Source organism: Triticum urartu, chromosome 3 (assembly GCF_003073215.2).
Source record: "Triticum urartu cultivar G1812 chromosome 3, Tu2.1, whole genome shotgun sequence".
Classification (NCBI taxonomy): Eukaryota; Viridiplantae; Streptophyta; class Magnoliopsida; order Poales; family Poaceae; genus Triticum; species Triticum urartu.
The window spans coordinates 15814586-15886674 of NC_053024.1; the positions used below are offsets into that span (position 1 = coordinate 15814586).

At 42.2% G+C, this 72089-nt stretch overlaps 3 protein-coding genes across 5 annotated transcripts in view; 1 reads left to right on the forward strand and 2 right to left on the reverse strand.

The window, feature by feature from the left end:
* The first annotated feature begins 34677 nt into the window (after positions 1–34677).
* LOC125542406 lies at positions 34678–36027 on the forward strand. The gene is made up of 2 exons (XM_048705442.1): positions 34678–35493; positions 35611–36027. The coding sequence occupies exons 1-2, from the start codon at positions 34867–34869 to the stop codon at positions 35677–35679; spliced, it is 696 nt and encodes a 231-aa protein (XP_048561399.1). The 5' UTR covers positions 34678–34866; the 3' UTR covers positions 35680–36027.
* A 15290-nt stretch (positions 36028–51317) lies between these two features.
* Positions 51318–55597, reverse strand: LOC125542407 (mediator of RNA polymerase II transcription subunit 22a-like). 3 transcript variants are annotated; one of them, XM_048705443.1, is made up of 4 exons: positions 55233–55596; positions 55085–55150; positions 53979–54213; positions 51318–51804 (listed from the first exon to the last, which is right to left on the reverse strand). In XM_048705443.1, the coding sequence occupies exons 1-3, from the start codon at positions 55389–55391 to the stop codon at positions 53980–53982; spliced, it is 459 nt and encodes a 152-aa protein (XP_048561400.1). In that variant the 5' UTR covers positions 55392–55596; the 3' UTR covers positions 51318–51804; position 53979. The 3 variants fall into 3 exon arrangements, with proteins under 3 accessions (XP_048561400.1, XP_048561401.1, XP_048561402.1); XM_048705444.1 differs by having other exon boundaries at positions 51318–51820; XM_048705445.1 differs by lacking the exon at positions 51318–51804 and adding an exon at positions 52656–53391 and having other exon boundaries at positions 55233–55597.
* Positions 55598–71795: 16198 nt separating this feature from the next.
* The window catches only part of LOC125547687 (zinc finger protein GIS3-like), a gene marked incomplete at its 5' end in the record, with an annotated part of 649 nt that continues 355 nt past the window's right edge, over positions 71796–72089 (reverse strand). The window contains 1 exon segment of the mRNA XM_048711492.1: positions 71796–72089. This exon segment is cut by the window's right edge and continues 355 nt beyond it.

Here is a 72089-nt window from a genome sequence, read left to right on the forward strand (position 1 = left end):
CCAACGTGAGCACATCCAGCTTGATATAGCATCGGTGGCTCACCCCCAATCTAATGGTCAAGCAGAGAGGGCAAATCAAGAAATTTTGAGAGGTATTAAAGCCCGGCTTATGGTTCCTTTGAAGCGGACACCGGGTTGTTGGGTGGAGGAATTACCTTCTGTGTTATGGAGCATCAACACCACACCTAACAGATCTACGGGTTACACACCTTTCTTCATGGTTTATGGAGCGGAGGCGGTTCTCCCTAGTGACATCCGTCACGACTCGCCCCATGTGGCAGCTTATGTTGAAGCTGATAATGAGACAACACGTCAGGATTCCCTGGACTTATTAGATGAGGAGCGTGATCTTGCAGCAGCACGTTCGGCAATTTATCAACAAGATCTCCGACGTTATCACAGCCGCCGGGTTAAGACCAGAACCTTTCAGGAGGGCGATTTGGTGCTCCAGCTCATCCAGGATCAAACTGATATGCACAAGTTATCCCCACCTTGGGAAGGACCTTTTTTGGTCAGCAAGAATCTGCACAACGGGTCATACTACCTCATTGATGTTCGAGAGCACAAAGACTCACGTAAATCGGAGGAGGAGACCAAGCGGACGTGGAACATAGCTCTTCTTCGGCCTTACTATACTTGAGCCATAGGCTCTTCATATGTACATATTTATGACAATGTATATATTATATAATAAACCGGAGCCTCGAATAAAGCGGGGTCTCCGTTCTTTTTACATCATGTGTGTGCTTACAAAAGTTTCTACTGACAAAGCAGAGTTTTGTTAAACCGGTCTCTGCAGCCACACAGATACAAAAGAAAATCACTAGGGGGCTTGGTCATATCTGAACCATAGCTACACCTCTTGATCGGTTTGAAACCACAAAGGGATATCACTAGGGGGCTTGGTCATATCTGAACCGTAGCTGCACCTCTTGATCGGTTTGAAACCACAAAGGGATATCACTAGGGGGCTTGGTCATATCTGAACCGTGGCTGCACCTCTTGATTGGCGTAAGGCCAACATGAATTTACTTCAGGGCCAAAGAGAGTGTTGCACAAAGCATAAGCTCAAACATGGGCACCCACTGAGCACAGCTCAAAAAGTTACTTGGGGGCTCTTTTTGCAAAGCAATAAAGAGTTTGAAAGGACCCTTGTAATTGGCTATCAAGCCACGGCTTGGAAGCCTGGTGTATTCACCTAAAACCCCGGGTTAACCTGCCTTCATCAAGTAAGCCACTCCTGTCCAGGTAATCCTGGTATGACCCGCCGAACGTTTGACAAGTCAATCTTATACAGACCCTGAACTTGTCAAAGTTAAAATGACGATTGGTTAATTGGAGGCCCATCTTAAAAGGCTTTGTTAAATGGATTAACTTAGCGGCCTAGCAGCCCATGAAAAGTCTCAATTTGGAGCCTGGCAGCTCGTAAAAGCCTCGCATGTTCTTTTTGAGTTCTATTTGCTAAGTTTTTCGCCTTTGTTGAGGTTCATAGTATCTTCTAGTAAACCGGCGTCCTTGACCCGGCTTGGCTTTCAACTACAAGTTGTCAGTATATGATCAGGTATAATCCGGCGTTCATTAACCCGGTCTGGTATTGACTAACAAGTCGCCAGTTTTATAAGGAAAACCCGGTGTTTATTACATCCCGGTACATTTTATTATCATAATCCGGCAAATTAAGGACGGAGTTATCAATGCTCCGGATTGGTGTTTACACCTTTATCATACAAGCAGTTGGGCAGCCAACGAGGTATGTTGCAGATATTATTATACTTTGATTATACATCCAAGTATTGTTTATGTTTGGGCATCATGACCCATCCAATGGTAAACCACTAGGACACTTTTAAGTTCTTGTATACAGAAACACAAATCATCATGGGCTATGCATAAATAGATCCCAAAAAGTGGAGCAAGTTTTCAAAATATCAAAGCACCACAACACATGCTCGATGGCATGACAGATAAGGGAGTTTTTGCTATCCTATTACAAGAAGCTTCAAAACCGATCCAATTGAGTAATTGTTTTTAAGCATTGGCACACAATGGCTGATAAACCGGCTGCCGATTTAAGATGCTTCGTCCGGACGGTTTGACGGTTGAGGATCATTTGGTGCAATCACTTCTTCTTCATCCCTCCCAGACGCTGGAAATCAACCGTTGACCAATCAATTTCGGTTAAAGCTTGAAACACGGCTTCTTCATGGATAAGGCTGGAAGGGTTAATGCCAGGAGCATAAGTATGCTTACGGATTGGAGGCACAAGTTCTTCGACTTCATGGATTTCCGCAAGCTGTATCTTCCCTTCGGTGTCGTAAGCCGGCTGGAAATGAGATAAATCTGTGTCTTCTACCAGTTTGCTGGCTATTGGTCGCATTTCCTTTGTCAGCCTTCGGAGATCATCATTGTCGAAGTTTGAACCGTCCTCCTTCACACCTGGATATCCTTTTATAATGTCATCCGCTTCAAGGTCCGGAATCCATGCCTTGGCCCGGATTAGTGCGGTTAATGCTCCTGCTCTTGCAGCTGCTTTCTTCAGTTCGGTAATCCGGGCTGGTAGCATGGCCAGCTTCTCAAGAGTTTCTTTTATCAGTGATGGCGCTGGTTTATTGTAAGCCACAGTGCAAATAGCACGCTAGGATCCTGAGTACAGCTGTTCAATCAAGGTATAAGCCGCTTTAAGCTTCATCCATATATCAGCACCCAGATGAGCAATGCGAGTGCCTGTCATGGTTTAATATCAACCAAACTGATAAACACCAAAGTCTCATGAATTGGACAAACAGCATAAGGAGATACTTACCAAATACAGTGGATGTCATAGCATTGATTTGCCGCTTCAAACCAGTTAATTCATCTACAACTGGCTTCAGGACTGCTTCGGCATCCTCAGCTTTTTTGGTTAAACCGGCCTTCTCGGTTTCCCAGTCAGCACGTTCCTTGTTAAAAGACTCCTTCAGCTTTTCCATCGCTGCCAGGGCTTTGGTCAGCTCCTCTTTGGCTTTTGCAGCTTCTGCTTGTTGGGACTTCACGTTCTCTTGCAAATCAGCGGTTCGAGCATCTCTATTGCTTAGCTCGGCCTGTAACAGTGAAGATATGTCAACAACATGATATATATTTTCTAAGTACAAAGCGTATAACAAGTTATGCACTTTGTACTTGGGGGCTAATGCCTATTTGCTCTGATTCGCTACATCTTTTATAAGTCTCCAGAACAATCCAAGCATTATCCTTGACACTTGGGGGCTAATGTACATCTGTTCAAAACGGATTCATGGATTAAAGACCCGGATTACCTCACAAAGCTAAACCGGCCTTTGGGGGCTACACTGAGGAAGGCTATATAATTACATTGGTAAAGTATCGGTTTTGGTTTTCACTAAGGAACTGACATTTTGGGGGTCAGTAGGAGAGGATTAAAGTGTTATAAAGACCCGGTTTAAGATTAACATCATAAAACAGCCCTTGGGGGCTACTTGGACTAGCATTTCAACTTTGGAATCAAGAAGTAAAGGGAAATGAAAATACCTCATGGCGTTCCTTCATCAAGTTCACCAAACCGGCTTCATAGTCACGGTTTGAGTGCAGACGGTTTAAGAAACCGGAGTGAAGTTCTTCAACACTGAGATGGGCATAGTTTGATAAGTCAGTACTCCATTTACCCTTTTCTCTAGCAGCACGCTCTTCTTTGGCACTATGTTGGGCCAAGATTACGGGATGGCCAGGAGAGCTGTGGCCCATGCCAGTAATGATAACATCATCTCCTTGGCCTTCAGTGGTTTTTGCGGTTGATGACGGAGTGTTAGTACCTCTCACCGGACTAGCCCAGTTTGGAGCTGCCGGTTCAGTATCAGGCACAGCAGGATCAGCTTCTGGTTGTTCACCAATATTTTGGTCTTGAAGGGCGGTTCATCAAAGGTAGCTTCAGGATGAGGACCCTCCGGTTCACGAGTTTGGTCCGGTTCACCTATTTGCTCTTCTTCAAAAACCGCCTGGTCTTCTGACGGATTGTTGACCCGAGCTTTCTTGCTGGGTCTGGCTTTGGCTCTGCAAACAAAATTATAAGAGGTTTAGCATCTTATTCCAGATTTGCAACGCATTTGAAGAAAGGGTTTGAATGCTTACCCAGCTACAGTCTTAAGAGGGGGGAGTTGGGTTGCTGTTGACTCGCCAGAAGATGAGGGAGGTGTCACCTGATAATTTGAATCGGGCGGATTAAGAGGTTGTCTGAAATAACCTGCCTTGGGATAAGAATTGTCAGAAGTGGGAGAGACCTCAAACCGGCGCTTCCGAACCGGGGTATCAGGTAAACCGACCGAAGTGACCTCTTGGCCACTGTGCCGGGTTGTCCGGCGAGCTTCATGCTGCTGCGTCTTCAAAATAAATGTTGGATCCAAGTAAGCAAGAGGATGAGAAAATCTTACTTTCCGGATTGCTTGACGGGTTTTTTGTGTTGGCATAGAGTCTGAACCGGAGGAAAGGAGAATTACCTCTACATCATTAGCCTGGCTCCCTTCTACGTCCTCCTGATAAAGATCATTGTTAATGAGGTGCAAGAAAAGGGAGCCAAGTGAGTCAAGTTCTACCTCAACATCCGGATCATCTGCATCTTCATCAAGTTCCATGCTGATTCGGTCAGCCGTTTTCCGCTTTGAGGTACGCTTGACGGCTTTGGTTTTGGGATGGGATGGCTTGGCCGCTTTATCTGCGGATTTCCGCTTCCAGAAGGGATCATCACCCTGTTGGTACATAAACAGAAGAAAGTTTACAAGTTGAACAATCTAAAGATATCAAGATAAAAGGGAAGCATAGTGCTTACAGCAGGCGGTTTATTCTGAGTGTAGAAGGGACTCAAGCCGGTTTGGCGACACACTGATTTCGGTTCATTCAAAATTTTCTTGACGCTTTCAGTAACCACTTCATCTGTTACCTGAATGTTGATGTGGCGTTGGGGATCTTCTAAATCACCGGTACACTCACACATTAAACCGGGGTGGCGGCTTAGTGGCAAGACGCTCCAAGATATCCAGCAACGCACAAAATCAATGCCTGTTAAACCGTTGGCCATAAAGGCCCGGAGCTTGGCGAGTTGAGGGGCATATTTGGCCCGTTCCACAGAGCCCAAACGTTGTGGCATTGGATGAGTGATGGAAAGCCAGTGATCATGGTAGCATGGAAGAGGGTTCTCATCTTCAGGAGAGGTATTTATGCAGTAGAACCAAGTCTGGTTCCATTCCTTAGGGTGGCTATGCAGTTTGGCATGAGGGAATTCAACTTCCTTCCGCTTTTGAACAGAGACACCACCAAGCTCAGTGTTAGGACCGTTTACAAATTCTGTACGTCGGTTCAGATGAAAAAAGTCCCGGAACAGCTCAGCGGTTGGTTCTTCCTGTAAGTACACTTCACAGAAGACTTGGAAGTTGCATATATTGGACACAGAGTTGGGTCCGATATCTTGAGGATGGTGTTGGAAGCTGGCAAGCACATCTCGGTAAAATTTTCACCCTGGCGGTTTGAAACCACGGCCTATGTGGTCGACAAAAACCACTACCTCACCCTGCCTCAGGGTTGGAGGATTCTCCGTTCCTGGAGCTCGCCATTTAATTTCAGTTTTCTTCGGCAAGGTGCCGATACTGACCATTCCGTTCAACTGTTCCTCTGTGACCCGGGAATGAGCCCAGTTGCAAGCGGCAAACTGTTTGGCCATTGTGAAACAAAAAGATGGAGAAGAAATGCCGGCTTACAAATCATTCATGATGACACGCAAGATGCAATAGGAATAAAGATATACAGACATGTGAAATTGCGTAAACCGGAGACTAATACAATAATGAAAGACAAGGTCATATCAAGGGCATACATGTGTTGTTAAACCGGACTATTACAATCAAGGTAAAGGAGGTTTTCTGGTTTACTAGGGGACTAATGGGATGAGATAGATTGTTTTTACAAGGGTAACCGCCTACATGGTACAGAGGATACAGATCTAAGGTGAAAAGGGCTAAGTAAAGAAAAACAAGTTTCACAGGATTACATGGGAATTTTGGATCTACCGAAGACGGAAAAGCAAAAATATTTCGACCTAAAAAGGGTAGGACCCAAAGCAGGTTGTAAAGGTTCAAATCAGTTTTTCGCGTGCAAAAGGTTTGTGGTGATAGCAGAAGATAAACCATTACGCGGAATATATCAAGATTGAGATTTTCTATCCATAGACTAAGGAGGAACAGGGAAGAGCAACACCAGAACCCAGAGGAACTTCAATGAACAGCGAAGAATAGGGAAACCCTAGACAGATCTACAAGGTGGGAAAGAAAAGGACTTACAGCGACTGTTGAAGCAACGGAGGAACGCCGCAGCTCTCTGGTAACGGTCAGGTTGATGCAGCGGCCTTTGTCTAAGGAGAGGAGAAGCTCGATGACGGCGACAGCGCTCAGGGGTAGAGGTGTCGCGAGGAGGAAGAAGAATCGAAGGAGACGAAGGGGAAAATGATAAGGACCCGTGGCCCTATTTATAAGGCGAAGCGATAAAGCAACAAGTGCGGGAATCGAGGAGCTCAAAAATGGATAGTTAATAATGGTGTCGCTTCGATGACTGGATATGCATTAATGAAGGTAATCCTCAGCTTCAATGGATAGATGACGTCAGGGCGGTTTATCATGATCCTGGAGTATGACGTCACGGCGGTTTACAAGATCAAGGTGAAGATGCAAGGGAGGAATTTTTCTAAATATTGAAGATTGGAATGAACAAGTTCAAACCAATCTGGGGCCTAATGTTGGGGATATTACTACTGGACGTAAACTGGGCAGGAGTAGCCGGATTAGCTTTATGAAGATTAGAAGCCCATGAAGACATAAGAATGATGGCGCTTTATGAAGGCCCAAGGCCCAAAGGCGAGTTAAGGCCTGTAGATGTAAACCGACCTTATTATGTAACTTGCATTGTAAGTTAGGGAGTATAGAGACCGAACCGGACACATTTATGATCTGGCTTCGGGACTCTGTAAACCGGCGGGCGTCAACCTGTGTATATAAAGGGACGACCCGGCCACGGTTTGAGGACAGGAGACAACAACTCGAGAGCCACTCAAAGCGGATTCGCTCCCTGGTCATCGAAACCCTAGCAATACCAATCACAACTAGACATAGGCTTTTACCTTCATCGAAGGGGCCGAACTAGTATAAACTCCCCGTGTCCCCTTGTCCGGTTTAACCCCTTTAAGCTAACCCGTTGCGATGGCTCCATGACTAAGTCCTTTCACGAGGACATCTGCCGTGACAACCCCACGACATCACTCCTACTTTAAAAGAACGTAAAGCTATGTCTTCCGCTGTTACTTCTCCCAACTTTAAGTATGTTTCCCTTTCTTGGTTTTCTTTTGTTTCTTATCCTCCCATCAACATCTCTGGTTCTTTCCATCAGATATCCTTGAAAAATGCATCAATTGTACCATTTAGTACCATACCAAATAAAATGTGGGGTTATTTGATAAGCTAATAAATGCTTATCGATATTGGTTTACCAAATATAATTTATTTCTGAAGATAGAAAGCTAAAATGTTTCTTAAAATTATATATGCATAACACAAGGGGTGTCTTGATGCAAGATGGAAGGGTCAATTTTGTCCCAAAGTTACACGTGCACATCACAAGGGGTGTCTTGATGCAAGATCAATGACTTAATTTTTATTCCTACTAAAGAAGAATGCAAGCTTCTGTCGACTGCTTATATTTCATCCAACTTTATGTGTCCCCCCCCCCAATCTTTGTCTATCATAATTTTTATACTATACTGTCTGGGGGTTTTCAACCAGGTTTTCCTGAAAACCATTGTCCCATCTTATCGACTTACCATTTTTTTAATCCAACAAATGCTTACAAAATAAAATTCTACTTTTACACAATTACACTAATATGAGTAGGTAATTCGCTACCCAATCAAGTAGAATATTGATACGTCTCCAACGTATCTATAATTTTTTATTGTTCCATGCTATATTATATCCTGTTTTGGACATTATTGGGCTTTATTATACACTTTTATATTATTTTTTGGACTAACCTATTAACCAGAGGCCCAGCCCAGAATTGCTGTTTTTTGCCTATTTTAGAGTTTCGTAGAAAAAGAATATCAAACGGAGTCCAAACGGAATGAAACATTCGGGAACGTGATTTTTGGAACGAACATGTTCCAGATGACTTGGACCCTACGTCAAGCAATCAACGAGGAAGGCACGAGGTAGGGGGCGCGCCTACCGCCCCAGGCGCGCCCTCCACCCTCGTGGGGCCCATGTTGCTCCACCGACGTACTCCTTCCTCCTATATATACCTACGTACCCCCAAACTACCAGATACGGAGCCAAAACCCTAATTCCACTGCCGTAACTGCTACCTCTTGAGCATTGCGTTGGTTTTCCCCGAAGAGGAAGGGATGATGCAGCAAAGTAGCGTAAGTATTTCCCTCAGTTTTTGAGAACTAAGGTATCAATCCAGTAGGAGGCTACGTGCGAGTCCCTCGCACCTGCACAAAACAAATAAATCGTCGCAACCAACGCGATAAGGGGTTGTCAATCCCTACACGACCACTTACGAGAGTGCGATCTGATAGATATGATAAGATAATATTTTTGGTATTTTTATGATAAAGATGCAAAGTAAAATAAAAGCAAAGTAAAAAAGCAAAGGAAATTACTCAGCATTGGAATATTAATATGATGAAGATAGACCCCGGGGCCATAGGTTTCACTAGTGGCTTCTCTCAAGAGCATAGGTATTTTACGGTGGGTGAACGAATTACTGTTGAGCAATTGACAGAATTGAGCATAGTTATGAGAATATCTAGGTATGATCATGTATATAGGCATCACGTCCGAGACAAGTAGACCGACTCATGCCTGCATCTACTACTATTACTCCACTCATCGACCGCTATCCAGCATGCATCTAGAGTATTAAGTTCATGAAAACAGAGTACCACCTTAAGCAAGATGACATGATGTAGAGGGATAGATTCATGCAATATGATAAAAAGACCATCTTGTTATCCTCGATGGCAACAATACAATATGTGCCTTGCTGCCCCTACTGTCACTGGGAAAGGACACCGCAAGATTGAACCCAAAGCTAAGCACTTCTCCCATTGCAAGAAAGATCAATCTAGTAGGCCAAACCAAACTGATAATTCGAAGAGACTTGCAAAGATAACCAATCATGCATAAAAGAATTTAGAGAAGATTCAAATATTGTTCATAGATAATCTTGATCATAAACCCACAATTCATCGGTCTCAACAAACACACCGCAAAAAGAAGATTACATCGAATAGATCTCCACAACAGAGGGGGAGAACATTGTATTGAGATCCAAAAAGAGAGAAGAAGCCATCTAGCTAATAACTATGGACCCGAAGGTCTGAGGTAAACTACTCACACTTCATCAGAGAGCCTATGGTGTTGATGTAGAAGCCCTCCGTGATAGATGCCCCCTCCGGCGGAGCTCCGGAACAGGCCCCAAGATGGGATCTCGTGGATACAGAAAGTTGCGGCGGTGGAATTAGGGTTTTGGCTCCGTATCTGATCGTTTGGGGGTACGTAGGTATATATAGGAGGAAGGAGTACGTCGGTGGAGCAACAGGGGGCCCACGAGGGTGGAGGGCGCGCCTGGGGGGTAGGCGCGCCCCCCTACCTCGTGGCCTCCTCCTTTGTTTCTTGACGTAGGATCCAAGTCTCCTGGATTATGTTTGGTGAGAAAATCACGTTCCCGAAGGTTTCATTCCGTTTGGACTCCGTTTTATATTCCTTTTCTTCGAAACCCTAAAATAGGCAAAAACAACAATTCTGGGCTGGGCCTCCAGTTAGTAGGTTAGTCCTAAAAATAATATAAAAGTGGATAATAAAGCCCAATAATGTCCAAAACAGTAGATAATATAGCATGGAGCAATCAAAAATTATAGATACGTTGGAGACGTATCAAGCATCCCCAAGCTTAATTCATGCTCGTCCTCAAGTAGGTAAATGATAAAAACAGAATTTTTGATGCAGAGTGCTACTTGGCATAATTTTAATGTAATTCTTCTTAATTGTGGTATGCATATTCAGATCTGAAAGATTCAAGATAAAAGTTTAAAATTGACATAAAAATAATAATACTTCAAGCATACTAACAAAGCAATCATGTCTTCTCAAAATAACATGGCCAACGGAAGTTATCCCTACAAAATTATATAGTCTGGCTATGCTCTATCTTCATCACACAAAGTATTTAAATCATGCACAACCCCGATGACAAGCCAAGCAATTGTTTCATACTTTTGACATTCTCAAACTTTTTCAATCTTCACGCAATACATGAGCGTGAGCCATGCATATAGCACTATAAGTGGAATAGAATGGTGGTTGTGGAGAAGACAAAAAGGGAGAAGATAGTCTCACATCAACTAGGCGTATCAACGGGCTATGGACATGCCCATCAATAGATATCATTGTGAGTGAGTAGGGATTGCCATGCAACGGATGCACTAGAGCTATAAGTATATGAAATCTCAACAAAAGAAACTAAGTGGGTGTGCATCCAATCTTGCTTGCTCATGAAGACCTAGGGCATTTTGAGGAAGCCCATCATTGGAATATACAAGCCAAGTTCTATAATGAAAAATTCCCACTAGTATATGAAAGTGATAACATAGGAGACTCTCTATTATGAATATCATGGAGCTACTTTGAAGCACAACTGTGGTAAAAGGATAGTAACACTGTCCCTTCTCTCTTTTTCTCTCGTTTTTTTATTTGGGCCTTTTCTCCTTTTTTTATGGCCTCTTTTTTTTATTTTTTTTATTTTTCGTCCGGAGTCTCATCCCGACTTGTGGGGGAATCATAGTCTCCATCATCCTTTCCTCACTAGGACAATGCTCTAATAATGATGATCATCACACTTTTATTTTCTTGCAACTTAACAATTACAACTCGATACTTAGAACAAGATATGACTCTATATGAATGCCTTCGGCGGTGTACCGGGATATGCAATGAATCAAGAGTGACATGTATGAAAGAATTATGAATGGTGGATTTGCCACAAATACGATGTCAACTACATGATCATGCTAAGCAATATGACAATGATGGAGTGTGTCATAATAAACGGAACGGTGGAAAGTTGCATGGCAATATATCTCATAATGGCTACGGAAATGCCATAATAGGTAGGTATGGTGGTTGTTTTGAGGAAGGTATATGGTGGGTGTATGATACTGGCGAAAGGTGCGCGGTATTAGAGAGGCTAGCAATGGTGGAAGGAAGAAAAGTGTGTATAACCCATGGACTCAACATTAGTCATAAAGAACTCATATACTTACTGCAAAAATCTACAAGTTATCAAAGCAAAGTATTACGCGCATGCTCCGAGGGGGGTAGATTGGTAGGAAAAGACCATCGCTCGTCCCCGACCGCCACTCATAAGGAAGACAATCAAAAAATAATTCATGCTCCGACTTCATCACATAACGGTTCACCATACGTGCATGCTACAGGAATCACAAACCTTAACACAAGTATTTCTCAAATTCACTACTACTCAACTAGCATAACTTTAATATCACCATCTTCATATCTCAAAACAATTATCAAGCATCAAACTTCTCATAGCATTCAACACACTCATAAGAAAGTTTTTACTATTCTTGAATACCAAGAATATTAGGATTATTTAAGCAAGTTACCATGCTATTTAAGACTCTCAAAATAATCTAAGTGAAGCATGAGAGATCAATAGTTTCTATAAAACAAATCCATCATCGTGCTCTAAAAGATACAAGTGAAGTACTAGAGCAAAACTATATAACTCAAATGATATAAGCGAAGCACATAGAGTATTCTAACAAATTCCAAATCATCTATGGCTCTCTCGAAAGGTTTGTACAGCAAGGATGATTGTGGTAAACTAAAAGGCAAAGACTTAAATCATACAAGACGCTCCAAGCAAAACACATATCATGTGGTGAATAAAAATATAGCTCCAAGTAAAGTTACCGATAGAAGTAGATGAAAGAGGGGATGCCTTCCGGGGCATCCCCAAGCTTTGGCTTTTAGGAGTCCTCAGATTATCTTGGGGTTGCCATGGGCATACCCAAGATTAGGGTCTTGCCACTCCTTGTTCCATAATCCATCAAATCTTTACCCAAAACTTGAAAACTTCACAACACAAAACTTAAAGTAGAAAATCTCGTGAGATCCGTTAGCGAAAGAAAACAAAAGACCACTTCAAGGTACTGTAATGAACCCATTCTTTATTTATATTTATGTTAAACCTACTGTATTAAAACTTATCTATGGTTTATAAACTATTTTACTAGCCATAGATTCATCAAAATAAGCAAACAACACACGAAAAACAGAATCTGTCAAAAACAGAACAGTCTGTAGTAATCTGTAGCTAGCGCAAGATCTGGAACCCCCAAAATTCTAAAATAAATTTCTGGACGTGAGGAATTTATATATTAATCATCTTCAAAAATAATTAACTAAATATCACTTTCCGAATAAAAATGGCAGCAGTTCTCGTGAGCGCTAAAGTTTCTGTTTTTTACTGCAAGATATCAAGACTTTTCCGAAGTCTTCCCAACGGTTATACTTGGCACAAACACTAATTAAACACAAAAAAACACAACCTAAACAGAGGATAGATAAATTATTTATTAATAAACAGGAGCAAAAAGCAAGGAATAAAAATAAAATTGGGTTGCCTCCCAACAAGCGATATCGTTTAACGCCCATAGCTAGGCATAAAAAGCAATGATAGATCTAGGTATTGCCATATTTGGTTGGCAATTCTTCAATGAGGCATCTACCATCTTTAGGAATTTATTTATTTTTATTGATTATTGTAGACGCTATTGGGCCTCTAAGTGCAGAGGTTTGTAGGACAGTAGCAAATTTCCCTCAAGTGGATGACCTAAGGTTTATCAATCCGTAGGAGGCGTAGGATGAAGATGGTCTCTCTCAAGCAACCCTGCAACCAAATAACAAAGAGTCTCTTGTGTCCCCAACACACCCAATACAATGGTAAATTGTATAGGTGCACTAGTTCGGTGAAGAGATGGTGATACAAGTGCAATATGGATAGTAGATAATAGTATTTGTAATCTGAAATTATAAAAACAGCAAGGTAACGAATGATAAAAGTGAGCGTAAACGGTATTGCAATGATAGGAAATAAGGCCTAGGGTTCATACTTTCACTAGTGTAAGTCCTCTCAACAATACTAACATAATTGGATCATAAAACTATCCCTCAACATGCAACAAAGAGTCACTCCAAAGTCACTAATATCGGAGAACGAACGAAGAGATTATGGTAGGGTACGAAACCACCTCAAAGTTATTCTTTCCAATCAATCCGTTGGGCTATTCCTATAAGTGTCACAAACAGCCCTAGAGTTCGTACTAGAATAACACCTTAAGACACAAATCAATCAAAACCCTAATGTCACCTAGATACTCCAATGTCACCTCAAGTATCTGTGGGTATGATTATACGATATGCATCACACAATCTCAGATTCATCTATTCAACCAACACAAAGGACCTCAAAGAGTGCCCCAAAGTTTCTACCGGAGAATCATGACGAAAATGTGTGCCAACCCCTATGCATAGGTTCATGGGCGGAACCCGCAAGTTGATCACTAAAACATACATCAAGTGAATCACGTGATATCCCATTGTCACCACAGATACGCACGGCAAGACATACATCAAGTGTTCTCAAATCTTTAAATACTCAATCCGATAAGATTACTTCAAAGGGGAACTCAATTCATTACAAGAGAGTAGAGGGGGGAGAAAACATCATAGGATCCAAATATAATAGCAAAGCTCGCGATACATCAAGATCGTATCATCTCAAGAACATGAGAGAGAGAGATCAAACACATAGCTACTGGTACATACCCTCAGCCCCGAGGGAGAACTACTCCCTCCTTGTCATGGAGAGCACCAGGATGATGAAGATGGCCACCGGAGAAGGATTGCCCCCTCCGGCAGGGTGCCGGAACGGGTCTAGATTGATTTTCGGTGGCTACGGAGGCTTCTCGCGGCGGAACTCCCGATCTAATCTCTGTTCTGGAAGTTTTAGGGTATGACGATATATATGGGTGCAGGAAGTACGTCGGAGGAGCCACGGGGGCCCCACGAGGCAGGGGGCGCGCCCTAGGGGAGGCGCGCCCCCCACCCTCGTGAGCACCTCCCGTATCTCCTGACATGGAGTCCAAGTCTATCTGGTGGCTTTTGTTCCAAAAATAACTTCTCTAGTTGATTTCGTTCCGTTTCGACTCCGTTTGATATTACTTTTCTTCGAAACACTGAAATAGGCATAAAACATCAAATTTGGGTTGGGCCTCCGGTTAATAGGTTAGTCCCAAAAATAATATAAAAGTGGATAATAAAGCCCAATATTGCCCAAAACAGTAGATAATATAGCATGGAGCAATCAAAAAATATAGATACGTTGGAGACGTATCAATTATCAAACTTTTAGGCACAAGATCGAAAAATTCATTTGTAATAAATGGTTCCTTAATGATAGCAAAAAGATTGGGATGAATACTTATAGATTTGAGATCCGTAGTTTCCTTACTAGAGGATTCACCCTTATTTTTAGGAACATACATAAGCTTGGCAATTTTAGTGGGAGGACTTGGAGTATTCTTTACGGAAGAAAAAGTGGTTCCCAAGTTGGTAATAATATCCTCAAGTTTATCGATCCTAGTGGAATCGTGATTTATTTCTCATTAACTATGGGTTCCTTCTCTTTAATATTTTTCAAAGTGACTCCTACTTTAGATCCATATTGAGAGATTCGGTTGTGGATCTTTTTATCCAAATTTTCAATTAACTCTACGGTAGCAACCTTATTTTCAATAATTTCGAGCCTTTGCATTACATGGTCCAAAGTTAATATAGTTCCATTAACCAAAAGAGGGGGTGAGCCAAACAGATCTATCATAGCATTATAAGAATCAAAAGTATGGCTACCCAAGAAGTTCCCTTCGGTAATAGTATCAAGGATATATCTGTGCCAAGGAGTTATGCCTACAAAAAAATTGCGAAGAAGAACGGAAGTAGATTGCTTCCTGGTAGATCTATTTTGAGCATTGCAAATTCTATACCAAGCATCTTTTAGATTTTCTCCCTTTGCTTAAAATTTAGAATTTCATTCTCGGGAGACAACGGAGAAGATAAGGGACTAGCCATAATGACAAGCAAAGGGAAAAGAGGTGAACGGCAAAAGAGAGGGAGGATAGAGAGAGAGGGCGGATAAAACAGCAAGGGTGAAGTGGGGGAGAGGAAAATGAGAGGCAAATGACAAATAATGTAATGCGGGAGATAAGGGTTTGTGATGGGAACTTGGTATGTTGACTTTTACATAGACTCCCTGGCAACGGCGCCAGAAATCCTTCTTGCTACCTCTTGAGCACTGCGTTGGTTTTCCCTTGAAGAGGAAAGGGTGATGCAGTAGAGCAGCGTAAGTATTTCCCTTAGTTTTTGAGAACCAAGGTATCAATCCAGTAGGAGACCACGCACGAGTCCCTCGCACCTACACAAACAAATAAACTCCTCGCAACCAACGCGATAAAGGGGTTGTCAATCCCTTCACGGTCACCTACGAGAGTGAGATCTGATAGATATGATAAGATAATATTTTTGGTATTTTTATGATAAAGATGCAAAGTAAAATAAAAGCAAAGGAAATAACTAAGTATTGGAAGATTAATATGATGGAAAATAGACCCGGGGGCCATAGGTTTCACTAGAGGCTTCTCTCAAGAGCATAGGTATTTTACGGTGGGTGAACGAATTACTGTTGAGCAATTGACAGAATTGAGCATAGTTATGAGAATATCTAGGTATGATCATGTATATAGGCATCACGTCCGAGACAAGTAGACCGACTCCTGCCTGCATCTACTACTATTACTCCACTCACCGACCGCTATCCAGCATGCAACTAGAGTATTAAGTTCAAGAAAACAGAGTAACGCCTTAAGCAAGATGACATGATGTAGAGGGATAGATTCATGCAATATGATAAAAAAAACCATCTTATTATCCTCGATGGCAACAATACAATACATGCCTTGTTGCCCCTACTGTCACTGGAAAAGGACACCGCAAGATTGAACCCAAAGCTAAGCACTTCTCCCATTGCAAGAAAGATCAATCTAGTAGGCCAAACCAAACTGATAATACGAAGAGACTTGCAAAGATAACCAATCATACATAAAAGAATTCAGAGAAGATTCAAATATTGTTCATAGATAATCTTGATCATAAACCCACAATTCATCGGTCTCAACAAACACACCGCAAAAAGATGATTACATCGAATAGATATCCACAAGAGAGGGGAAGAACATTGTATTGAGATCCAAAAAGAGAGAAGAAGCCATCTAACTAATAACTATGGACCCGGAGGTCTAAGGTAAACTACTCACACTTCATCAGAGAGCATATAGTGTTGATGTAGAAGCCCTCCGTGATAGATGCCCCCTCAGGCAGAGCTCCGGAACAGGCCCCAAGATGGGATCTCGTGGATACAGAAAGTTGCAGCGATGGAATTAGGGTTTTGGCTCCGTATCTGATCGTTTGGGGGTACGTAGGTATATATAGGAGGAAGGAGTACGTCGGTGGAGCAACAGGGGGGCCACGAGGGTGGAGGGCGCGCCTAGGGGGTAGGCGCGCCCCCCTATCTCATGGCCTCCTCTTTGTTTCTTGACGTGGGGTCTAGGTCTCCTGGATTATGTTCGGTGAGAAAATCACATTCCCGAAGGTTTCATTCCGTTTGGACTCCGTTTGATATTCCTTTTCTTCGAAACCCTAAAATAGGCAAAAACAGCAATTCTGGGCTGGGCCTCCGGTTAGTAGGTTAGTCCCAAAAATAATATAAAAGTGGATAATAAAGCCCAATAATGTCCAAAACAGTAGATAATATAGCATGGAGCAATCAAAAATTATAGATACGTTTGAGACGTATCAGTAACTTTCTGTATCCACGAGATCCCATCTTGGGGCCTTTTCCGGAGCTCCCCCGGAGGGGGTATCGATCACGGAGGGCTTCTACACCAACACCGTGGCCTCTCCGATGAAGTGTGAGTAGTTTACTTCAGACCTTCAGGTCCATAGTTATTAGCTAGATGGCTTCTTCTCTCTTTTTGGATCTCAATACAAAGTTCTCCCCCTCGCTTGTGGAGATCTATTCGATGTAATCTTCTTTTGCGGTGTGTTTGTTGAGATCGATGAATTGTGAGTTTATGATCAAGTTTATTTATGAATGCTACCTCTTGAGCAAGTGCGTTGGTTTTCCCTTGAAGAGGTACGGGTGGTGCAGCAAAGTACCGTAAGTATTTCCCTCAGTTTTTGAGAACCAAGGTATCAATCCAGTAGGAGGCCACGCACGAGTCCCTCGCACCTACACAAACAAATAAATCCTCGCAACCAACGCGATAAGGGGTTGTCAATCCCTACACAGTCACTTACAAGAGTGAGATCTGATAGATATGATCAGATAATATTTTTGGTATTTTTATGATAAAGATGCAAAGTAAAATAAAAGGCAATAAAAATAACTAAGTATTTGAAGATTAATATGATGGAAGATAGACCCGGGGGCCATAGGTTTCACTAGTGGCTTCTCTCAAGAGCATAAGTATTCACGGTGGGTAGACAAATTATTGTTGATCAATTGACAGAATTGAGCATAGTTATGAGAATATCTAGGTATGATCATGTATATAGGCATCAGGTCCGAGACAAGTAGACCGACTCCTGCCTGCATCTACTACTATTACTCCACACATCGACCGCTATCTAGCATGCATCTAAAGTATTAAGTTCAAGAGAACAGAGTAATGCTTTAAGCAAGATGACATGATGTAGAGGGATAAACTTATGCAATATTAAATAAAACCCCATCTTGTTATCCTCGATGCAACAATACAATACGTGCCTTGCTGCCCCTACTGTCACTGGGAAAGGACACCGCAAGATTGAACCCAAAGCTAAGCACTTCTCCCATTGCAAGAAAGATCAATCTAGTAGGCCAAACCAAACTAATAATTCGAAGATACTTGCAAAGATAACCAATCATACATAAAAGAATTCAGAGAAGATTCAAATATTGTTCATATATAAACTTGATCATAAACCCACAATTCATCGGTCTCAAAAAACACACCGCAAAAGAAGATTACATCGAATAGATCTCCACTAGAGAGGGGGAGAACTTTGTATTGAGATCCAAAAAGAGAGAAGAAGCCATCTAGCTAATAACTATGGACCCATAGGTCTGAGGTAAACTACTCACACTTCAACGTAAGGGCTATGGTGTTGATGTAGAAGCCCTCCGTGATCGATGCCCCCTCCGGCGGAGCTCCGGAACAGGCCCCAAGATGGGATCTCGTGGATACAGAAAGTTACGGCGGTGGAATTAGGGTTTTGGATCCGTATCTGGTAGTTTGGGGATACGTAGGTATATATAGGAGGAAGGAGTACGTCGGTGGAGCAACAGGGGGGCCACAAGGGTGGAGTGCGCGCCCAGGGGGGTAGGCGCGCCCCCTACCTCGTGGCCTCCTGGTTGATGTCTTGACGTAGGGTCCAAGTCCTCTGGATCATGTTCGTTCCGAAAATCACGTTCTCGAAGGTTTCATTCTGTTTGGACTCCGTTTGATATTCTTTTTATGCGAAACCCTAAAATAGGCAAAAAAAACAGCAATTCTGGGCTGGGCCTCTGGTTAATAGGTTAGTCCCAAAATTAATATAAAAGTGTATAATAAAGCCCAATAATGTCCAAAACAGAATATAATATAGCATGGAACAATCAAAAATTATAGATACGTTGGAGACGTATCAAGCATCCCCAAGCTTAATTCCTGCTCGTCCTCGAGTAGGTAAATGATAAAAACAGAATTTTTGATGTGGAATTCTACTTGGCATAATTTCAATGTATTTCTCTTAATTGTGGTATGAATATTTAGATCCGAAAGATTCAAGACAAAAGTTTAATATTGACATAGAAATAATAATACTTCAAGTATACTATCTAAGCAATTATGTCTCTCCAAAATAACATGGCCAAAGAAAGTTATCCCTACAAAATCATATAGTCTGGCTATGCTCCATCTTCACCACACAAAGTATTCAAATCATGCACAACCCCGATGACAAGCCAAGCAATTGTTTCATACTTTTAATGTTCTCAAACTTTTTCAATCTTCACGCAATATATGAGCGTGAGGCATGGACATAGCACTATAGGTGGAATAGAATGGTGGTTGTGGAGAAGACAAAAAAGGAGAAGATACTCTCACATCAACTAGGCGTATCAACGGGCTATGGAGATGCCCATCAATAGGTATCAATGTGAGTGAGTAGGGATTGCCATGCAACGGAAGCACTAGAGCTATAAGTATATGAAAGCTCAACAAAAAGAAACTAAGTGGGTGTGCATCCAACTTGCTTGCTCACGAAGACCTAGGGCATTTTGAGGAAGCCCATCGTTGGAATATACAAGCCAAGTTCTATAATGAAAAATCCCCACTAGTATATGAAAGTGATAACATAGGAGACTCTCTATCATGAAGATCATGGTGCTACTTTAAAGCACAAGTGTGGAAAAAGGATAGTAGTATTGCCCCTTTTTTAATTTTTTTGGGCCTTTTTTTCTTTGGCCTTTCTTTTTTTTGGGACAATACTCTATGAATGATGATCATCACACTTCTATTTATTTACAACTCAATCATTACAACTCGATACTGGAACAAAGTATGACTCTATATGAATGCCTCTGGCGGTGTATCGGGATAGCAATGATGTGTGAGTGACTTATATGAAAGAATTATGAACGGTGGCTTTGCCACAACTAAAATGTCAACTACATGATCATGCAAAGCAATATGACAATGATGGAGCGTGTCATGATAAACGGAATGGTGGAAAGTTGCATGGCAATATATCTCGGAATGGCTATGGAAATGCCATGATAGGTAGGTATGGTGGCTGTTTTGAGGAAGGTATATGGTGGGTGTATGATACCGGCAAAAGATGCGCGGTATTAGAGAGGCTGGCAATGGTGGAAGGGTGAGAGTGTGTATAATCCATGGACTCAACATTAGTCATAAAGAACTCACATACTTATTGCAAAAATCTATTAGTTATCGAAGTAAAGTACTACGCGCATGCTCCTAGGGGGATAGATTGGTAGGAAAAGACCATCGCTCGTCCCCGACCGCCACTCATGAGGACAATCAATAAATACATCATGCTCCGACTTCTTAACATAACGGTTCACCATACGTGCATGCTACGGGAATCACAAACTTCAACACAAGCATTTCTCAAATTCAAAACTACTCAACTAGCACGACTCTAATATCACCATCTCCATATCTCAAAACAATTATCAAGTTTCAAAATTCTCATAGTATTCAACACACTCATAAGAAAAATTTATTTATTAATCTTGAATGCCTCAAATAATTAAAGAAAATTAACATGATGTTTTGTAGGACTCTCAAAATAATCTAAGTGAAGTATGAGAGAATAATGGTTTCTATAAAAAAATCTACCACCGTTCTCTAAAAGATATAAGTGAAGCACTAGAGCAAAAACTATATAACTCAAAAGATATAAGTGAAGCACATAGAGTATTCTAACAATTTCTGAATCATGTGTGTATCTCTCAAAAAGGTGTGTACAGCAAGGATGATTGTGGAAAGCTAACAAATAAAGACTCAAATAATACAAGACGCTCCAAGCAAAACACATATCATGTGGTAAATAAAAATATAGCTCCAAGTAAAGTTACCGATAGAAGTAGACGAAAGAGGGGATGCCTTCCGGGGCATCCCTAACTTTGGATTTTGGGTGTCCTTAGATTATCTTGGGGGTGCCATGGGAATCCCCAAGTTTAGGCTCTTGCCACTCCTTGTTCCATAATCCATCAAATCTTTACCCAAAACTTGAAAACTTCACAACACAAAACTTAAAGTAGAAAATCTCGTGAGCTCCGTTAGCGAAAGAAAACAAAACACCACTTCAAGGTACTGTAATTAACTCATTCTTTATTTATATTGATGTTAAACCTACTGTATTCAAACTTCTCTATGTTTATAAACTATTTTACTAGCCATAGATTCATCAAAATAAGCAAACAACACACGAAAAACAGAATCTGTCAAAAACAGAATAGTCTGTAGTAATCTGTAGCTAACACAAGATCTGGAACCCCCAAAATTCTAAAATAAATTTCTGGCCGTGAGGAATTTATCTATTAATCATCTGAAAAAATAATTAACTAAATATCACTTTCCAAATAAAAATGGCAGCAGTTCTAGTGAGCGCTAAAGTTTCTGTTTTTTACAGCAAGATTAACAAGACTTTCCCCAAGTCTTCCCAACGGCTCTACTTGGCACAAACACTAATTAAACACAAAAAACACAACCAAAAAAGAGGCTAGATAAATTATTTATTACTAAACAGGAGCAAAAATCAAGGAATAAAAATAAAATTGGGTTGCCTCCCAACAAGCGCTATCGATTAACGCCCCTAGCTTGGCATAAAAAGCAAGGATAGATCTAGGTGTTGCCATCTTTGGTAGGCAATCCATAAGTGGATCTCATAATAGATTCATAAGGTAATTTAATTTTATTTCTAGGAAAGTGTTCCATGCCTTTCCTTAATGGAAATTGGAATCTAATATTTCCTTCCTTCATATCAATAATTGCACCAATCGTTCTAAGGAAAGGTCTACCAAGAATAATAGGACATGAAGGATTGCAATCTATGTCAAGAACAATAAAATCTACGGGCACATAATTCCTATTTGCAACAATAAGAACATCATTAATTATTCCCATAGGTTTCTTAATAGTGGAATCCGCAAGGTGCAAGTTTAAAGAGCAATCATCAAAATCATAGAAACCTAGCAAATCACACAAAGTCTTTGGAATCGTGGAAACACTAGCACCCAAATCACACAAAGCATAGCATTCGTGATCTTTGCTTTTAATTTTAATAGTAGGTTCCCACTCATCATAAAGTTTTCTAGGGATATAAACTTCCAACTCAAGTTTTTCTTCATAAGATTGCATCAAAGCGTCAACGATATGTTTAGTGAAAGCTTTATTTTGACTATAAGCATGAGGAGAATTTAGCACGGATTGCAACAAGGAAATACAATCTATCAAAGAGCAATTGTCATAATTAAATTCCTTGAAATCCAAAACAGTGGGTTCATTAATATTTAAAGTTTTGACTTCTTCGATCCCACTTTTAACAATTTTAGCATCAAGATCGAAAGACTCCGAATTCTGGGAACGCCTTCTAGGTAAAGGTGGATCATATCCAGTCCCACAATTATCAAGATTCATATTGCAAAACAAATATTTAATAGGGGACACATCAATAACTTTTAGATCTTCATCTTTATCTTCCAAAAAAAATTCGGCTTAGGGGCCATCTTATTAACTAAGGTGGCTTGCTTATCCGAAACTTCAGCTATTAACTTCTCAAGATAAGCAATCTGAGATTTCAAACCATCAATTTCTTTAGTTATATCATCAAGATCCTTATTCATATAACCCATAAAACTTTTTTGTTCTTTAAGCTCATTTCTAAAGAAACTATTATGCTCAAATTGTAAAACCATAAAACTCCTCACATTGCTTTTGATCTCTTCAAAACTTTTAAGGTGAAGATCACCAAATCTAGGTAAATCCATTGTGACAAGCAAGCAATCCAACACACAAGCAAACAAGAAACGGGCAAAAAGAGGAAAATAGAGAAAAAGAGGGAGGATAGACAGAGAGATAGAGGGCGAATAAAACGGCAAGGGTGAAGTGGGGGAGAGGAAAATGAGAGGCAAATGGCAAATAATGTAATGCGGGAGATAAGGGTTGTGATGGGTACTTCGTATGTTGACTTTTGTGTAGACCTCCCCGGCAACGGCGCCAGAAATCCTTCTTGCTACCTCTTGAGCACTTGCATTGGTTTTCCCTTCAAGAGGAAAGGGGGGTGCTGCAAAGTAGCGTAAGTATTTCCCTCGGTTTTTGAGAACCAAGGTATTAATCCAGTAGGAGGCCACGCATGAGTCCCTCGCACCTACACCAACAAATAAATCCTCGCAACCAACGCGATAAGGGGTTGTCAATCCCTACACGGTCACTTACGAGAGTGAGATCTGATAGATATGATAAGATAATATTTTTGGTATTTTTATGATAAAGATGCAAAGTAAAATAGAAGGCAATAAAAATAACTAAGTATTTGAAGATTAATATGATGGAAGATAGACCTGGGGGCCATAGGTTTCACTAGTGGCTTCTCTCGAGAGCATAAGTATTCACGGTGGGTAGACAAATTATTGTTGAGCAATTGACAGAATTGAGCATAGTTATGAGAATATCTAGGTATGATCATGTATATAGGCATCACGTCCGAGACAAGTAGACCGACTCCTGCATGCATCTACTACTATTACTCCACACATCGACCGCTATCCAGCATGCAACTAGAGTATTAAGTTCAAGAGAACAGAGTAATGATTTAAGCAAGATGACATGATGTAGAGGGATAAACTCATGCAATATGAAATAAATCCCATCTTGTTATCCTCGATGGCAACAATACAATACGTGCCTTGCTGCCCCTACTGTCACTGGGAAGGACACCGCAAGATTGAACCCAAAGCTAAGCACTTCTCCCATTGCAAGAAAGATCTATCTAGTAGGCCAAACCAAACTGATAATTCAAAGATACTTGCAAAGATAACCAATCATACATAAAAGAATTCAGAGAAGATTCAAATATTGTTCATAGATAAACTTGATCATAAACCCACAATTCATCGGTCTCAAAAAACACACCGTAAAAGAAGATTACATCGAATAGATATCCACAAGAGAGGGGGAGAACTTTGTATTGAGAAAGACAGAAGAAGCCATCTAGCTAATAACTATGGACCCGTAGGTCTGAGGTAAACTACTCACACTTCATCGGAAGGGCTATGGTGTTGATGTAGAAGCCCTCCGTGATCGATGCCCCCTCTAGCGGAGCTCCGGAATAGGCCCTAAGATGGGATCTCGTGGATACAAAAAGTTACGGCGGTGGAATTAGGGTTTTGGCTTTGTATCTGGTAGTTTGGGGGTACGTAGGTATATATAGGAGGAAGGAGTACGTCGGTGGAGCAACAGGGGGCCCATGAGGGTGGAGGGCGCGCCCACTACCTCGTGGCCTCCTGGTTGATGTCTTGACGTAGGGTCCAAGTCCTCTGGGTCATGTTCGTTCCGAAAATCACGTTCCCGAAGGTTTCATTCCGTTTGGACTCCGTTTGATATTCTTTTTCTGCGAAACCCTAAAGTAGGCAAAAAACAACAATTCTGGGCTGGGCCTCCGGTTAATAGGGTAGTCCCAAAAATAATATAAAAGTGTATAATAAAGCCCAATAATGTCCAAAACAGAATATAATATAGCATGGAACAATCAAAAATTATAGATACGTTGGAGACGTATCAATGAACAATATTTGAATCTTCTCTGAATTCTTTTATGTATGACTAGCACATATGCCCATGCGTTGCAATGGGAGAAATAATTAACGTGTCCTCCACAACAACGCGGGATAACTATAGCTGAATGGTGCCACCCAATGGGGGGCAGTGAGACGAATGCTACCAGAAATGCCTATAGGTCGTACATTAAAAACCATTACGTATGATATTTTTGGTATGATATTTTTACAACTACTCCGTTATTTAAAAGGCCTAATTTTCAAATCCTACATACCAAGGCATTATTTGAAAGTTGGAGCAATTTTTTGGAATTCGCATGGAGTCGTAAAGAAATCTTGCTAAATGTGTTTTAGCCCATCTCACCTCCCAAATCCACTATCATGTCGTGCCCTCCTACCTCGTATGATTCCATTGCGTTATTACTCCACACGCTTGTGTCATTTTTATTTGTTCTGTAGGAATCTATGTCGTGCCCCCTCACCTCTTTGGATATTTAATTCCTAGGTATTAATTTCTCTTTCCTTTTACTCCCACTGGATGAATGAGACACACACATCATCCTTTTTGTGTTCTTATTCTCGAGGCACATATATAAATCTGTAAAATTTGGTATAAAAGGCGAGGTGGTACTATTTAATTGGGCAGCGAACCCATCTATCATATTTTTGCTCTTGCAAAGCATGCCCACTCAGCCCATGTTTTTTAGGCAGGCTCTGCCATCGATTATTACCGTGGATTAGGTAAAAGGGCATCATTGTCTCAAAAAAAGGTAAAAAGGTCAGCATATCAAGTTTCTTCACCTGATAATTCAAAATAGCAAGTTTCTACACATACATGTTTTCTTTTCGAGAATCTACCCTTAGACATTATTTTACGGATCCAGACATTGTTTTTTCTCAACATGCACTGAGAATCTGGCCTACATAACTTGGTCAAAAGTAATGTATAGATTGAGAAGAACCAGTGAAAATTTAGAAGAGACAACTGGATAAGTTGGTTGAGAAGGTTGTTGTGTTTGTGCGTGGTTCCGAGTTCGACTCCAGTGCGAGCACCAATTCTTTTTGGCTCGCTCCAGCGAGCATGAGCGAACATCAGTTCAGCCAGCCGACGCGGGCCAGACTCGGCCCAGCACCGTTGGGACATATAAAAAATAGAGATATGGGCCAGCTGTTTCACTTAGTTTTTTGTTTCTTTTACACATACATCTTAGTTTCCAACTAAAACATAGCATATGTAAAATTATTCAAAACAGGACGAAACAAAGCAAAACCAAACCAAGAATACCTATTCCCTTTAATAGTAGGTATAGATTGGTTATCTTTGCAAGTCTCTTCGAATTATCAGTTTGGTTTGGCCTACTATATTGATCTTTCTTGCAATGGGAGAAGTGCTTAGCTTTGGGTTCAATCTTGCGGTGTCCTTTCCCAGTGACAGTAGGGGCAAAGGCACGTATTGTATTGTTGCCATCGAGGATAACAAGATGGGGTTTATATAATATTGCATGAGTTTATCCCTCTACATCATGACATCTTGCTTAAAGCGTTACTCTGTTCTCTTGAACTTAATACTCTAGATGCATGCTGGATAGCGGTCGATCTGTGGAGTAATAGTAGTAGATGCAGGCAGGAGTCGGTCTACTTGTGTCGGACGTGATGCCTATATACATGATCATACCTAGATATTCTCATAACTATGCTCAATTCTGTCAATTGCTCAACAGTAATTTGTTCACCCACCGTAATACTTATGCTCTCCAGAGAAGCCTCTAGTGAAACCTATGGCCCCCGGGTCTATTTACCATCATATTAATCTTCCAATACTTAGTTATTTCCTTTGCCATTTATTTTACTTGCATCTTTATTTCTCTTTATCATAAAAATACCAAAAATATTATCTTATCATATCTATTAGATCTCACTCTCGTAGGTGACCGGGAAGGGATTGACAACCCCTTTATCGCGTTGGTTGCGAGGAGTTTATTTGTTTGTGTAGGTGCGAGGGACTCGTGCGTGGCCTCCTACTGGATTGATACCTTGGTTCTCAAAAACTAAGGGAAATACTTATGCTGCTCTACTGCATCACCCTTTCCTCTTCAAGGGAAAAACAACGCAGTGCTCAAGAGGTAGCAAGAAGGATTTCTGGCGCCATTGTCGGGGAGTCTACGTAAAAGTAAACATACCAAGTACCCATCACAAACCCTTATCTCCCGCATTACATTATTTGCCATTTGCCTCTCGTTTTCCTCTCCCCCACTTCACCCTTGCCGTTTTATTCGCCCTCTCTCTCTATCCTCCCTCTTTCTCTATTTGCCTCTTTTTGCCCCTTGCACTTTCCGCTGTTATGTCTGAAATTGGGGAAATTATTGTTGATATGGACAATAATAATATCATGAAAAATTCTGATGCTCCTGCTGAAGAACCCCCTATCTCACATACAAAAAAATTCCGAATTGGTAGTGGTAATATTATTGGAAAAGGAGTTATACAAGATTTCTTTACTTGTGCCGGTGATTTGCCTTCTATGGGTAGCTCTATCCTTCATAGAACTAGTAGTCTTGCGGACGCTATTGCCATGCTTGTAGTTGAACTTGAAAGACAATTTATGCACATGCATCCTTGCATACAAAGGATTTTCTTAGAATTTTCTAATATTGAGCATTCTTCTGTTAAGCGTGCCGCTACTATCTTTTTGGCTCATGAGTTTAGATTCATAATAAAAGAGGCCAAAGAAATCTTTGCGCATTATAGGGTGGATGCTTGCCGTCCTCCCATAGAGGCTATCCTTTTTGATCAAGAAGAAATAATGTGTTTTCAATCTCTAGACCATGTTGCTTTCAATGAAAATCTTAGAAAAAGGGTTCCTACCAATGTTCTAGATGATAGAATTTCTGAACTTAATAATGATTTGGCTATTCGAAATAATGAACTAGGATATTCTCTCGAGTGTAGGCTCACAAAGTTCTGTCAAAAGAATGCTTATAATGATGAATTGGTTGTGCAATACGAAGGGCCAAAGGAGGAACCTATACCTCCTAAGGTTGATCTTGGGGACTTTTGTCCCATTAAATTTAGCCCTTTTGATTACTTTTGATTGCCTCAAAGAAAACTTGCTGCCGAACATAGGGAATATGAAATGAGTTTTAATGATCTATCTTATTATTATGGCAATACCTAGATCTATCTTCGCTTTTATGCCTAGCTAGGGGCGTTAAACGATAGCGCTTGTTGGGAGGCAACCCAATTTTATTTTTATTCCTTACTTTTTGCTCCTGTTTAGTAATAAATAATTTATATAGCCTCTGTTTTGGTTGTGTGTTTTGTGTTTAATTAGTGTTTGTGCCAAGTAGAACCGTTGGGAAGACTTGGGGAAAGTCTTTTTAATCTTGCTGTAAAAAACAGAAACTTTAGCGCTCACGAGAACTGCTGCCATTTTTATTTGGAAAGTGATATTTAGTTAATTCTTTATGAAGATGATTAATAGATAAATTCCTCACGTCCAGCAATTTATTTTAGAATTTTTGGGGTTCCAGATCTTGCGTTAGCTACAGATTACTACAGACTGTTCTGTTTTTGACAGATTCTGTTTGTCGTGTGTTGTTTGCTTATTTTGATGAATCTATGGCTAGTAAAATAGTTTATAAACCATAGAGAAGTTGGAATACATTAGGTTTAACACCAATATAAATAAAGAATGAGTTCATTACAGTACCATGAAGTGGTGTTTTGTTTTCTTTTGCTAACGGAGCTCGCGAGATTTTCTACTTTAAGTTTTGTGTTGTGAAGTTTTCAAGTTTTGGGTAAAGATTTGATGGATTATGGAACAAGGAGTGGCAAGAGCCTAAGCTTGGGGATGCCCATGGAACCACAAAGATAATCTAAGGACACCTAAAAGCTAAAGCTTGGGGATGCCCTGGAAGGCATCCCCTCTTTCATCTACTTCTATCTGTAACTTTACTTGGAGCTATATTTTTATTTACCACATGATATGTGTTTTGCTTGGAGCGTCTTGTATTATTTGAGTCTTTATTTGTTAGTTTTCCATAATCATCCTTGCTGCACACACCTTTTTAAGAGAGACACCCATGATTCGGAAATTGTTAGAACACTCTATGTGCTTCACTTATATCTTTTGAGTTATATAGTTTTTGCTCTAGTGCTTCACTTATATCTTTTAGAGCACGTTGGTGGATTTGTTTTATAGAAACCATTGTTCTCTCATGCTTCACTTAGATTATTTTGAGATTCCTACAAAATAGCATGGTAATTTGCTTTATTATGTTAGGCATTCAAGATTAATAATGAAATTTTCTTATGAGTGTGTTGAATACTATGAGAAGTTTGAAACTTGATAATTGTTTTGAGATATGGAGATGGTGATATTAGAGTCGTGCTAGTTGAGTAGTTGTGAATTTGAGAAATGCTTGTGTTGAAGTTTGTGATTTCCGTAGCATGCACGTATGGTGAACCGTTATGTTAAGAAGTCGGAGCATGATGTATTTATTGATTGTCCTCCTTATGAGTGTCAGTCGGGGACGAGCGATGGTCTTTTCCTACCAATCTACCCCCCTAGGAGCATGCGTGTAGTACTTTGCTTCGATAACTAATAGTTTTTTGCAATAAGTATGTGAGTTCTTTATGACTAATGTTGAGTCCATGGATTATACGCACTCTCACCCTTCCACCATTGCTAGCCTCTCTAATACCGCGCACCTTTCGCCGGTATCATACACCCACCATATACCTTCCTCAAAACAGCCACCATACCTACCTATCATGGCATTTCCATAGCCATTCCGAGATATATCGTCATGCAACTTTCCACCGTTTCGTTTATTATGACACGCTCTATCATTGTCATATTGCTTCGCATGATCATGTAGTTGACATTTTAGTTGTGGCAAAGCCACCGTTCATAATTCTTTCATATAAGTCACTCGTGCGTCATTGCTATCCCGGTACACTGCCGGAGGCACTCATATAGAGTCATACTTTGTTCTAGTATCGAGTTGTAATCATTGAGTTGTAAATAAATAGAAGTGTGATGATCATCATTCATAGAGTATTGTCCAAAAAAAGTGAGAAAGGCCTAAAAAAAGAAGGCCCAAAAAAAGAATAAATAAAAAGGGCCAATACTACTATCCTTTTTTCCACACTCGTGCTTCAAAGTAGCACCATGATCTTCATGATAGAGAGTCTCCTATGGTATCACTTTCATATACTAGTGGGATTTTTCAATTATAGAACTCGGCTTGTATATTCCAACGATGGGTTTCCTCAAAATGCCCTAGGTCTTCGTGAGGAAGCAAGTTGGATGCACACCCACTTAGTTTCTTTTTGTTGAGCTTTCATATACTTATAGATCTAGTGCATCCGTTGCATGGCAATCCCTACTCACTAACTGAAAACGTAAACTCACAACCATTTATGCGCTGGAGAGACCGTTTTGTCTTTTCTGCCGGTTCACCAATCATTGATGGCTCGAGAACCGCTAAACCTACATTACATGCAATAGTGTGGAAACGCTCTTTAATGGAACTTTCGTTTTAGCTGGTCGTGACCAAGAAACCATCGGCTTTGCTTGGTGGGCTGGGAATGCCAGACTTATCAATTTGTCCGGTAAACTGTGATATCTATTGATGGGCATCTCCATAGCCCGTTGATACGCCTAGTTGATGTGAGATATCTTCCGCCTTTTTGTCTTCTCCACAACCACCATTCTATTCCACCTATAGTGCTATGTCCATGGCTCACGCTCATGTATTGCGTGAAGATTGAAAAAGTATGAGAACACTAAAAGTATGAAACAATTGCTTGGCTTGTCATCGGGATTGTGCATGATTTAAATACTTTATGTGGTGAAGATGGAGCATAGACAGACTATATGATTTTGTAGGGATAACTTTCTTTGGCCATGTTATTTTGAAGAGACATAATTGCTTAGTTAGTATGCTTGAAGTATTATTATTTCTATGTCAATATTAAAATTTTGTCTTGAATCTTTCGGATCTGAATATTCATACCACAATTAAGAGAATTACATTGAAATTATGCCAAGTAGCATTCCACAGCAAAATTTTGTTTTTATCATTTACCTACTCGAGGACGAGCAGGAATTAAGCTTGCGGATGCTTGATACGTCTCCAACGTATCTATAATTTTTGATTGTTCCATGCTATATTATATCCTGTTTTGGACATTATTGGGCTTTATTATACACTTTTATATTATTTTTTGGACTAACCTATTAACCAGAGGCCCAGCCCAGAATTGTTGTTTTTTGCCTATTTTAGGGTTCCGCAGAAAAAGAATATCAAACAGAGTCCAAATGGAATGAAACCTTCGGGAACGTGATTTTCGGAACGAACATGATCCAGAGGACTTGGACCCTACGTCAAGCAATCAACGAGGAAGGCACAAGGTAGGGGGCGCGCCTACCCCCCAGGCGCGCCCTCCACCCTCGTGGGGCCCATGTTGCTCCATCGACGTACTCCTTCCTCCCATATATACCTACGTACCCCCAAACTACCATATACGGAGCCAAAACCCTAATTCCACCGCCGTAACTTTCTGTATCCACGAGATCCCATCTTGGGGCCTTTTCCGGAGCTCCGCCGGAGGGGGCATCGATCACGGAGGGCTTCTACATCAACACCATAGCCTCTCCGATGAAGTGTGAGTAGTTTACTTCAGACCTTCGGGTCCATAGTTATTAGCTAGATGGCTTCTTCTCTCTTTTTGGATCTCAATACAAAGTTCTCCCCCTCTCTTGTGGAGATCTATTCGATGTAATCTTCTTTTGCGGTGTGTTTGTTGAGATCAATGGATTGTGGGTTTATGATCAAGTTTATCTATGAACAATATTTGAATCTTCTCTGAATTCTTTTACGTATGATTGGTTATCTTTGCAAGTCTCTTCGAATTATCACTTTGGTTTGGCCTACTAGATTGATCTTTCTTGCAATGGGAGAAGTGCTTAGCTTTGGGTTCAATCTTGCGGTGTCCTTTCCCAGTGACAGTAGGGGCAGCAAGGCACGTATTGTATTGTTGCCATCGAGGATAACACGATGGGGTTTATATCATATTGCATGAGTTTATCCCTCTACATCATGCCATCTTGCTTAAAGCGTTACTCTGTTCTCTTGAACTTAATACTCTAGATGCATGCTGGATAGCGGTCGATGTGTGGAGTAATAATAGTAGATGCAGGCAGGAGTCGATCTACTTGTCTCAGACGTGATGCCTATATATACATGATCATACCTAGATATTCTCATAACTATGCTCAATTCTGTCAATTGCTCAACAGTAATTTGTTCACCCACCGTAATACTTATGCTCTCCAGAGAAGCCTCTAGTGAAACCTATGGCCCCCGGGTCTATTTTCCATCATATTAATCTTCCAATACTTAGTTATTTCCTTTGCCATTTATTTTACTTGCATCTTTATTTCTCTTTATCATAAAAATACCAAAAATATTATCTTATCATATCTATCAGATCTCACTCTCGTAGGTGACCGTGAAGGGATTGACAACCCCTTTATCGCGTTGGTTGTGAGGAGTTTATTTGTTTGTGTAGGTACGAGGGACTCGTGCGTGGCCTCCTACTGGATTGATACCTTGGTTCTCAAAACTGAGGGAAATACTTACGCTGCTCTACTGCATCACCCTTTCCTCTTCAAGGGAAAACCAACGCAGTGCTCAAGAGGTAGAAAATATTTATTTCCCATTGCAACGCATTGGCTTCTAGTATAATTCACAAATGTACAATCCATATAGAACAGTATGTACTAACAATCAAAATTATGCATTGAATACCATGGAAAATCAAGCATGTCTTGCATTTTGGGTGTGGGAGTAATTATTTTTATATGCATACAATCCATATACATTTTAGATAAGCATATAAGGGGAGTAGGGCATTTTGGAGGATGAGCTCCATGGAGCTCTCTTTCTAAAAAATCAAAAATCACGGTTTGAATTTTTTCAGACGTTTCTTGAAAAAATCATACATGTTTCTATGGATGTGTTTTACATGTGTATAAATTTTGATGATGAAATAAATTATGGCGAGACCTATACAAAAAGAAAAAATCATGCATTTTTAATAGTGAACAATATACATACTCTTCATCACTTTCAAAATCATGATTTTGTCTTTTTATGTAGCTCTCACCATAATGTATACGATCTTTAAATTTTACGCATATGTATTATACATCTGTATGAACCTGCGTGTTTTTTAGATTTTTTGAAACTTCAAAATGTAATTTTCAGAAATTTCAAAATTAAGAGCTCCATGGAGGGCCTCAATTTTAGTTTCTCCCAGGGCCCGTGAAATCTCAGCCCTGATCCTCATTTATCATAAAAACATATTCCGTTAAGTTCACGGATTGATTGACTCAAGTTGAACAACGTAGAGGCCAACATCCACACGTAAGAAAAGCATACCGTTATCATCATCATACGCTATTATATCCATCACTCTCCTCGCTCCGTCAATTTGACGAGAGAATCCACAAATGGTTCATATTTGGATAGTCTTCTACAAAAATCATATGGTAGCACCATGCCAATTGTTCTTCCTCAACCACATTTATAAGCTAGGGTAAGTCAATATGATGATACCAACAACACAGTCTTTTGCCTGGATGTTCTAAGGCCTACTGAAAGTTTTCAGACCAGGAAGTCTCCTGACTACTGAAAGCAAATGGATTTTTGTTATCTAATTCTAGAATGATATGAGTTTTACCATGCATCTAACCATGTCTACCAAATAAATTATTTGTAGAAAAGGGATTAGGGATGTGAGGGGTTTGGGGTGGAAGGAAAAATTGAGGAAATTGGATGGAGGGGAGGCGATCACCAAATCCCCTCCGATCCCTGATTGCCATTGGTTTAGAAACCCCTCTCATCAAATGAGCTCAAAATCTAGTGTCAAGGTGTCTTATACATGACATAATTTTTCATCAATATGTCTTGTATAACATGTTGCACATCTAAGATACGAATACCAACTTCCTATTTTACCTCTTATGCTCTAAACTTGGAACCGAAAACGGTTGCGTGGACAGAAGTGTGGTAGAGACGCGTCATTGCTCGAAGGGAAGGTTACGACGACGGGTGAAGGATTGGTGGATGATCCAATGAACGCTCGTAGTAATGTATCCTAAAAAACTTATAAATATAGATTGTCAGTTAATCATAGTTAGCCATGCACTTTTTTATTGAAAGCTGGTGATTTTTATGCACCCTCTTACAAGGAAAGAATGAAATATTATGTTAGTATTTTTTTTAAAAAAGTTGGTTAGCAAACACAAAATATATTACAATACCATTTTTCATGAAAATAAAAATATATTAGTTTTATGTTACGATGTGAAATGTTTTAAATGTTTAAATAATCAAAATGAGTGATATGATAACATGTATTTATGAACACATTACTACTACCTCTATCCAGATTTGTGAAGCGGCCATGGAATTTTAGTCATCAATTTGATTTGCGAAACATATGATGCCTCTAAATAGTATATACTCTCTCCGATCCATATTAATTGTTATTGCTTTAGTACTAAAGGGGCTAATGGAATTTATCATCGGATGAGTTGAAAGAGTCAGTAAGAAAACACAAAAAACAGATTCCAATACTGTTTTTCATGAAAATGTAAAAATATTTGCGTCAACCTCGCTACTGAATTGTTTTAAACGTTTAAATAATAAAAAATGATGAAAGTTTTAGTGCTATTGACAATATGTATTTACGAACAAAGTACTGCCTCTATCCGGGTTTGTAAAGAGGGCATGGTTTTCGTCATCAAATTGACTAGCGAAATGTATGTTGCCTGTAGAAATATATGAAGAAAAAAAGTTTGTAATCAGATATACTGAAACATTTCTCAAAAGAAAAATGGCGATCCATATGTAATGAAATGGGATGATTTAGAAAAAATGGAATGAGAAATTCGAAGAGAAATGGAGTGTACACACCAGTCCACGTCAAACAGCAAAACACACGCCATCCCATAATAATCCACAAAGAAAACATAAATCAGAGGCGAAAGCCCGATAATACCCCCGCTGGACTCACGCACGCACACGCGGCCCCCGATACTTATTCACCCCCGACGCCTACTATTCCATCTATTTTTCCTTTCGCCCAGGCAACCCACCCCTCTTCGTCCATCTCGCTCTCCTCTCCTCCTCACCACGTCCACGCCCTACCCATCTCGCCGCCGCCGCCGCCGCCACCGCGGCCAGAGCCGGAGCGGCTGCAGGGGCGGGGGTTGAGGGCGCGACGTCGCCCCCGGCCATGGTGATCTCGGCGGAGCCGCCGCCCGCGGCTCTGCCGTCGGATCCCACCGCGGGAGGCGGCGCCGGGGAGGCGGGGGGCGCGGCCGTGGAGGCGGTGATTACGCCGTCGAGCGCGCGCCGCGGGGCCCTGTCGTCGCTCCCGTCGACGCTCAAGACGTGGGGGAGCCACCGGATGCTGCGCTGCGCCCCCGTCAACCGCGCCGGCGACGCCATCGCCCCGGCCAGGCGGTCCTCCTCGCAGCAGCTCGACGAGGTCAGCGAGAGGCTCCTCCTCGGCCTCCGCGAGGCTTCGGCGGCGGCGGCGGCGGCGCCCGGCGGTGGCAGCGCCGCGGAGGACGACGAGTCCCCGGGGGCCGGCGAGGCGGCCTCTCCGCGTCCGTCGAAGGCGCGCACCCGACGACGCCGCCGCGCCTTGATGCCGTCCCCCGCGCCCGGCGCGAGCGCCTCGCCCCAGGCGTCGGAGCGCGAGCGGAGGCTGGTCCGCGCCGACGCGCTCGACAGGGCGCGGTTCTCCGCGACGCTCTCCGCCGAGGAGATCGAGGAGGACGTGTACGCGCTGACCGGCGCGCGCCCGCGCCGCCGCCCCCGGCGCCGCCGGCCCCGCGCCGTGCAGAAGCAGCTCGATGTGAGTTCGTCCCTCCGTCCCGTGCCTCCTCTGCTCCTCCCCTCCCCTTACATTCCAGCCCCTGCCGCTCCTCCCTCAGGGACCCGTTTGTAATTCCGTGAAACTCCCCGTCCCCAGATGCTACTTCCCGGCGCGTGGCTATCGGAGATCACCGCCGAGGTGTACCGGGTGCCGGACGATCGCTGACCCGCTCCCGCTCAACTCAACCCAACAGTAAGCAAAGCAGAGCGAATTCGCCGATCGCAATTCACAAATCAATTGGTCGCCGCCATTGTGAGCTCTACATAATCCATCCATTAATTGGTCATATAGCGTCGGGCTGATATGAATCCCAGCATTGAACTGTAGTCGTAGCAGCAAGTGCAAGTGATGATTGATGACTAGTCAGTGATTCTCTGGTAGTAGCGGTGGTTGTGGTTCGTATCATCGTCAGCGGATTGGGAGGACGCAATGTGGTGTGCTCCTAAGTGCACTGTCCTCGATGGTCCACTCAGTACAATCGTTAATTAACATCGACCTCCGTTGCAATCTCAATGCTTCTGCTGTGCATGGAAATTTTTCTCCTTTTTGCATTTCTAGAAGATGTTTTGTTGGTGCTAATTGCCGTGGTGAGTAGTGAGCGCGAGCACGGGGAGGCTTGGGCTTCTGGCTGTCTGGCGCGTGGGACCGGGCGGCTTCGAAACCCTGGCACCGCTCGGCCGGCCTAGGCGGTGGGCGCTGGGCAGAGAGGGGCAGAGCCTTTTCCCGTCGCCTGTTTGTTTCCTGTTTGCTCGTGGGGCCGGCGTGTCAGTGAGGGCCGAGTGAGTTGGAGTTGGTTGACAGGCACGTATCTCATCACCGGTGGTCCCTGTCGTGGTCGTGGGCCGTTCCCCAAGTTCGTTCGTTCGGTGACGCCGCGCGCTTTGTGGGTGAGACCCGGTCCATGGGCTCCGTCCACGCACGCTCTATGGGCTATGGCTGACACTAGCATCTAAAGGAGGTTACGTACCCTAAAAAAAACAAGGTTACGTATTTTTTTAGCTTAAAATGAGGTTACGTTACGCGCTCAGGCGCCGTTATTTGTCATGGATGGTGCAAAAATCATAGTACTGTTTGGAACAGGTGTCTGGATCGAATCGTTGTTTGTCCACATGGTGAGTTATCGTGGTCCTCTGCTCTCCGGACCGTCTGATTTGGCAACGGAGGGCCAGGATCGGCAGCTCGTACGGATAACCACTGACAGTGCACCCACCCTAGTTATGGGACGCAACATTGACATGCATGCAAATGCTGCTGGGATAAGCGTACGCATGATGGCGGATCCACTGTGTCCATGCAGGAATTTGGCCCATGCACCGTCCCCTTCGGACCTATTTGGTGTGCACTTCCCGGCCTACTTTTGTGCATCCGTTGAGACAAACATTGAGTGGTACGTATGCCCGTGTCGGCCTTCTTTTGAGCTGCTCCTCTTTGTATTGTTTGGAGGATATTTCTGTGATCCCAACCCTTATGGTCTGGCAGCTTATTCATGTCTTTTGAGCTTTTCTTTGTTCTATCCAAACGGCATATAATTTTCATGTCTTTTTCTTTGTAGCAATACTATGCTTTGCACTTGATAGCCCGTCAGATTCATAACTATATCTACACCACTAAGTAGTAGTGTACCAATAACTTGAACTTTGAATATTGGCCGTTGGGTGAAGCCAATCCGACGGTACTGTAGCACCCCGGGATCGGCACTAAGCAGATCTAGCAATCCCACTAGCCTCCGCATAATGACAATCCTAAGGCGCTAAAGCTTCACATAATGAACACGTCGAAACATGTGTCATATGGAACAACCGTGGATATCAGAACACATATAAGGAAAGTCTGTAACAACAACATATACATATACAACACATACAACGAATGAACACAACAAGGGTCTTTGGGCAATTGGTAAAGGAAGTCAAGAACTACATGCTTGTCAGGGAGTTTAAAGCTGTGAAGATGCTGAGATCACAGAACACGGTTTCACATTGTCTCGCTAATTATGCTCGTACTTGTTGGTTGCAACAGTCTCCCCCTTTCATTTATAATATTGTATTAGCAGATTGAAACTTGTTACTATGGAATAAATTCCCTTTTACCCCGCAAAAAAAGTCCTTCGGCCAAGATACAACTCCTACAATAGAAGTGAATTACACGTTGGATAGGTAAAGAATGCAAATGCTTTAGAAGGCTAAAAAAATAAAGCGAAGACTTGTTGGAGTGTGCAGCTCTATTACTAACAAAATTAAGGATGGGAAAGTTTTAGAGATTATAAGTTGAAGTTGTGCTATGATCAAGTCAGCAAGATCCAAATCATCCTTAACCGCGGACACAACTACTCGAATAGGTTTATCCTTGCAGAGTTGCACCAATGTACCCACACGCACGCCCATCAAAACCAGTTGTTGGCCCGTAATGGTATGAACCAGAAGATTTGAAACGGCATGACACTCCCCTAGCTACATCCAAGTCCAAGAAGACACTCGCTTGAGTTGACACCCGAATCGGAAGTCCAGTCGTAGCTCCGGATCGGTCTCAATTGAATAAGTGAGGTTCCAAGATGGGTTGCCAAAGGACAGGGTCAACCCCAAGGTATTAGCTTCATTGTAAGTTTGAACCACCACGAAGGATGATGCCCTCATCCGAGGTCAACCCCCTAATGGCTCTGGCCTAAGAAATAAATATAGTACCACCGTTGCGGCTCCTGGAAATGTCTACGGTTTCAGGTACCGGTCAAATGGGGTCCCATAAACCACTCACACATGTGGTTAGCGCGCTCATCTTGAATCGGGTTCCCAAGAACTCTGGTCCTAGTTAGGTCGAGTGAGGCAAAACACCATGTGCTCAAACGTGGCCTCCCACCATTACCTTCCTAACTTAAATCTCATATTTCACACATAGCATCATTAATAACGGAGTCCATCTAAACTAGTTTAATAGTGTAATAAACCAAGGTAACAACAGGAGGATATAGCATGGTAAAACATAAATCCTAAGCATGCATAGTACTATAAGGCAAGTTTAACTAGGCTTCTACACAAACAAGCATGTCATGATGGGATCAAGTAATACCAAGGCAATATAGTGGAGTGAAAAAAATAGGCTATGCATCAGATAGGTATGAGGACACACTACAACATCGAAAAGCCAATACATGCAGCAGGGGGAAGCATGGGACCAGATATGATCAAAGATGGTAAGCATTGCCTGATGTCCACGTTTGGTAGAAGATCAAGCCTTGCTCGTATCTCACATCATCTCTGTCCTATTCATGGAGAAGCAAAGCAACACCGGAAAGAACAACGAATGCAATCTTACTACTACGAGGAAGATTCAACATGTTCATGATATGCAATGACATGACATGGCAAGGATGACGAGCAACATGATCCAAGGCCTACAATGCTTAAATGCATCGATGCATTGCCTGTAATTCCCGCCCGGGTGCCTATGTGCAATCACTCCCAACATCCACGAGAGGATATTGTATGCTTGTGTATAATCGCCATGCAACATCCTAATAGCGTTTGCCTTGGCCTTCTATGTCTTCCCATACTTGATATTGTATTTGTATCGTCCTTTCACCGTACTCATGGAAAACTTCACCTTCACGGTTGGATCACAGGCTATCTCTTTCATTAATTTGTACTTGAGAAACTCAGACATGAGTTGACGGTGTCCCTTACTACAATCATCTTTCAATGATGGTGGGCAGTTGTGAGTGGCTACACAACTTTGCAATACCCATTACCCGATTTCATGAATTCTTATTCCACGGACCTTCCATGGGAACCTTGTTTGTCACATTTCATGGTGTAACACACCTTTTGGTTGGAATGCCCAACAACATATGGCCTATGGTTCCAAATGGCATAGTCACTCAGGCACACCTTGAACTCCTACAAGCACCCAAACTTCACGCCTTTCTTCAAATGAGCATTCTCGTCCTCGTTATCTGGCCTTGGTTCACCTACTTTCGGGCATGGTGTTCGTTCAAACAGCCCCAGGTTCATGCCGCCATCAACTACGACCTTGTTGGCAAGGCTAAGATCACGAAACAATGGTAGTACTTCTTTCCTTGCCCGACAACTCAAAGAAGATTTGGCTTTCTTGCTCTGTGAATATCCTTGTCCAATTTTTCCTCCGGACCCTTTCATCCGAGCCATGCCCGACAACTCATGATCCATGTCCTGCTACAAGACGATGGCATCCAAGTTACTGATGAGATTATAATGAATCTCTTGCTTTTGCACATCATCACCACGAGCATCTGCATGCTTTTGAATTACTATGGCACTAGCATTCACCTCGACTTCATTTGTGTGGCTACTTGGTGGTTGGCTAGAAGTGTTGGAAATATGAGCAATTTACCAAATGATTTTATTAACAGAAATACTAGATAAAGCATGAGTAATATAATAGAGATAAAACAAGTCACATGTTCTGACAGAGAGAAGGTAAATAGTTTCTGCATATATGAACCGTAGCCTAGCATATCTATAGCAGACAGTAGAACTAGTTGCATATATGAAGTAGAACATATCATGTGTAGGACAAGGACTAGAACAAGGAACTGCGGCAGAACCTTTAACAGGAAAGACAAGAACACGTACGGGACAGCAGCAGCAGAAGCGCTGGACTTGGGGTCGGTGTCCTCGCCTACCATGTCGTCGAGGAGGTCGTGGACGTCGGGGAAGAAGTCGTCATTGGGGAAGTAGTCGTCGACGACCGGATCGTCCGTGATGAAGTAGCCAGTAGTCGCACTGAGCGCTCCCCAAAAACCTTATCACCCTTCTCCCGTACAGGACTCAAAAGGTGCGGTTTCGGAAGCCTACTGTCCCGACCTGCGGTGCACGCCGCAAGCCGGGATGGGGAAGATCATAGCAGCAGCGCAGTGCTCAGGAACTTGTGGCGAGAGGAAGGGGATCTTCTGGTGTGTTTCTCTGGAGAGGAGCGACCTCTCTTATATAGGCACAGAAGAAGGATGCGAAGAGGCTGCGGCGGGAGGTGAAGCAACGAAGGGAGACGAAGCGAACAGGCAACGGCCGAAGAGGCGCGCCGTTCGAATTCAGTGTCCACTACAGAAAAACGTTTCAACTCCCACGTGACCTTTTGTATACCCGTCGTGCGTGGCAAAAATTTAGACATCAGCTCATTCCCGCAACCCGCGGCGCGTCGTGGCGAGGCGAGGCGTGGCGTGGCGAGGCGGGCGGCGAAGGAGGAGCGCGCGTGGATGTCCCTCTTGTTCTCATGCTCATACATGTGGGGAAAGAACCTCCCTTATAAAGAGGTCCAACTCCCTCTAAACTAGCAATGTGGGACTAAACTTTTGTTCCACCTCTTGCCTTGCACAAATGGGCTGTGTGGGCCTCTAGGATTTATTAGGAATTTCTGAAACTGCTATTGGGCTAGGCCCAAAATAGACAAAATTCCAGCAATCCCCCACCAGATCCCAGAGGCACACAAAAATTTGCCTTTGGTTCCAAAACACTGTTTTATATACCGGTACTGCAGTGGAGACTGTTAAGTTGAACTTCCACCTAGAACTCTATGCTACACTAGTAAGCAACTTGAACAGTGGACTGGGCCTTGAACTGCAAGTTTTCTGCGAATCTAGCTTCACATAAAGCCTTGACCGATACGTGGCTACCGTGGGTCTTCCCCGCGGGTGGAGCTTATGCGTCATACTCCGTGACCTTTCATGAGTTTACTAGAGAGAACCCTACTCTCATAGATTGCGACGTTTGACAATCAGACTCATATAGGTGTGTTTCTTCAAAAGATGTTCTGCAGGATAACATCTCTGCTTAAATAAGCCACTTAGAACACATTAAGATATACATCAACCTGCCATGCAGATAGGAGAGTATTGCATCTTCATGGAGTGGTATTGTGAATAGTAAGGATACTCTCCTCTCAGTTGACCAACAGCTTGTCTTCCACATCTAATTCACGGGATCTCCGATCACAAAGAATAGGTTACCACTGTGAACAACTCATATTGTGGGTCTCATACCCATCTCCCTCGATGCATTATCTATCACATTACGTGATAGACCCTTAGTAAAAGGATCTGCCAGATTTTTAGACGTTTGGATATAATCCAATGCAATAACTCCGGAGTTTTTCATTTTTCTGACAGATTATAACCTTCTCTGAACGTGTCTTGATGACTTCATGTTATCCTTTGAGCTTCTCACTTTCGTGATCACAGTTTGATTGTCGCAGTTCATAAGGATACCCGGTACAGGTTTCTCAACAACCGGTAAGTCATTCAAGAGCCGACGAAGCCAATCTGCTTCGACCGTAGCTGTATCTAGTGCTGTGAGTTCTGCTTCCATTGTTGACCTCGTTAAGATGGTATGCTTGCAAGACTTCCAAGAAACAGCGCCACCTCCATGCGTGAATACATAACCGCTCGTGGCCTTTATCTCATCAGCATCTGAGATCCAGTTTGAGTCACTATACCCTTCAAGCACCTTTGGATGCCCGGTGTAGTGAATTCCATAATTTGCAGTGCCTTTCAAATAACGCAAAACTCTTTCTAGAGCTTTCCAATGCACATCTCCTGATTTTGAAACAAACCGACTCAGTTTGCTAACAGCAAAAGAGATGTCAGGTCTTGTAGCACTGGCTAAGTACATAAGCGAGCCAATAATCTGAGAATACTTCAATTGGTCTCTAGCAATTCTTCGATTTTTTCGAAGCAACACACTAGCATCATATGGTGTTGGAGAGGGCTTGCAGTCACTATAGCCAAAGCGACTCAAGATCTTTTCCACATAGTGAGATTGAAGCAAAGTAATCCCACCATCATCGTCTCTCAACAACTTGATGTTCAGAATGACATCAGCCACTCCTAAATCCTTCATCTCAAAACAACGAGATAGGAAATCCTTGACCTGCTTAATAAGTTTCAGATTTGTTCCGAAAATCAGTATGTCATCGACATACAAGCACAGGATAACTTCCTCGCCCCCACCATGGCGATAGTACACACATTTGTCGGCTTCGTTCACAACAAAGCCTGCAGTTGTTAAAGTTCTTTCAAACTTCTCATGCCACTGTTTGGGTGCTTGCTTAAGTCCATACAAAGACTTCAGCAACTTGCACACTTTCTCTTCCTGACCATCTAGTACAAACCCATCTGGTTGTTCCATATAAATTTCCTCGTCCAACTCTCCATTTAGGAAAGCAGTCTTAACATCCATTTGATGAACGAGAAGACCATGCGAGGCAGCTAGTGAAAGTAGAACTCGAATAGTGGTCAGTCGAGCCACAGGTGAGTAAGTATCAAAGAAGTCTTCACCTTCCTTTTGGGTATAACCCTTAGCCACGAGCCGAGCCTTGTACTTTTCAATAGTACCATCAGGCCTAAGCTTCTTCTTGAATACCCATTTGCATCCTATAGGTTTGCACCCATAAGGACGATCAATTATCTCCCAAGTTTCATTTGCTAAGATGGAATCCATCTCGCTACGAACCGCTTCCTTCCAGTAGTCAGCATCTTTAGATGCATAGGCCTCTGAAATAGTACTGGGAGTGTCATCTATGAGATACACAAGAAAATCATCACCAAAGGACTTTGCAGTCCTCTGTCTCTTGCTCCTGGTAGGAACTTCATTGTTCTCCTCCACAGGACTTTCGAAGTGTTCATCGAAATGGTAGGTTCGGTAATTGTAACTGGTTCCTGATTCGATGAACTAGGCATCTCCTGATTAGATGAGGTAGCCATATCTTTCATGGGAAAGATATCTTCAAAGAAAGTCGCATCATTCGACTCCATGATCGTACCGACATGCATGTCAGGTACCTCAGATTTTACAACCAAGAATCTATAGCCAATGCTATGAAAAGCATATCCCAGAAAAACACAATCCACAGTCTTTGGTCCAAGCTTCCGCTTCTTTGGAATTGGAACATTGACTTTCGCCAAACAACCCCATGTTCGCAGATAAGAGAGTTTTAACCTTTTCTTCTCACATTCCTCGAATGGAGTTATCTCTTTGTTCTTTGTGGGGACTCGGTTCAGGACATGACATGCTGTCAATATCGCCTCCCCCACCATGCCTTGGAGAGACCCGATGTGTCTAACATGGCGTTAACCAAATCAGTTAGAGTATGGTTCTTTTTTTCGGCCACCCCATTTGACTGAGGTGAATAGGGAGGCGTCCTCTCATGAATTATACCATGTTCCGCACAAAAAGCATCAAATTCATTGGAAAAATACTCTCCACCACGGTCGGACCTAAGCCTCTTGATTTTTCGATCAAGTTGGTTTTCCACTTTGGCTTTATAGATCTTGAAAAAGTTCAAAGCCTCATCCTTAGATTTCAGAAGATACACATGGCAGTATCTAGTGGAGTCATCAATCAACGTCATGAAATATTTCTTTCCACCTTTTGTCAAAACACCATTCATTTCACATAGATCTGAATGTATGAGCTCTAGTGGTGCAAGATTTCTTATTTCCGCAGTCGTGTGAGACTTACGAGGTTGCTTAGCTTGCACACACACTTGACACTTAGATCCCTTGACGGTGGTGAAACTAGGGATTAAGTTCAACTTCGCTAGTCGCGACATGCAACCAAAGTTAACATGACAGAGACGTGAATGCCACACATTGGATTCACTATTGTTGCAAATATGATTAACAACTTTATTGCAAACGTCTGATAAGGATAAACGAAACAAGCCTCCTGACTCATAGCCTTTACCAACAAAGGTTCCATACTTGGATATTACAAATTTATTCGACTCAAAGACAAGCTTGTAGCCATCTCTACATAGAAGAGATCCGCTAACAAGATTTTTATTGACGGAGGGGACATAATGCACGTTCTTCAGCCGCACGATCTTCCCCGAAGTAAACTTCAGATCGACCGTGCCAACACCACGAACAGAAGCACTTGAACCGTTTCCCATCAGCACGGTTGAAGTCCCTGCGGTCTGATAAGACAAAAACATGGAAATATCACCGCATACATGCACATTAGCACCCGTGTCAATCAACCAGTCAGGAGAATGACATACTGAAAGAATAGTGGGAAATATACCATACCCAGCATCCTTCATGTCAGTGTCTCCAATGACAACATTAGCGGTCTTGCCGCCTTTCCCAGGATTACGCTTGTCATAGCGATTAGGGCAACTAGGAGCCCAATGATCAGGATCCCCACACACATGACAAGCACCTTTCTTCTTGCCATTCTTCTTCTTGAAGTTCATGTGTTGCACAGCCTTGTTCTTCCCATCAAACTTTGCTTTACCATCAAACTTGCCCTTGTTCTTGAACTTGTGGGGCTAGAAGTTCTGCTTCTGTACCACATTGGCACTAGATCCTCCCTCAATACCTCGAGCACGTGTGTCCTTTGCTCTCGCCTTTTCTTCAACATCAAGAGTGCCAATGAGATCCGGGACGGAAAACTCCTGCCTCTTATGCTCCAGCAAGGTAGCAAAGTTCCTCCATGAAGGAGGAAGCTTAGTGATGATACCTCCGGCAACAAACTTGTCCGGTAGCATACAACTGAAGTGCTCAAGTTCTCTAGCAAATGACTGTATCTCATGAGCTTGCTCAACCACGGAGCGCTCTTCAGTCATCCTGTAATCATAGAATTGCTCCATGATGTACAGCTCAGTGCCAGCATCTGAGACCCCAAACTTGGCCTCGAGTGCATCCCACATATCTTTTCCATTATCAATTGACGCATAAGCATCAACTATGTTCTCACAAAGAACACTCAAGAGAGCAGCCTTAAACAGAGTATCCATTTTCTGAAAAGCTTGTGCCTGTTGAGCATCAAGCTCTCCTTCAGGTTTGCCGAGAGTGGCGTCATAGCAACTCATGGTTTGAAACCATAAGACTGCTCTCACGCGCCACCTCTTATAGTGGATACCCTCAAACATAGGAGGTCTCATGGAAGCAGCAAAACCACTTGGGGTAAATTGCCTATAATAAGGTTTTTGGATTGTTGGAAATATGAGCAATTTACCAAATGATTTTATTAACAGAAATACTAGATAAAGCATGAGTAATATAATAGAGATAAAACAAGTCATATGTTCTGACAGAGAGAAGGTAAATAGTTTATGCATATATGAACCGTAGCCTAGCATATCTATAGCAGACAGTAGAACTAGTTGCATATATGAAGTAGAACATATCATGTGTAGGACAAGGACTAGAACAAGGAACTGCTGCATAACCTTTAACAGTAAAGACAAGAACACGTACGGGACAGCAGCAGCAGAAGCGCTGGACTTGGGGTCGGTGTCCTCGCCTACCATGTCGTCGAGGAGGTCGTGGACGTCGGGGAAGAAGTCGTCGTCGGGGAAGTAGTCGTCGGCGACCGGATCGTCCATGATGAAGCAGCCAGTAGTCGCGCTGAGCGCTCCCCAAAAACCTTATCACCCTTCTCCCGTACAGGACTCAAAAGGTGCGGTTTCGGAGGCCTACTGTCCCGACCTGCTATGCACGCCGCAAGCCGGGATGGGAAAGATCGTAGCAGCAGCGCAGTGCTCAGGAACTTGTGGCGAGAGGAAGGGGATCTTCTGGTGTGTCTCTCTGGAGAGGAGCGACCTCTCTTATATAGGCACAGGAGAAGGACGCGAAGAGGCTGCGGCGGGAGGTGAAGCAACGAAGGGAGACGAAGCGAACAGGCAGCGGCCGAAGAGGCGCGCCGTTCGAATTCAGTGTCCACTACAGAAAAACGTTTAAACTCCCACATGACCTTTTGTATACCCGTCGTGCGTGGCAAAAATTTAGACATCGGCTCGGCTCATTCCCGCAACCCGCGGCGCGGCGTGACGAGGCGTGGCGAGGCGGGCGGCGGAAGAGGAGCGCGCGTGGATGTCCCTATTGTTCTCATGCTCATACATGTGGGAAAGAACCTCCTTTATAAAGAGGTCCAACTCCCCCTAAACTAGCAATGTGGGACTAAACTTTTGTTCCACCTCTTGCCTTGCACAAATGGGCTGTGTGGGCCTCTAGGATTTATTAGGAATTTCTGAAACTGCTATTGGGCTAGGCCCAAAATAGACAAAATTCCAGCAAGAAGAACTAGGGACATACACCTTGACCCTCCTATCATAACTTGGGGAGAAGACATGCTGGTTCAAGTCGACTTCAAGTTGAGGAATTTCAGTCTTGGTGGCAAACAATGCAAGTGAATAGTCTTCCGATCCCGCAACTTTATCCTTTTATACCTTCCAATGCAATTCGGAGCTGATATGCGTACTCTTCAATCGAGATTTTATCCTTGTGGCAAACAATTTCCCCTCTAACCAAACACTAACCATGTTTATAACCTCAACAACATAATCTCTTCAATCCAATCCTAAAAATTTGGCTGGTATGCTGGAAACATTGGATAGTCCCAATAATAATTCAATAAATGGCGAAAGCAAAATACATAAATGGCGAAAACAATGCAAAAACATCCACTGAGTAGGGATCTAAAACGTCATGTATGTGGGTATGCTATGTATTACGATGGATGAAAAACATAATAAGAAATTTAGATTACCTATAGAATTAGAACATTCTAGACTGCCAAAAATCTTTCTTGAGAGGCCCGTGGCATGTTTTTCCTCCTCGGACTACCTCAACATTTTTTTATCATCAAGTCCACTTGCTCCTAGGCAGTGTTCATTGCACGCTCTTATGACCAGTGTCCATGGCCTACATCGAAGAGCCCATCATAGTCCCCAACTCTGTTTTCTTCTCCCATCCTAAAAAAGATACCCATTTATCTACAATAAACAAAAAAATGTGAGTTAAAACAACACAACATTGTTGAGTGAATAACACAAAAGACAGATCTTTGACATTTGGCAATGCTTGGGCAAGAAAAAAGAAACGGATCTAGAATGTATTCAAATCAAGAACCAGATTAATATTTCATAGCAACATACTTGCCTCTTCCTCACTTCAATACCTTCCGTTTCCCTCTACCAATGTAAGCAAATATCATTGTCTTGATTTTGTCCTCCCATAATACACAAGGCTTTCCACCATATGTTTAAGAATTTTTTTGCACCAACACTTCATTAAAGGATAACACTAAACTTGACCAATTTCAGATACAATTCAAGCCACAACAACAATTTTGTTGTAGATGTTATGTTCTCAGATTTAGTCCTCCCATAAGGCTTTCCACCATATGTTTAAGAATTTTTCTTGATTTTGTCCTGCCATAATGCACAAGGCTTTCCACCATATGTTTAAGAAATTTTTTTGCACCAACACTTCATTAAAGGATAACACTAAAATTGACCAATTTCAGATACAATTCAAGCCGCAACAACAATTTTGTTGTAGATGTTATGTTCTCAGATTTAGTGCATAAATAATGAGGGTCAATAATCACGTTACTCTCAACTAATATCCGAACACCATTGAATAATCACCCGCAAAAAAATACCATTGAATACAAACAACTTATAAAAAATACCCTTGAATACAAACAACTTATAAAAAATGCCATTGAATACAAACAACTTATAAAAAAAATAACATCAAATACAAACAACTTATAAAAAAATACCATCGAATACAAACAACTTATTATGATGTAAAGCTTCTTCCTCTTGGGTCCCAAGTAGTGGCGAGGCAAACCCATTCTATGTACACCACTGCGTTATCATGCTTCGAATGAGCCAATAAAATCCACTAGATGCTTACTGTGTTATGTATCCTCTGAATGCTCCATTTTAAACCGATAAAATCCATCCTTTGTCTAAAAAATAATGCTTTGAATGAGAAGGTCACGAACAACATTTATGTTTAAAATCACTTGCCAGCTGGTATGCAGGCACATCCGGTTCCCTCGACTAAACCGCTTGATGATGAAACGACGATCTTTGGTTTGCATGGCAGGAGCAAACAGTTTAACATATCATATATTTTATTTAGTTAAACACAATGACCAACACCGATGGAGCGCACCACCACCGACAAGCACCTCGCCAGAGAGAGCCTTGCCCAGGCCAGGGGCCGACATGATCGAAACCGAAGCACGGAAGTCAAATCATCATCGTCGACGCGCGCCTCACGAAGCGCAACCATCGCTAGATCAGGAGCGCACAACCACCAAATCGGCTCCGCGCCTCTCGACTGGAGCATTGTGCCCGCTCCAAGCATGCCCGCCGTTGCGCCTCAACCACAACATCGCGCCACCGCCACCGTCGGAAGCTCCCGGTCACGCCGCCGCTGGTCACAGCAAAAGCTCGCGCCCATGTGAAGCCGAGACATTCCGAGGCGCCAGCCAACTCCACGAGAGAGAGACGAGCAGCCTTGCCGCCCCCGCCCTCCGGTGACGGCGAGGGGCGGGATGGGATGGGATGCGGCCGAGATTTGGCGGCGCTAGGAGTCACCCATGTCACTCACGGGATTGCATGGATAATTGTCCAAATCCTAAGTATGTTGGACCATATATACAATTTTGCCCCCCACCTCCCCGCCCATACCAAAAGAAATCAATGTGCGTCGTCCATTTCCATTATAAAAAGAGGGCAAAAAGTTTGCCAACCCAGCAGGGACCCGGGACTACTATGACCGGTAATGCTTTGCAAAGATTCATCATCCTACCGACGCTGTCATCCATGTTATACTACAAATAGAGGGTTTAACATACACGTGCTTTGATGACGGCATGGTGGCGGCCGGGTTGACAGGCTCAAGCCAAACCGGGCCCACCCGCATCGTCGCACCACTACTCGATTCCAGTCCACGCCGTGTGGTAGTACTCCCTCCTTTTCGGTTTATAGGGCTTAATTCAAAAATCTCACCAAACAAGGTAGATGATGAATGGTGGAATACTTTTTATAGTTTGCAAAAGCACCTAATTAATGCACTTGTTTTCCTTAAAAAATTATGTTTATCAATGCATAAAGTACATGCATTGATCAATTTTCTCTTAGACTGGTCATAGTGGGGAGTAACTTAGACTAGTGTCATGCATATGACACTAGTCTAAGTTACTACTTTCATAATGCAAAGTAACATACTAGTAGTATCATAGATGGCTTCATTTATTAGCTCGTAGACTCATCTTGCCTTGGAAAGCGTTATGTTACAGTAACATATTATGTTACCACCTCTCATTAATTACTTGTCACATAAGCAGAATTTTCTCGAAGTGCGCTATGTTACTAGCTAAGATACTTTCACTATGACTAGCCTTAATACTTGCATGCAATGATTTAATGCACCTTGGAATCTGAACATGTGATGAAAAACAACCAAATTGAGCCTTATAAAACAGAAAAACTAAAATTTTGAGGGAGTACTACTGTGTGGCACTGTACATGGTGAAGGTCAAGGTGCTGATAGGGTCGCCTGGCTTTGGAAGTTGGAGCCGTAGGAGCATGGCACAGCCACGTCAGCCTGGCTGCCGAGCCGTAGGAGCATGGCACAGCCACGTCAGCCTGGCTGCCTAGCAAAGCAATTCCGTTTCCCCCGTCGCTCTCGCTTCGTATACTAGTACTACTCCTGCTTCAGGCAAAGCCGTCACGATACCAGATCAAACAACATGGGAATAAAGAATTTTCCCGCGTCGGCCATCAACGTTAACACGGCGGCAACATGCGTGTCTGATCGCGCGTTGCATCCCACTTGACCACTGACTCTGCATCCAGCAGCAGCGGACGGGAGAGAGGATCTCGCGAGCCAACCGGAGCCAGGCAGGCGAGCCCGAGCTGGCCGAACGCTCCACTGCGCTGTCGGCAAAGTGCGCTCGCTAAACTATTTCAAATGCTCTTACGTTTTTTTTACAGAGCGAGTAGTATGATTATTTTTCTGCTGTTTCACGAACCCAGTACTCCCTACATTTCACAATGCAGTGAGCCGTGTTTTCCGAGATCTAAATTTGACCATAAATTTAACCAACGAGACCGACTACGGTGAGAACTTAAACCTTAGAAAGTACGAGACACTAGATTGTGGAATGGAGGGAGTACTGGTTATGTGCTCTGTTGCTAAGTTACAATCACGACGATCATACTCCAGGTGAATGTAAATAACTGCTCGTTGGCAAAAAACGAACGTTCCGGCTTCGTGTCGCTGCTCTTTGGCATTGCTCCAGGTGAATGTAGGGCTGCCTGCCGTGCCAAATACCCCTGGCATCAACGGCCATCTGTTCTGTTCTCGTTCACACAAGCCGTGCCGCGAATTTGACTGCCGCCACACTCCATTCACGAGCTGATGCTGCGTATCACCCTTTACATCTCCCAAGCTTACACACAGTACAGTAGTACAGGGCTCCGACAGGTACACTGGCAAAAAGAGAGAGTGATGATGCGGCCAGCCCAGCCAGCTACTGCTGCCACGGCACACTCCCTACGCCTCCTGCTGACCAGCTGACTCGGTGGACTTGCGGAACAAGCTCCAGTCCGGGCGTTTTCTTCACGGCCAAGACTCGGCCAGCTCACATCACAGTATGCAGCAGGCTCTGATGCCTTGCTCGTACTGCTGGCTATGGCTAGGTCAATAGGCCAGTAGCTAATGCACATGGAAGGCAAAAGCAACCAGGGACGACGGTAGGGTAAAAAGAGGCCAAAGCAAAATGAAAAATACTTACCACGTAGTACTACCGGTGAAGCGCACGCACGACACGCACCCCTTCTCCCTGGCCCACATCGAGGACCGAGTGCCACATACAGAGCTGCCCTGGAAGGAACTGACACTTGACGGGACAAGGGAGGCGGAACGGCCCAAATCTCGCATCATTCCACGATTCTTGTCTTTTGGCAATCGTACACAAAAGGACTTTGACGAGCATAATGTCATCAGTGTATGCCAAACAACATACTCAAAAAATGAATGTGAGTGTATCCATTTTATTTTTATAGGAAAAAATGTATCCGAGACGATTTCGTACAGCAAGACACAAGAAAATCACTCAACCGTGAAGTAGGAGGATGCAAGAATACACGAATATCAGCTACTGGTACTAAACTAGAAAGGGAAAGCAGCCTAATCTGTTGGGGACCTAGACTTGCAGGTTTGGGTTACAGATGGTACTCGCAGAAAATGGAGTAGCACGGGGGCTCAGAAAAAGGAAACACGGGAACGCAAACACATCATGGAAGTAGACATGGCAAAAACCTTCCAAAATGAACTAGAAATTAGGACAACGGGGTAGGAACTAGAACACTATCTCAATGGCTAATTAATACGACATTGTTGGAAATAATCACATAGTTTAAGGTGATTTTTACACAAGTTACATCGACCATGTCCTTGCGCGCGGCTCGGTTCAGTAAGCGCCACTCTGCTACCAGCGGGGAGCCAGAGACATCCTGAAACCATGAATGGCTGCAAAAGCGTCACGAATCAAAATCAGCTCAAAAGAGCAAGTCAAAGAGTTAAGGGGGTGTTCGGAGTCTCTCCGCTCCGGACTCAGCTCTGCGGAGCTGACGGAGCTGCAGACTAAATTTGTGGAGCTGGTAAGTAATTTCACAGAGCCGGTGGAGAGCCGAACAGGCCCTAAGTTCTTGCGCTGGTCCTCATACAGTTCCCATGATTTCAGCAGGTAGGTTTTGTTTTAAATTTCCTCTAAAAAAACATGTGTTAAATCCACCCAGGCACTTGTTATCTGCCATCAACCACGTTCTTCAACTAAGCTGACAGACGCAAACTCTCAATTGGAAATTATGCAAAGACATGAACTTCTATACGTCCCCAGAACGCAAACCGCATGGTTCATCAACTGTTCACTATCTAAGTTCTTTGCCTCCGAACTGCAAACAATAAATCATCAACTGATATATAACCATAGAGTACTTAATTAGTACGTACTTCTTTAGGGAAAAGGCCCCTGCCAGCCATTTGTTCATCGTAAAGACAAATTACCACAAGGGAGGCAGAATTCCCAGCAAAATAAAACGCATGCACTTCTGGGAGCTTTATGTTGTTTGTAGAGAGCAAGTTAAAACAATTCACCAGGTTTGGGATGGTGAAACCCTGATGTGCTCCCCCCCCCCCCCCCCCCCCCCCCCCCCCCCACCCCCCCCCCCCCCCCCCCCCCCCCCCCCCCCCCACCCACCCACCCACACACACACACACCATGATGATGAACTCATGGTATTAATTGGAAGCTATTGCCAAGAGCATCTCATACTCTGAGGATATTGATGCCCTTGTTTGGCAATACAACGCCTCAGGCACTTACACCACTAGCTCTCTGTATGCTATTATTAACTACAGAGGTGTGACACCAGTTTTTATTCCTGCAGTTTGGAAGCTGGTTGTTCCCCCCAGAATTCACATTTTCCTCTGGCTAGTTTCATATAGTAAGATCATGACTAGAGATAACTTGCAGAAGAGAATGATGAACAAGCCTTTAAACTGTGTTTTCTGTTCTGAAAATGAAAGTGTTCAACACCTTCTTTTTGATTGTTTGGTGGCCAAAATGGTTTGGAAGGAAGTCAGTAGCTTCCTTGCCAAACCAGTGGGCACCAATATGGAATCTGTTTCTTCATATTGGATTGCTGGAAAAAGACTTGATGTGTTTAATACTATTGTAGCTGCTACACTCTGGGCTTTGTGGAAGCACAGGAATAGTTTGGTATTTAACGGTGTCGTCTGGCTATCTTTGAAACAGATTTGGTCGCTGATTTTAAGAACAATCAGAAGATGGCGCTTGATATTCAAGGAGCACATGCTGGAGCAGACAGATCTCTTCTGCCAACGACTTCAGACAATGGTGCAGGAACCAGAGCTACTGGAGTGGGGGTGAGGCGCGATGAACCTTTGCTCTTTCACAAGCTACATGTGCATGGCGCCCAGATGGCCGCAAGCCCAACATCTGTCCTGGACACTCTCCGATCACCGATGTTGGCGCTGCCTGGAATGGTAGCCTGATTCAAGATGGGCATGGGGGCTACCTGCAAATGGTAACCTGAATCAAGATGGAGCAGGGGTGGCGTGCACTTCTGGACTTTGCTTTTCTTAGTTTTCTGTGGATTCGAAATTGTGTTGTGTGAGTTTTGACAGCAGTGGCATCTGTAATGAACTCTGTATAACCAGTCCGTGTGTTTTTTCGGGCTACTATCAAATGGAGCCTGGGAGCCCTCCCTGTTGATCTAAAAGAATGAATAAAACGCATGCAGGGCACTTGGGCGTAAATAAATTTGAAGTATTGCTTGTGGACTAGTATCAAGCAATGACAGACATGTTTTAATACTAAGCTTGGTTGCTTGGTTATGGTTCCTTCTACTTCAAAGTCTGACCGTGTCGAGTCATGAAGTCCTTGTTCGACTCAGTGCTATTTCCTTGGAATAGGCATTGCATTTGTTATTACAGACATAGATGGTACCCTCGTTAAACTATTGTACCACATATAAAACTCCTGCTTCCATAGGTTAACACTACAGGTAAATGCAACATGACAGCCTTGTAAAGAATCATACAAGGAAGCAAACTGATGCAGAGCTAAAAACACATATTTTTTTCTAAGACAAGATATGTTCACCTCAATCATAGAGCGGAGTCCGCACAACAGACGAGTAGTAATGTGCCTCCAACTCCTTAAGGCTTGCTGCTGCTTCCTGCCCAATCCTCTCCAGCATTCTCTCTGTCTCCTCTGCCTGTTGACTGAGCACTTCAATCCTCCTATCAACATTCTCACTCAAAGAAGAAAGCCCAGAAAAGATAGCTGTCCTCTTAAGTTCCGATACTAGTTTCAACAGAGAGTCTGCTGAATGCACCTGGAAAACATAAAACAGCATTTGACAACCAAAGAAGACGAATAGAGAAAAATGAATACTAGATTTGATGGTATTCTAGAATTAGCTCAAAACACAGTAGGTTGCAGTACAGCATATATCATATCAGCTGCTACTATAGTTTCTGTATCAACTTGTTACAATTGCAGCACTAATTAAGGCGCCGAAGATAAGGTAGTCATTGCTTCTTGTGTCAACCTGTTACAATTGCAGCACTATGACGCCGAAGCTAAGGTAGTCCTCGCTTCTTATATCCACTCATCATCTGTATATTGGGACACCGAGTTTTAAAGTCCAAGACCATGAAATCAATCTACCGGGGGTTGGAGTGCTTCAGAGATTATATTTATATTTCTGAAATCTTACCCTGCTCATCTAGATTTAGATCCTCAATAGACCTTACCGAACTGATCCCTATTTTGATCATATCATTACTGTATTTAGCATCCACATTTTCACCCTAGGCACACCTCATTCACTGTCATGCTGGTTGCTAAGTCCACATGACTACATGATAATTGATATCTACTTGTGGGCTTTTGTAGTACAGCACTGTGAATTAATACAGGGATTGACAGCTTGGGCTTCTACTACAACTCAATTGGGCGTTACTGTTTCAATCTTCACTGCTAGTTTCATAGCCTGGTTATATGTCATAATCATCAATCTCACTTCAATTTATAGCATGTTGCTGTTCTAGATATGGCACCACCGAATCAAAACAAGCGGATACTACGGCAATGGAGCACTTGATTTAAGGCAGAACACCACTCCAATTTGGGGCATGACAATTTGAAACAGTAAAAAAAATATCTCCGAGCAACTGGTGCGCAGTGAGGCGAGTCGTCGTTACCATGCGGGAGGCGCGCATGTCCATCTGGAACGCCTCCTGCGAGTTGCGCACGGGCGGGTCGTTGACCTGAGAAGAGGAAGAACCGCAGGGTTAGGGTTAGGCAGGAAGCGAGAGCACCGACGAGTGCTAGGAGGGAACGGGGGCGTACGCGGGCGATGTTGATGAGGGCGGAGAAGTTGTCGACGAGGCTGCTGACGTCGGCGTCGGCCTTCTGGAGGAGCGCCCGCTGCTTCTGCGCCGCAGCGGCCGCGGCCGCCGCCGTCGGGCCCGCCGTGGCGCCGCCAGCGCTGCCGCCTGGCTTGCTCATCGCGGGACAACCGGCGAGCGGCGGGCACCCGCTGGCAGGAGCACGGCGGGAGGGGTGGCGCCGGGGGGCAGGGGGGCGACGGCTTCCGGCGAGGTAGGCCGCGAGCCGGCGAGATCGGGGGGACGGGAGCGGCAGAGAGCGCAGAACCGGGAGGCAGTGGCTCGGTGCGGCTGTCCCCCGTGCGTTTTTTTCTTCTTTTTTGAGACAATCCGTGCGTTTGTTTGTTGGGCCTTTTAATCCCGGCACACATATCTACTTTCCATTTGTCTACAAGCCAGTCCAAAATCTCAGGATGGACTGGGGGCCCATCAAGCCCACCCTCCTCCAGTGATGATGGGGGGGGGGGTGCTATACGGCAAATCCTATTTTTAAATTTCAGAACGTTTTTAAAAACTCATGAATATTTAAAAATCCTTGAATATTTAAAAAATCTGGATCATTTTGTAAATTCTGGAACATTTTAGTGGCACAGTAGCTAGTTTTGAAAGAAAAAAACAGCTCAACAAATTCTCTAGCAGTGGCCCGGCAAAAAACTTCAGTACCATGCTACCCAGTTATGAGAAGAAAAAAACAGCTCACAAAATCCTATAGCAGTAGGTCGGCAAAATCGCTAATGGGCCGGCCCATGAAGAGAAGGTGGGGTGCACGTTTGGTCTCTTAGCAACGCTAAAAGGATCAAGATGGACCAAAGGGGGCGGGTGAATAGGGACAAATATAATTATTATTTTTCATTGACTATTAGCAAGTCTAGGCAATGCAGAATATAAAGGAGTGTTTAAAAAATAGCTATCGTGAGATAAACAATCATATATGATTAATGCAAGGTTAAATGATCAAAGTAAATCACAAGTAAAAAACTAGGGTTAGGTATAACCAAAAGACGAGGATGTATCATGATGTTCACTTCCTTAGAGGGAAGCTAGTCATCATTGGAGTGTTGTGTGTTACCATGAAGGATCGCACTATTCTTCTTGAGATAACACCACGAAGGCGATTCTCAACCACCAGTGGTAGACCATGAGGCGGCCTTGAAACCTTCATAAACGACGGGGAAGATCACAAATTGATTTATCATCAGGCACTCCAACCTTCAAGAGTAGCAAGATCTACCAAGGATACAAGGGGAACAAATTTTGATTTGGTAGAAACTTAAATAGGGCACTTCTCTTTCACTCCCCAAAATATCAATAAATTTGAGCGGAAAGGGAAGGGAAGTGAGAGAGAATGTAATCGTCCCCTTCTTCATGGGGAAGAATATGACCTTATATAGGCCCTCAAATTCAACGGTTACCCTCATATTTTACGTGGTTCATAGGCTCCGAGCAACCTCAAAGGCATTGGGTAGGGTATGGACACAACAGAAAGGTTGCACAGGTTCACCCGAAGACTTTGGGCACCCTCCGGGGCAGGTTCCAAGCACAACAAAAAGTTTGCTCCCAGGTGTGCAAACCTACGGGTGACCCTGGAAGCGGGCCAGTAGCCATGTGGTTTCGTCACACTGACATTGGCCACTTGTTTTTTTACTTTTGTTTATATTGTTTTAAATAATAAAAAGCTTTATTACGAAAAAAATTAGTTAATATTTTAAAATTCATGCCACATTTAAAAAATGTTCATGTAGTGTAAGAAAATGTTCACTCAACTTTTAGAAAAAAAAGTATCATTAAAAAATGTATGTGACATTTCAAAAATGTTCACGCCTTTCCAAAAATATACATGACATTTTGGTCAAATATTATATGTAGAAAAAAATCGTGTAATTCAAAAAATGTATGTTATATTGTAAGAAACACACATTTCAAAAATATTTTTGTGAAGTTTTTTAAAAAACAATTACCAATGTAAAAAATGTTTGCATAGTTTTAAAAAAATGTTCCATATTAGTCAAAAGAAGTTTGAATGTATATTTCAAAAATGTTTAACACATATTCGAAAAATGTTCAAAACACATATTTGAACAAATAAACTTATATACAAAAATGTTTTAGATATATACAAAAAAAATTTGTATGAAAAGGTATACATCAATATATAAATTTGAAAAAAAATATTAATCATGTATATGAAAAATGTTAAACATGTATAAAAATATTACTGTTGTGTACCAAAAATGTATAATATGTATTAAAAAAATTAGACATGTGTTGAAAAATGAAACAAAGATAACAAAAGAAAACATAAGAGGAAAAAAAGGAAAAACTATGAAAAGGCCAATAAAAATCCAATATCAGAACTCTCATGTGATGGAGTCAACTCCAGCAGATATTGGATGGGTGGTCCCGAGCCGGTAACCTCGGTGCGATATTAACATACACACATGATTGTTACCCAGGTTCGGGCTTTCTCGAAGAGATAATACACCATATCCTGCTTTGATTAGATTGATTCCAAAGGAGTACAAATTACAGGTTGATCCACCACGAAAATCATGTGTGTATGAGGTGTCGTGTACAAGCCTCACTCCTCAGTTTATATAGGTATCAAGGGTGTCTAGGTTTACATGTAAGTCGGTTACATCTAGGTTAATCATAGCGTAGACGGCCTCTAAGTAATGGAGGTTGCACCAAGTCTTCGGAAGATATCCATCTTGGCGCTCCAGGGCCCGTCAAACGTGGCCCACTGATAAATCATCACGTGGGTCTTGGGCCATCCTACATGGCCAGGGGACAACGTGGTGAGCATCCCCTAATTCAGGACACCATCAACATGTAGCTACAGTGTTCGGCCGGACCAGTAGCATCGCGCTATAGATACCTATTACGACTCGCATCGGCTGAGAAATAGCCAATTCCTATTTGGCGCTTACGGATAGTAGGGAACACTAGCCTAGTGGGCTGACCCACACGAAAAGTAGTACAAGCGAGTGCTACCTATGATTCACTTAAAGCGAAATATAGCCAATTCATTTGGCACTTAGAGACCATAGGTAGTGCACACCCGACCCCTTCCCTAGTTTCCTCAATTGACTGGCCAATCTAAAGGAATTTTTTGTGTTTCATTTTTCTGAAGCTCATCTCGACTTTGGGAAGCTCGACCCCTTCCACTGTCTTCTCAGATGGCCGGCCAATCTAAAGGGATTTTTTGCGTTTCATTTTTCTGAATCTCATCTCGAGTTTGGGAAGGCCGACCCCTTCCCCAATGTTCTCAGTTTCGGACAATCTAAAGGGTTTTTTTGCGTATCATTTTTCTCAAGCTCATCTCAATTCTGGGAAGCTTTCAGAAGCTCATGTTCGGTTTTCTAGGGCGGGTTTCCCTGGTTTTTCCCAGGATTTTTTTTGTTTTTTCCAATTTTTTATTGGCAAACTTTATTCAAGTTCATGATTATTTTTCAAAATCACAAAAATTCTCAAACTTTCAAGCTCTTTTCAAATCCGTGAACATTTTAAAATTCATGAACCTTTTTAAAATTAATAATATTTTACAAATCACTAACATTTTAAAATTCACATTTTTTCAAATAAATGTTTTTTCAAATTGAAAATATATTCTTATATCTATGATTTTTTTACAAATTCAAGTAATTTTAAATTCTTGAACTTTAATTAAATTCTAGAAGAAACAAACTCGTGAAGTTTTCTAAAATTCTTTAACGTTTTTCAAATTTTAATTTTTTTCGAAATCTATAAAATTTTCCCATATTTCTTCTACTTTTGAAAGTACGTGATTTTGCTTTAAAATCACTATCTTTTTTAAAATCTATGAACATTTCTTAATTTAAAAACCGGCTGTGAACACTAGAACAACATGAGAGAAACGCGAGAAAATAAAAGTGAAAAAAAGCGAGCGAGTTACCGTGTGCGTGTGCAAGCTGAGCGATATTGGGCCAAGGCCCGCGTAGCGTTTTGCGAGCTCCTGAAGGGCTATTAGGCGCGGTGACTAAAATCTCGCAGTAAGTGAGACAGTAGGGATATCTTGCTCAAGGTTCGACATTAATCGCGTCGGCCCATTCGCACAGCTAAAGAACAAAGACAAGAGAAGCAGGAGCACGGGGGATTTTCCTTTTTATTACTTTCTTGGTTTTCACTAGGTTTTCCCTTTTTTTTCTTCAGTTTTGTTTCTTTCTTTCTTGTTTCTCATCGGGTTTTCTGTTTTCTTTTTTTGTTTCTTTGCTTTTCTTTAATCTTCTTATTTTTTCTCCATTTTTCTTTTTTTTCTATGCTTATTTTGGTTTCACTCTACATTTTTCGTATATATGTCAAGAACATATTGTAATACACGTTCAATATTTTCCCAACACAAATTTAACTTTTGTTTTCAGTACATGGTCAACATTTTCTCGATACACATTTTTCAAATGCTTGATTAACAATTTCAAATACAAGATTAACATTTTTTAATACATGGTCCACATTTTTTCTATATACACTTTAAACATTTTGAAATTCTTGATTAACATTTTTCAAAAATAACATTAATATTTGTTAACCCATGATCACCATTTTATATAGACATTTAACATTTTAAAAATGTTTGATTAACATTTTTCAAATACTTGTTCAATAATTTTTCAAATGATTGATTACATTTTTATATACACGACCGATTTTTTTATCATATTTCAATACGTGGTAAACATTTTTCTATACATATTTAACATGTTTGAAATGCCTGATTAACATTTTTCAAACACTTGATGAACATTTTTTCAAATGCTTAATTAATATATTTTTTAAATACATGATCAAATGATTTTTCATCATTGTGTAATACATGCTCAACATTTTTTAATACACATTTAACATTTCAAAATGTTTGATTAATATTTTTTCTATCATTTATTCAACATTTTTTCAAATGCTTGGTCAACATTTTTTCAATAGATGATCAAATTGTGTCATACACATTTTATTTTTTGTATACATGATAAACATTTTCTCTATGCATATTTAACATTTTGCAAATGCTTTTTTTAACAACAGTACAGACCCAAGCACTGATACATACGTACATATACTCATCCTTATGAACGCACACATACACATCCTACCCCGCTGGTGAGCTGGGCCGGCCTATGCATGTTGCTTATTCTGTAAAATCCATTCAGAAAAAGAGGTGGCGCAAACGGGAGTCAAACTGCCGATCTTTTCCTAAATCTCAAACGACGGAACCACTATGCAATCGAGGAACAACTGTTACATAACTTGTTTTCTTTTCATTGTTCTCTCTAGTTCGAGTTTTTCCTGGTTCGTTGTCATTTCCGGGGCAGTTTTTATTTAGTTTTTCTTTTCTTTTTCTTTTTTAAATACGTGTTTTTTAAAATTCATTTTTTCCAAATTGATGATTTTCCATTTTGTGTTTTCATAAAAAAAGGATGAACTTTTTTCAAAATCGAGGAACTTTCCTAAGTTGGTAATGTGTTTTCAAATTTCATGAACTCTTTTTATATTTCGATGAACTCTTTTTACAAATTTTCTGAACTTTTTTTCAAATTTGATGAACCTTTTCCAAGTTTTATGGACTATTTTCAAAATTTATGAACTTTTTTTCAAATGTGATGAACTGTTTTTTAAAATTCAATGAACTTTTTTCAAATCGGATTAACTTTTTTCATATTTGTGAACTATTTTCACATCCGATCAACTTTTTTCCAGATTTATGAACTGTTTCAAATTTCATCGAATTTGATAGAAGTTCATGAAAAAGGAAAAAAAATCCACTGGCTTGATAAGAGTTCACAAATTTGAAAAGTATTCATCATGTAAGGAAGAAAAATATTAAAAAGAATAAAAAATGGAAAAAGGTAAAAGGAAACAAGAAAAGAGCGGAAACTATCTAAGCTATCAGATGTGCCTAAGTGGCGTACTGGTTAGCGTGTTGTACCCCGGAGCAGGAGGTTCCTGGTTTGATCCTTCTCCCATGCGCCATTTTCTATTTGATTTTAGCAATCTTCTAGAGGGTTCCCAGTGGGTTATGATTTTAGCAATCTTCTACATGGTTCCTGTTTCTTTTTCGTACTATTTGTATTTCTCTTTGTTTTTTATTTTTTTATTTTTCTATTTCATGTTTTTTTGTTTGAAAATTTCAAATAATTTTTGAAATTTCAAGAAATGATCTTGTTTTCAACATTTGTTCACAATTTCAAAAAATGTTTGTGTTTCAAAAAAAAAATCATGTTTTACCAAAAAATTTCATGTTTTACAAAATGTACGAAGCTATAGAATAATGTCTGCATTTATATTTTTTGTTTATATATACAAAAAATTCTCCTTTACAGAATTGTCTGGGTTATTCAAATTGTTCCCAGTGTCAAGATTTTGTTCTGAATTTTTGAAGAATTATTTCTGTTTGCAATTTTTGTTCGCCAATTAAAAATATCACGTTTTCAAAAAATGTTCTTTATTTTAAAATTTGTTCTCGGATTCAATTTATGTTCACCAACTTTTTTGCATTTTAAAAAATGTTTAGCAATTCCAAAATGTTCGTATTTTAAGAAATGTTACAAATTTTTAAATATGCACCTTTTTTCAAGTGTTTTTTTACAAATTCAAGAAATATTCAGCTAGGTTACCCAAATTTTAAATATGTACTCTTTTTCAAGTGTTTTTTTACAAAATAAAAAAATGTTCAACTAGGCGACCCAAATTTTTAAAGATGTACCCTTTTTCGAGTGTTCCAATGTTTTCCCACTTTTTGTGTGTTCTGTTTTAAATATAAATATTACGAATTACACTTTACATAAAACATTTGAAAAATGTTAAATGTGTAAATTATTTTGATGTATACGAAAAATGTACAATATGTTTGAAAAAATAGACATAAAAAGTTAAGTTTTCCTTTTAAAATAATCATGGATTTTGAAAATATTAATTTTTTATATAAAAATTCCAACGTATACAAAAAATGTAATATGTGTATGGAAAAAATATATAAAAGATTTCAAAAGTGGTAATCATGTATTTGGAAAATGTTAAATGTGTATACGTAAAATGTTTCTGATGTATACAAAAGGTGTAAACAATATATGGAAAAAGTAGACGTCATGACATGTGTGTTTAAAATAATGCTAATTATGTATTTAGAAAATCTTAAACTCGTATATAGAAAATATACCTGATGTTTGAAAAAAGTGTAGATTTTATTTGGAAATTGTAGGCATAAAAAATATGTGTTTAAAAAATGTTAGTCATGCATTTTCAAAATGTTAAATTTGTATATAAAAATGTCTGTATAGAAAATATGTCCAATGTTTATGGAAACTATTAGATATCAAAAAAGTTAATCATGTATTTAGAAAATGTTAGACATGTATGTGAAAAATGTTCCTGATGCATACAAAAAAATTACAAAAGAAAAACGAAGAAAAGCAATAAAAACTGAAAAAGAAAAAGAAAAGAATCAAAGAAAAAGAAGAAAGAAAAGTTAAATACTAGTGAAACTGTGTAAGGAGCAAAGAAAAATGGTGAATGCATAGAAAAAAACCCCAAAAAACGTGAAAGAAACAAAAAAAAGGGTGAAAAAAGAAAATAAAACCCCCCAAAAAACATGAAGATACAATGGAAACCGAAAAGAAAACAAAAGAACACAAAAGGAAGAAGAAAACCAGAAAAAAAAAACAAAACTAGACCACCGTGCGAGCGAGCGATGAGAATTGGGTCGGCCCAGCTTAAACGCGACTCGAATTTCCTTCAGGCGACCGTGCGATACAACTCGCTGTAAGCAAGATATAGGCGCCGCGCTCCCCGACGCTCGCTTGTTGAGAGGGTTCCAGGAAACAAGGCCTCGGGTGACTGGCCCGTGAGGACATCTCACCCAGCCAATTATAGCTTAGCTCGGTCTCTGCAGGAGCCACTAGTTAACGAGCACTCTTTCGGGAGCTTTGCAACGATCAGCATCAATTGCCCGTGAGGACATGTCGCGCTTTGGGAGCTTCCTTTGGATTTTGTTTTTTATTTTTCCGCACGCGTTTTCGGCTATTTAAACGGGTTTTTTTCGGGGGTTTTCGACATTCTGGTTTTTCATCGGTCTTCCTTAGCTTTTCGACAAAAAAAAATTTCTTTGCCCGAAAAAATGTGTTTTCTTTTATTTTCCTTTCACGGGAGTTATGGTTTTGTTTTTACGAGAGGCACAATTTTACTTTCGCGAGAGTCATAGCCGTGCCTCTCGGAAACGAAAAAAAAACGCGTTTTCTGTTTTTTTTTTCTTTCACGAGAGTCATGGATTTGCTTTCGCGAGAGGCACGGTTGTGCTTTCGCGAGAGTCACGGCCGTGCCTCTCAGAAACAGAAAAAAAATGTTTTATGTTTCTTTCTTTCGCGAGAGTCACGGTTGTGCTTTCGCAAGAGTCACGGCCGTGCATCTCGGAAACGAAAAAAACGCGTTTTCTGTTTTTTTCCTTTCGTAAGAGGCACGGTTATGCTTTCGCGAGAGTCACGGTCGTGCCTCCTCGGAAACGGAAAAAACATGCATTTTCTTTTTTTCCTTCCACGAGAGGCACGGTTGTGCTTTTGCGAGAGTCACGGCCGTGCATTTCGAAAACGAAAAAAAACGTGTTTTCTGTTTTTTTTTCCTTTCGCGAGAGTCGCAGTTTTGCTTCCGCGAGAGGCACGGGTATGCTTTCGCGAGAGTCACGGCCGTGCCTCCTCGGAAACAGAAAGAACACGCGTTTTTTCTTTTTTTTTTCCTTCCGCGAGAGGTACGGTTGTTATTTTGCAAGAGGCACGGGCGTGGCTCTTTCGAAAAGGGGAAAACCCCGTGCTTCCAGTTTGGTTTTTTTGTTCCTTTTTTCATGAAAAAAAAGTTCGTCAAAATCTATCAACATGGAATCTAGTTTTGAAAATCTCGACGCGAGGAATTCAACAGTGAAAACGGTTTGAGATTTGGACGCACGGTTTAAGATAAAACGTTTTGAATAAACGGATCTACGAAAAAAGGAAAAACTATCAGGTTGTGCATGTGCGCCGCTTGTCGCAACCTGAGGAGTTGAAGTGATCTTTGCAACGAGTACTCCTCAACTAGTGATTTCGGGTCTCTGCTGCAAACAACTAAAATCACGAAATTCTAAAAAAAACAACTAAAATAAATACTCGGTAGTTTCTAACGTCTCCTGCATCTTGTATTCTTGTACCACAACAGTGCAGGCGGCCGATCGATCAGTGAACACGCGCCGTCAGAGCGAACACGCGCCGAATCAAACACGACCGACAGCTGATTCCTCGTCACCTCAATCCATCTCCCCACCCTCTTCTTTTCACCTTTCGATCTCACTGTTGCCGCTCGTGCTGGTGCAGCATCGACCTCCCGGCAACATCTTTCTCGCGTCACCCCGATCAATCCGATGGACGATCCCAGTCCTCCTCCGCCTCCGCCTCCGCCTCCGCCTTGCAAGGAACTCAACCACCCAGCTGATCGACCGATGGGCTGATGCCTAGCAGCGGCGGCCAGTAGAGTACTTACCCTAGCTAGCCCCGACAAGCGCTTTAGAGTCTTTAGATCGGTTGAATTAACTTGACGCCTCATGACTGCGAGCCACGACTAACAGACCTACGGCTACCAAGCTAGCTTCCACATGCAAGCAGTGGCAATCAACAGCGCGCTAGCTAGCTAGCTTAGCTACTAGTCCCGCCAAATTAGCACTGTCACTTACTCCACAAATGACATTATACAACGCGTAGGCTGCTAAGCTCTCCGTACGGTAGAAAGCATCTCAACAAGAAGATGATGCCTTTGGGCCGGCTCAATGAGCCAAGCTAGCTACTACCTAGCTACAGTTAGTTTGGACCGATCTGAAAGTGATTAAGCCTCGAAACTAGAGCACTAATGTACTTCCTTTGTGGCTTAACGAGCAGAGCAGAGACCTAGCTAGCTAGCTACAGTTAGCTTGGACCCGTCTGATGAGTGAGTGATTAAGCCACACAACTAGAGCACTACTACTGATTAACCATGCATGTATGCGCTACATTAAGCAAGCCTGAAGATCTGAGGCCTGGCTAGCTAGGCAGGTTAATTATCTTTTTTTTTCGAAAAGGGGGAACTCTCCGGCCTCTGCATCAGAAAGGTGCATACAGCCACCTCAATAAATAACAATAGGTTCAATAAAGTCGTTAAGTCTTCAACAACATAAAGGCGAGCTCACCAAGAGCATCGCAGCTAAACCAAGATAAACCACAATGGCCACAAATTATCTGCCGTAGGTCTGTTAAAGTTGTGATCATAAGGCAGTCAGTGCAACAAGTTAACTAGTGAAATCCTGGATGCGCCAGCTGGGTGGAGTGCACCGTCTGCAGCCTCAGAGTGCTTGGCCAACTGAAAGTAGGTCAAGCTTCACACCTGGCACATCACCAGCAAAATCAACCAAGTGTGGTATTTTTACAGGGTGTGAATGTTAATGTTAATGTGAAAGTGAAATACTACTACTACTACTACAACATGCCGATCAATTCAGTGAGCAGGGAAAGGGGAAAGGATGTTGTATCGGATGGGTGACCATTCATGCATCAAGTACTCCCTGCAGCCAATCACACGGCACAAAACCCACCACTTGAGCTGAAGTTGAGCTGAGCCATTGTGGAAAAGGGGGAGGAATTGGGGGCATGTAGCGGTACCAGAAAAACGGGGCAAATAAGTGACAGGATGCAAAGTACAGATACCAATAAAGCGGGCGAGCTTTCTTTCATCAGACCAAATGATCAGGAGTCCACCAAGGGGGCATGGCGCTTTTTCATTTCGCATGTCAATATATATATGTGTGTGTGTGTGTGTGTGTGTGTGTGTGTGTGTGTGTGTGTGTGTGTGTGTGTGTGTGTGTGTGTGTGTGTGTCAGCCTAAGCATGGCATCTTCCTTCTAATCATGGCACTCACTCCTAGGGCTACTAAAACCTTGGCACTACCTGTTGAATTCTTACTGGTTGGTGGCTTGGTGCCATGCACACCTACACCAACACCAACACCAACACCACAGGGGAGGGGCGGGCCACACCACACACCACCATGACAAATTGAAAAGAGGGAGGAGGGAGTAGGAGTAGGAGGGTACTTAAGTACAACATGATGATGCCCTAAGGTCTTTGACATGATGCCAAAGGGAGACAAGACATTGACTCCATTGCTTCCCTTCTAGACAAGCTAGCTATCCATGGGGACTATATGTGCTAGTAGCTCAACTGGGACCCCTAAAAGAGGGGGACTGATCAACTCCTCAGCATGAAGCAAAGTTGGTTTCCTTTCTCTAATGGAAATCCATCCATATCCTCTAGCTAGTGCACTGTTAGATGTCTTGAGATCCATGACTTGTCTTTACTGTTCTAGCACAATTCAACTCCCCAGGCCCTGAGGAAATAATTTCCCATGAAAATCTTGTGTTCTACTACAAGTTACTGTTGCAAGCACACCAATTCTCTTAAGCTAATAACAGTGATTATTCCATGCCTTTATGGCCACCACATGTTGATGTGTTTTCTTAATTAATCTTGTCCGAGCGAGGCTCCACTGGAGGATGCATGACAACTCAGATGCTTGCCCGAAATTGGGATATGCTCCAACACCACATAAATATACAAACACACAATTAATTTATAGCATATTTGAGTCGTCCAAAACCACACACAAGCTGCCATCTTTCGGCGCATAACAATCAAGTTGAGGAGCCCTAGCTAGAAGAAAACAACAAGAGGCCGGCTAGGACCCACAATCTAACCACGTCCCATTTAGGATAAGGTTTCTTGACATAAAACTACATCAAGGGACTCGAGTGAGATCATGGCAAAAGTGTTTTCAAATCTCCCCTTTTGAGATCTTGTTTGTAGTTGGGACATCTTGGTGATGGTGACTCACATGGGGAGCCTCAGCAGGCCAAAAAAATTAATTTATTTTTCTAGCTAGCGTTAGTTCTTTAGCCTTTACTCCTAGGGGGTGAAAAATAATAATTATTCTAGATGCCTTGTGGTAAGGGTATCAGCATAGGCAATTTGTTGGGAAATATGATGGTTCATCAGCTCATTGCTTCTAGTCGAGTGGTTGGGTGTCCTACTTAACAAAGTATGGTTCAAGGAAACCTTTGGGGCAAATGTCCGCTTGGTGGTCATTCAGTTTGTTCTGTCTCCTTCTTTCAAAAGTGGTGGCCACTTTTGAGTAAATATAAACAATGTTCTCTAACCTGTAGTGATCAATTATTGACCTCTCTGAACTACATATAGATGCACCCCCTGTGATTAGGTATTATGACGACATAGAATTATCATCTATGCAGCTATAGGCCCTGTTTGGTTCAGCTTTTATCGACGGATTCCGTTGCCGCGCAGCAGAATCTGAACCAAAGGGCGAACCCAGCAGAATCCGATTCCATAAATCCGCTGCCAAAATCTAAACCAAAAGCTGAAGCAGCCCAGGACGTGCTTTCCAAAATCTGATTTCGCTGCGGGCCAAAATCTGAAAAAGCTGTATCGGCTGGTTTGCCAAATGACTATATTTTTTTCACATCAGATTTTTCACAGCTGTTTTTTCACAGCAGATTTTTCGCAGCTGCTTTTAGAAATCCACAGGCGAACCAAACAGGGCCATAATCCAACTATCGATGCATTAGTTTGCACCAGTATAAATTATTTAGTGCCCAACTCTGCAACTGCCTAAGTATTATTATGAGATTGCTAAAATTGATTGTATGTATGAACACTAACCTAAGAATAAGTGGCCATGACCTACCTTAGCCATTTCCACAATTATGTCCAAACAAAAGTAGATGATAGTACAAGACAATGCATAGTCCAAAAAGAATCTAACTCTTTGAGTGTCCTGGTTCACAAAGGAATGTCTTAGTAGTACCAAAGTGGAGTTAATGTATGACAGCCATGTCAAAAGTGATTGGAAAAACTTAATATAAATAGTACCAGGTGGTTCATTTCTGCATCTTGGAAAGTGATCGCAACCTCTTTCTGGTCACGTGCATTGCAAGTTGTCTCGACAAGGAGTGCTAACTCAAGGTGGCAATACATGCCAAACTAATGAAGCCAGTACACATGCTTTCAGAGTGGAAACAATCAATTAGCATAAAACATCTTGGACCAGCCCAAACAACTCACTGGACCACAATTACACGTTTCTAATAAATTCTAAGAAATCCGCAGGCAATAAAAAAATCAGGCCACCGAATATTTGTTAAGCATAAACAAAAAGCTGGCCAATAATTCCAGCATACACTTAAGGAGTGAGCGCCCTGGTGAATATGCAGACCGATGTGCAAAGATTCTTGTAGTATAATTGCGGGAGAATCATATTCGTTTCCAACTCAAGCATAGCCCCTACATGTGGACTACATGATACTCGTTGGGTGCTTAATTATTCAATGCTGCAAAGATTACAATTGCCTCAGGAAATCGGGACAAGAAAAGGACAAGTACCCGAGTTGATATCAGGATAGACACCTACCGACGCAACTCATATATTCATGTGTTTTGTTTATCAATATTTCTAGCTTTACATCACCTTCCCCATCACATCAACCACTACAAGAATTTGGCAAAACTTGAACCCTGAGAAGTTGCCGATTAGTATCCTATATTCTAGAAGGCAACCAGTTGATGTACTTTTAGTAATTCAAAACAAGCTAATTAAGTGTCAATTAAGTGGACATCCCTTTCAGCTAGCTAGCTTCTTAGCTAGAAATTTCTTCCTAATCCACATGTATTCAAGTACCCTAGTCAGCTTATCACTATTTTCAGTCATCAAACAAAGACAAACATAAATGGCCGCCTAGACTAAAGTGTGATTAACTTGCCTGGTCTAAATGAAAAGGATTTGGATATGCGCACTAGAGAGTAGAGAGGGGCCAATATGCGTCACCTGCTTCTTGTCCTTTCACCAAAAGACTCAATACCTACGTGTACTTGGGCCACCAATTAAGTAATCCCACGAGCAACACAAGATCCCAAGATGATGCAACCCTAAATCGTCAGTCTCACACATCATGCAAAATTAATGGCCAAGTTGAGGGATGATGGCATCTCAATTAAGCTGGCAATGAAATGCTAATTTGATCTGGTCACTAATCAGGACAACCAAATTAACCCAGAGAGATTGAGGGAGGTCAGGTATATGTTGATGTTTTGTCAGCTATAGATTTGTCAAGTAGATCGAGCTGGCGCTGGCGCGTAAACTAATATATCCGCATACGATAGTCACGGTTATATTGATTAATTAGGGCTGTGCACTAAACTAAGCTAGTTGCCTGTCTGGAGACATCCTATGAAAACCTTTGTACATGCATCTCCCGTACAATTATAGCAGTAGATATAGATTTGTTTTTATGTAATGACGCCTCATCACGCTTCGCAAAGTAAAGCTACCCCCCAATGACGTGTAATGGGCATTATACAATCTATCATCAGTTTATCAAGTAAAGCTAAGACCCATGATTAATTTAAAGAGACTAATCCATCTTGACCGACCCAATCTTTACATGATGTGGATTTGATAAACCAATAGTTACAAATGACATATATGTACACGCGACAAGTGTTTAGTAAGTATGCAAATTTTACGACGACAGTCACTTACCAGCGGACCCCGGGGAAGGAGTACAAAAACATCGGTTCATGCGCATGTAACCGCCGATAATATAACCATATACGCACGGAACAACACCGACAATCGTGTCTTATAATACGGTCTCAGGGGCGGGAGAAAAGGGGGAGGGCAGAAGGAAAAGCGGGGCGCATGACAGCTGGTGGGCGCTTAATATAAGCGATACGAATCTTAGGATGATCTATCATCATCCACCTCCTCCCCTTGCTGCCACTGTGCACATGTTGACTAATTAATCCTAGTTTAGGTCCTAGGGACGCCTACCAATTAACAAGAGATAGCAAATTAGCCATTAGTACTACCAGCAGCAGTACTACTAGTACTGATCACATGCAGTAAACAAAACCCTAGCGTAAAGCACAACCCGATCCTATTGGCCGCCATGCGCGCCTTTTGTACGTGGCCAGGTCGTGGCTGCTGTCGTCGAGGCGGCCAATGGGAGCCCACGGACCGCGGGACATGTGTCGAGCTGGCAGTGGCCGGAGGCACCCAATGGGAGCCCGAAACGTGGCCCGTTCGGACCTGGGAATCTCTCTGTGCGAGGGGGTTCCGTTCGCCAGACATTACCATAAAAAGAAATCTCCGGACTTGCTGTTCTCAGCCACTGTGTCTGTGTTTGTGTTTGTGTTTGCGTTTGTGTTTGATTACCGCACCGGCAGCAGCACAAGTACCCACTACCCGGTGTCCTTTGAGTCCTCGCTAAGTTGCCATAAGTAGAAAAATTAGCCAGCGCGTATGCGTGCGTGGACTCCTGTTGCCTCGGCCACATGCGCGCACAGTGGCACGCCGGATGAGCACTACACGTAACAGCGCAAGAATCAAGAAATTAGAGTCGAATTTGAGCGTGCATGGAGGAGCACTAAATATAAGTCTTTTTAGACGTTTTAAATGGATTACAACATACAGATGTATGTAGACAGATTTTAGAATATAGATTCACTCATCTTGCTCCGTATGTAGTCATTTATTGAAATCTCTACAAAGACTTATATTTAGGAACGGAGGCCTAATTGCCTATGCATGCACCCATGCATGGTGAATTTGTGACTGCACAGTGGAGGGCGTGCTGTGGGGTTGACACGCAGGGTGCGGTGAGCGGTGGCGGGGTGAGTGGATATCGCACGGCCGGTTTGGCCGGGAGCGAAGAGGCGCTGCACGGTGCGCCAAACGCAGGCGCCTTTTGCATGCACTCGGAACAAGGTTTGTTCCATCACCCATGCACGCACGCACGCACGCACGCACGCTAGCTTTGGTGGTGCACTCTTCAACGCCTTGCGTGCGGTGTCGCGTCCAATCACCCATGCGCCCACGCCCACACGTACTCGCTCGCCCGCTCGTGATGCATGTGTATCCGTAAAATATGCAGGTAAATATTGCATGTGTACATGTACGTGTGTGCCTGCTAGCTGATGGTGAGTAGTTATGGCCGGCCTATATGGGTAACTGTCGACTGCAGCCAAAAGTGGCCTTCTCCTGGGTTAATTCTAGAGGAAGTAAGATTGTTACTGGTGCTAATTGGTCAGCACTAGTAGTAGTAGTGTGCCATGCATGCTGAAATAGGAGATTGTCAATTAGGGCAACCAGACATAATTAAAAGGGGGCAAACAAAGTTTATTAGGTGGCATGATGGAAATGGAACAAGCGGGGAACTGACTCATGGTGCACTCACCTATCACCAAGTGCCTGCCGCCTTGATTATAAATGGATGTGCATATGCATGCCCGTTTAGAATACACTTGCGTAATTGTCATGCATGTGAACATCCTTGATTTTTTTTTGGTTGTTTGAACTCTCCTTCACAATTTATTTTTTTGCTAAATAAATGGATCCTTCACAAATCAAACACATGTCCTCGTCGATGGACGTACCGATTGCGATTAACACATCAACAAGAACAAGAAAATGGGTGATATTGATCAACACTGCAAATGGCAGAGATGGATGATGGATGGGTGAATGGGTTTGACCAAGAATTTACAAGGCGTCATCGATCGACCTCGGATCATATCAAGAACGTACGGGAGGAGTTGGTTCGGTTACAAGGCGGTCGGCCGGCTTAACACTCCAAAGCTAGCCCGGAAGCTAAAAATTACTTATACTTTACTTACTACCGCTAGCTAGTTTAATTACCTAGTAGTACTAGCGAGGATCGATCGATCGAGCTTTGGTTCGGACGCATGCAGGT

Bases quoted from the DNA above. Each gene is read 5' to 3' on its own strand.
- LOC125542407 (XM_048705443.1), bottom strand. From the start codon at position 55,391: ATGAGCAAGCCAGGCGGCAGCGCTGGCGGCGCCACGGCGGGCCCGACG. The intron at 55,151-55,232 runs GTACGCCCCCGT...TCCTCTTCTCAG, and splicing joins CCCTCATCAACATCGCCCGC to GTCAACGACCCGCCCGTGCG. The intron at 54,214-55,084 runs GTAACGACGACT...TATGTTTTCCAG, and splicing joins ACATGCGCGCCTCCCGCATG to GTGCATTCAGCAGACTCTCT.
- LOC125542406 (XM_048705442.1), top strand. From the start codon at position 34,867: ATGGTGATCTCGGCGGAGCCGCCGCCCGCGGCTCTGCCGTCGGATCCC. The intron at 35,494-35,610 runs GTGAGTTCGTCC...CCCCGTCCCCAG, and splicing joins CCGTGCAGAAGCAGCTCGAT to ATGCTACTTCCCGGCGCGTG.